The 57,922-nt window shown below is 42.5% G+C and overlaps 5 protein-coding genes across 5 annotated transcripts; 2 read left to right on the top strand and 3 right to left on the bottom strand.

Annotated features, from left to right (window-relative positions):
* Positions 1-21,259: 21,259 nt before the first annotated feature.
* Positions 21,260-23,347, top strand: aplnra (apelin receptor a). The gene has a single exon (XM_034596540.1). It carries the CDS (start codon positions 21,430-21,432, stop codon positions 22,513-22,515), a length of 1,086 nt encoding a protein of 361 aa, XP_034452431.1. The 5' UTR covers positions 21,260-21,429; the 3' UTR covers positions 22,516-23,347.
* A 10,165-nt stretch (positions 23,348-33,512) lies between these two features.
* On the bottom strand, positions 33,513-35,199 carry LOC117767990. Its single transcript, XM_034595995.1, has 2 exons — positions 35,088-35,199; positions 33,513-34,475 (listed from the first exon to the last, which is right to left on the bottom strand). Exon 2 carries the CDS (start codon positions 34,311-34,313, stop codon positions 33,534-33,536), a length of 780 nt encoding a protein of 259 aa, XP_034451886.1. The 5' UTR covers positions 34,314-34,475; positions 35,088-35,199; the 3' UTR covers positions 33,513-33,533.
* A 1,595-nt stretch (positions 35,200-36,794) lies between these two features.
* Positions 36,795-41,596, top strand: hpdb (4-hydroxyphenylpyruvate dioxygenase b). Its single transcript, XM_034596399.1, has 14 exons — positions 36,795-36,906; positions 37,078-37,104; positions 37,322-37,384; positions 37,720-37,824; positions 38,079-38,121; positions 38,933-39,015; positions 39,101-39,190; positions 39,347-39,450; positions 39,556-39,633; positions 40,024-40,186; positions 40,290-40,361; positions 40,452-40,574; positions 40,750-40,866; positions 41,002-41,596. The coding sequence occupies exons 1-14, from the start codon at positions 36,904-36,906 to the stop codon at positions 41,110-41,112; spliced, it is 1,182 nt and encodes a 393-aa protein (XP_034452290.1). The 5' UTR covers positions 36,795-36,903; the 3' UTR covers positions 41,113-41,596.
* A 92-nt stretch (positions 41,597-41,688) lies between these two features.
* LOC117768206 (histone-lysine N-methyltransferase SETD1B-A-like) lies at positions 41,689-51,902 on the bottom strand. Its single transcript, XM_034596398.1, has 18 exons — positions 51,827-51,902; positions 51,452-51,604; positions 51,241-51,345; positions 49,911-50,181; positions 49,708-49,820; positions 48,532-49,551; positions 47,110-47,757; positions 46,885-47,001; positions 46,710-46,788; positions 46,432-46,601; positions 46,197-46,329; positions 45,681-46,103; positions 44,318-45,346; positions 43,627-43,790; positions 43,418-43,546; positions 42,694-42,813; positions 42,361-42,498; positions 41,689-41,881 (listed from the first exon to the last, which is right to left on the bottom strand). Exons 2-18 carry the CDS (start codon positions 51,587-51,589, stop codon positions 41,708-41,710), a joined length of 4,971 nt encoding a protein of 1,656 aa, XP_034452289.1. The 5' UTR covers positions 51,590-51,604; positions 51,827-51,902; the 3' UTR covers positions 41,689-41,707.
* Positions 51,903-53,973: 2,071 nt separating this feature from the next.
* LOC117768464 (calcium release-activated calcium channel protein 1-like) lies at positions 53,974-57,709 on the bottom strand. The gene is made up of 2 exons (XM_034596824.1): positions 57,360-57,709; positions 53,974-56,032 (listed from the first exon to the last, which is right to left on the bottom strand). The coding sequence occupies exons 1-2, from the start codon at positions 57,471-57,473 to the stop codon at positions 55,484-55,486; spliced, it is 663 nt and encodes a 220-aa protein (XP_034452715.1). The 5' UTR covers positions 57,474-57,709; the 3' UTR covers positions 53,974-55,483.
* Between the last annotated feature and the right edge of the window lie 213 nt (positions 57,710-57,922).

Below are 57,922 nucleotides of genomic sequence, written 5' to 3'. Positions count from 1 at the left end.
AAGGTTCCTTGTGCTAAGACAGGATAAGGGTTAGCATCCGCAGCTAACTAGATAGTTAGCAGGGCATGCTAACACGTTTCAATCCATACGTTGGATACCAGCAAGTCTTTGCACGAGTCATCAATCTAACTGCTGACTTATACATAACTTTGGCATGTGGAGATATTAAAAGCTTCGGCCATTGGTTGGTCGCAGTTGCAACTATATACTATATAAGGATGGACGACATGACTGCTCCCGGAAAGCCAAAGTATATTGCTCGCCACCTGGTGACTGGCTGCAGTATACATGAAAAATACCACCTCCTCTATGTAAGTGGATGGGACTTAAACCAAACTAGAAAGTCAGAGTACACATCAAATAAGTTTTCTCAAAGATGGAGGGCAGATTTGATTGATGGTGTCTCTTTTTTTTGGTAGTTGTTATCATACTGATGTATATTCAAGGGCCCATTTTTCTGGTAAGTTATTTAATGCCATAAAAACAAGGTGAAACGTCATGATTGACAGTTGAGACTGACTCACGATTGGTTGAGCATGCGCATCAGCAGGATCTTGACCTGCTGCTACATCCCACGATCAGTCTTTTAGCTTCATTTCTGGATACTGGGAGAAAGTGGAGACACGCCATCCATCTTTTTATACAGTCTATGGAGTTGCAATGGACAATAGACAAATAAGCTCAACTAAATCTATTTTCAGAGATGTATTAGTTGTGGTCACAAGTAATAACTGGAGTTCATTCTCATGAAAAGATTAAAAAAAAGGCAGAAAAAAGGCAATATTTAGTTGTGTGTTATTTGATACTTGAAGGGATTTACCAAATTAGCCACAGTTAAGTGTCCTCCAACTATAATAAATTCCAATTATAGTCATATCAACATGAACTTTGACCTGTCTCGCAAAAATACCATCAGTTCCCACTTGTTCCACAGTCATACATTGACCAACACGTGTAAGAAACAGAAGCGTATTGGAGTATGAATAATCCAGTGTTGGTTGGACGGAGCCCGGGGCAGCTGTAGCACACGTGTGTTGGTGTAATGAGGCCTGGACCCAGATGGGGAGGTGGAAGTGGTCCAGCTGCGGCTCCACCTCTCTGCTCTCCCCTTGCCTGCATGCTTCAGATATCACTCTGATGTCATGGCGGCACCCGCGATGGTCAGGACAGGAGGCCCCCATCACCTCCGATAGCCGAGTGGGGGAGAACAGAAATACGCACAAAGGTTCCTCTGTGCTCCCTTCTCCCAAAAGTATTTATTAACAAGGAGGATCCAAGTTATTAACCTGAATTATGAGTGTGTGTAAAATGATGCCTCTAAATATACTGCATGGCATGAGAACTGAAACTGTGTATCTGCTGGGTGTGCTATATGAGACACATATGAGCTCTCAGGGCTGTAAGTTTGATGACGACTGGTTGCAGAGCATCTCCTCAGCCTTTCTCTGAAGATGTAGGGGCCTCATAGGAACCATGAATCCACTCGGTGTGACGACAGCAGAGGCCTGTAAAGCTGCTCACCCCGCTGAATGCTGCACTGTACTCTGGAGATGACTTCTCTGTTCACAGCTCATTTTGACGGTTTCACATTACACCAGCCCCCTGTAGACAGGATTTCCCTACAATAAAAGTTGTGCATACTCACAATGGAGAAAACTGTGGTGACTTTCTCAAGGTCTATAAAAAGACTATTGGCTTCTGATTCTCACTGTGACTGATCATGTGTTTTTTTGTGTTTTGCGGAGCTCAAAGTCTGAAGATGTTTTCAGACAAGCACTGGAGTCAGCTGCTCCATGATCACAGCAGGAAAATCTCTGGAAACAGTGAAGGAGTGGGCGTGCTGATGACGTTTCTAACATGCAACAAATGTGAAACTGGAAGAATACAAATATCATATAAAACCAGCCGCACACGTAGAAGATGCCGACAAATATGTAAACTTAGAATTACAATAAGATTTGAGAGCTTCTGGGGTTAAGGGCCAATGCCGATATTCCCAAACAAGTTACAGGGACGGGAAAGAGACTTGGTCGGAGTTTGTAACTACTCGTCGGAATGTTCCGGAAATGTTCCTGTTGTTGTGACCGTGTCTGACCCAGAGAACCTCTTACGCTACATTCTTCATTTGTGAAAGACAGACTCTGGAAAATGTCTGCACCCAATTTTCTGGGCATTTTGTGAAAATTGCTTAAGATGGAGCTTTTCCTTCAGAGAGGCTGTTTACCCTCTTATACATATATAACCTATTCTTTGACTTACAGGCGTTCCACATTGATGCAGTTACCTCACTAATTCCTGTGCTTAGTAAAATATTTGATGTTTTAGTTGGTGCTCGGTCTGCTCGCCTCTTGCGTGTGGATTAAAGCCAGTGGTTTCCTCTAATTTCTGCTTTTATGTGGGAAAACTGTGGGCTCAGAATGTCCGACCTTTGGCGCGGGCATATTGGAACCATTAATGTTACGTGTTTTACCCATGAATTATATCAGCCTATGAATGAGGGATTTACACACCCCCACTCCCTCTCTTTGTTTTGAGCTACTTGATTTACTTTTTGCCTCTTCTAAAAAGCTTTCAGCACCACCCACATCTTTGTGTTGTTTTTCATATTTTATGGACCGAAATCTGGTGAAACGACAGGAATTTATAACTTAATAAATTAAAAGAGTGATAAGGTCGCTACAGGGTTATCTGAATGTCCTGTCACCATACTAACTAATGCGTTACATATATGGATATAATAAATTATTATTTTCATCATTAATTATATTCAGTTCATTATTTTGATAAAATATCCAAATATAGTGAAACATTTCTTAATTTAAATTAAAAGTGAAAGAAATACTATTATACTGTTATTGTCCAGAGCCTAAGGTTATATCTCCAAACTGTAGACCTCTGTCCAACAGACTTTTACTGTTACATATGACAAAGAAACTCAGAAACTTACTTGGACATTAAAACAATCACAGATTCATTTTGCTCCGATCTAGTAATTGAGTCAGCTCGAGTTAACACATGCGTTATGCACCACACAGGATTCTGCTTTAGCTGCTGACACCTCGGCCTCACCTTCACCCCTCTGTGTATCTCCTCTCTTCCTCTCCCTGTTTTCTCCCTATGAAAACAGGAAGAGGGTGTGTTTGGAGAAGCAGAGGCTGAGGAGTCAAGCCGTTCACCAGTAACTGACCATAGTCTTGGGTGTGTGTGTCTCTGTGTGTCTGTGTGTGTCTGTGTGCATGCATGCCAGAATAATTGCTTTCAGGGAGCCCCTCAATGCCTTACCCTTGTTTCTTCAGAGAGCTGCAGTATTTGCTTTGGGCATTGTGCCCTAAAGGCAAAATCTTAAAACTTGGGAACATGACATGCTTTCTGAAACATGCTGCTGCATGTATGCCGTGCACATTTGACTCTATCACCAGCTATTGTGCATGTGAGCACTACGTATCTACAGTATCTGCATGCTCACATAGTAAATTTTCACTTATTAGACATTCACCACGTTAGTTTCTTTCTTAGAGTGAGTCTTAGCAGGGGCTCTTCCTCCGGCCTTGCAGGGGCTCCTGCACTGTGGAGATTTGCAGGAATGTGAGTGCAGCCTTGCAGGTGGACCAACAGCCTGTCAAAGCCCAGTCTGGCGAGGATTAAAGGTGAGCCGTGCCTCGTTCATTCCCCTCCCAGCAGGAGCTGTCACGCCGGCCGAGGCGTCCTGCCGCTGATCCTCATTCACATTGGGTGTCGGTCAGGGGCCAGCGTGAGGTCACACCGCTGGCTTCTGCAGCTTTTTACTGAGCAAGCCCTCCTCTCACAAATTGTAAGACAGCGAGTGCACATGGGATCTGACGGCCCACGCCTAAGCAACAAAAGACGAGTGGAGGGCCGAAGCTGTGAGCGGTCTCTGCATGTACAGAGCTGTTGGATCAGTCTCGCTCCTCAGTTACAATCTGGAAAGTTTTTTATCAACAGATTTTGTTTTGTGATTCTGCTCTGCAAACATGTAGCATCTACAAGTTTCTTCCAAGTTGCACAACATTTCCACAGAGCATTGACTGTCTTCACACAGAAAATTAACTTTGTACAGCATTTTGAGATTAAATGACCTCAGTTGGCAGCTAATTGCACGCCGGGTTTATATTGTCTGATAAGATGTTCCTCTGTGAAAACTGTCTTCCCTCCTTTTCTGCCCCAAGGTGCTTGTTAGCTGTGGAATTTGGTGGGTGTGTCCGTGAACAATCCAGATCAGATAGATGCTGAAATGGAATGACAGATATGTGAAAATTCTCCTTAGCGTTATCCATGGGAAGGAGAAATGTATGAAGAGGCAAATGAGTCAATGTGTAAGATGAGGACACGTCTGAGTGCTGTCTTTTCTGCTAATGTCAGATTTGTGCTCAGTGTGTTTCTGTGGGCTCCCTGCAAACAGCCTGTGGAGCCTTATAATTTCATTTACAAATTTTTTCACTTATTGCATTTGTTTGTAATTGAATGCTTTGTATCCAGCTGCAGCGAGTTGATCTGCTACAGCAGCTGGCTGTAACTTCAGAGGCTCCCAGTAATGACAGACGGCAGCTGGATGGCAGAAAGGAAATCTCAGCGTCTGCCTTTTGAGACTTGTATCTGATCTATTGAGCAGTCTGCCTGGCACAGCGTCTCCTGAACAATAACAGCAGCGGTGGCCAAGCTATTATCAGAACAGTCCTGCCTGGATGAAGTGCTGCCTGCTCCTCCGCTACTATAGCCACACTTACAATCCTTCCTGTGAAATTTATTATGAAGACTATAAATCTCTCCAAGCCCGCCTCACATTTCCCCCTTTAGAATTGCAGCTGGGAAGACCCCTGTTCCTCTTCCCCCCTTTCCCTCTGCCAAACCAGCAGAAAGGTTTCTCTGGTTCTCCAGAATGATGCTGCACAGCCCACGACAAGAACTATGAAAACAGATCACGTTTCTCCCATGTGAGCTTCTCTGCACTTGCTCCCTGTAAAATCCAGAATAGAATTTAACAATGTCCTCCTCAGCTACAAAGCCATTCATGGTCGGACACCATTATATCTTAAAGAGCTCATAGTGCCTTGTTACCCCACTAAAACACACGGTGCTCCCAGGTTGCAGGTGTTCTTGTGATGTCTCCAAAAGTCAAATGTGAGGCAGACCCCTCAGGCTCCTCTCCTGTAAAAGCATCTTCAAGTTTTGGTCTGGGACTCAAACATTTCCCCCTCATTTAAAGGGATTATTTGCATTAAAATATGACCAATTATAAAAATCAAACCGGGAATTACAATTAAAGACGACAACATGGTTTTAAAAGGTAAGAAGCAAAATATCTCAACAACTACTGGATGGATTGCCATGAGGGTTTGATATTCTTGGTCCCCAGAGGACAACTCTTCATGACTTCAGCAATGCCCTGATTTTTTCCTCTAGTGCCACCATGAGGTTGATGTATGGTGGTTTTAGTGAGCACCTCAAGGATAAATTATTAAATCTTTGGTGCTCCCCTGACCCTTCATCCAGTGTCAACATCAGGTCACTTTGTAGTTTGGTGTCTATTCTCTGGTCTTGACAAAATACTCCTAAAATGGATGACATTCCCATCAGCCTCACAGATCCTCCCGCTCGGCTAAAAGCTCCTCTTGTGTGTCTTTTATCTTCCACCATTCATGACGGATGTTTTGATGCTGCTTCCACCTTTTTGATGATCTTATTTAGACTCTCCCTCACAGGTCAGAGGTCAAAGCTGAGTAATGGAATCTGTAGCCTGTAGTGATTGCAGTGCAGACCTGTTGACCGGGGCATTGTCTCCGTCAGCCTCAGGTTCAATAGTCTGACAGGTTGAGGTGAGCACGGTCAGTGGTGCTCTATCACTTACTGCTCTCTGAGGAATGCTACATCCGTACACATGCATGCCTGGAAGGGGCCCTTAAAAGCAAAGAGAGTCTAAAGTCAGAGTGTGGCATAAATTAAAAAAAATTCCTTCTTCTGATGTGGTCAATATATGTTGCTGTAGTTGTACTACAAAGGGATTTGTGTTACAACAGTGTGTTACAGTAACCTGCAGTATGTCTGCAGAAAAAGTAATATCTGCTGATTTATTGGCGACAGTGTTGAAAGGATAAGCATAGAAGGAAAGTGTTGGGACTTTTTTTGCATGCAAGCACAATTTATCACCACTGGGGTTTACACCTGGGAGGGAGATACCTCCGGCAGCACAGATGATAGCCTGACCATCTGAGATGTACAGTGCTCTCGTGTGTGCTCACTTGGTAAATTAAATCTTTCCTGTTTGCGTCTTCACCCTAGAGTGCCAGCGCAGGAGCAAAGGTCAGTCTTGTGCAAGGTCACATATTTTTCAGATCCATCCACAAACAATGTCCTACACAATAGACAGTTGCTGTAAAACAATTTCTCAGACTCGCAGCGTTGCCTCCCAGTTGACCAGCTGACCATGGGAGAGTTCAGTCTCCAGACCCTGAGTGGTTTCCTCTGCAGAGCCAGGGATGGCACTTCTCAACCTTCTGTTTACACTTCTCACTGGAGGCCAAAGAAAGTGATGGGGACTGGGGAGAAAAAGACCTCAACACAGCGAGGGGGCACGGACAGCAGTCTGTTTTTAGACTGGAGTCATCCTGCTATTGTGGGTGCTTTACCCAAGTGTGACACAGAGGTCCACAGGGGGCGAAGCTCAATGCACTGCTGCACAGGGCAATCAGCGACTGCAGGCCAAAGCTGAGGAAGTGTCCTGTCTGCAAAGGAGAAAACAAAGACACACTGACCTCTGCAAGACACAAAGTAGCAGCTTCACAACTCTGCTACGGATACGTCTGGAGTCCACACAGATGATTGGAAACGCTGCTGGCCTCCTTTTAGATTGAAAACTGTGGGGCTGCGTTTTAGTCTGGACGAGCAGATATGGAGATGTTTGGAAATGTTGACGTAGACACTCACAAATGAATGATGATTGAGTCTTTTAAGGTCACAATGTAGCTTTCGCTTATTTGTCATCTCCCATCATATGACCCCCCCTTCTGGAAGAAAACAACTGGCATTAGCCTCGGCTACCAGTGTAGAACGCAATAATAACCAATACAGGCGTTGCTGACCCTGTTGTCTTTGCTGACAGCTGTTGTGTAGTTAAATTCAGATTTTTAAGATGATATAACTGTTTACATATTGAGTCAAGATATTCTTTGAGCAATTCCTGTTTACACTGGCACGCACATGCCCAGTGTGCGTGAGTGGTCATGTGATATGCGTTTTAGGCGCATTAGAATGGACGGGGATTGAAATTGATATGAAGCCCAAAAGCTTGTGTTGACAGACATAATTTTAGTTGAAAAGGCTGTATTCAAAGTGGATGTAGCCTCAGTCTCAATGCAGTATCAGTCATACCACGCTGCCAAATTAGAGCATTGAAAATGCAGATCTATACCAAAGAAATTGAGAGGAGATCTCTCAAATTAAATCTTGGCTGAGATTCAGTCATTGTTCTTTCTCTGCATTTACACCGACTTCCAAATTTGAATCAGTGAATCATCTTGGCCTGAATAAGCACCAATGAAGTGTCAGTATCAGGGTTGAGAGGCAGGGCATGGACCTGTTGTGGCGCTGTTTCAATACGAGAGGCTGATCTGAACTGGGAGACAGATTTGACCAGTGCCCTCCTCTCTGCTCGGAGGAGGTCCGGCTGATGGATGGGCTCTAATCAGCAGCAGACAGACCTGCCACAGGAAACATCTCCCCACCACGTTTACGGAAACCAGCACTTCTCCAGAGACCTGCTGATAGCCACAGAGGGAGAGGGTGGGGGGGGTCGAAAAACAATTGGATTGCCCCTCGTTTTCTGCAAAGAAAATCAGCAGATTGTCCACTGACCAGAGTTTGATTTACAGGCCTGCTGCCAAATGGCATCCTTGAACAATGCAGTGATCTACTGTGCATAGTCCAGCATGATTGCCTTTGGAAACTATTGCCAAAAATATTATTTTGAGAATATGTGATTTATTGATTTTCCCACAGCATTCTGAATAAAATTCCTCCTGAGGCACAGCTCCCTCTGCAATGGGTCATATGTGTACTAAATTTCTTTCTCACTGAGAGTTAGAAGAGAAGATTGATACCAGTCTCATGGCCCAGAGGTGTTAGCAGCATAAAAACTGATCGTTTAAACCAGTTTCTAGACTTGATAATAAGCTAAGCTAACCGCTAGCTGCAAATACTGTGCACGGAGACACCAGAGTGGTATCAACGTCCCCATCTAATGTTCAGCAAGGGAGCAAATGAGGAGATCTAAAGGATCACATAAGGGTCTCATATACTGTATAGTTGTACATTACTGTTTGTATGCATATGAAAAAGTTTTGTAGCTGTAGAATTTGTTTGTGTATTTGTGCAATAAAAATTTGACACTGAAGTTACAAGCGACAAAGTTTGAGCAAAAGATATCTGTGTGCACAAAACATGCACAAAGATTATTGCAACTACAAAACCTTTAACATGCACACATAAGGGGATTTTTAACAAGCCGGAAATAATTAGTGACCATCTATTCATTAAAATCTGATAAGGTTAATGGAATTATTACATGAAACAAAGGCCCATTATAGACGTCATTTTAAATTAAGCCGGCTAACGGGTTCATGTGCATTATGCAGGGAGGATGTTAAAGCCAAGATAAGGATCAGTGGGACGATTCAGCCTGTTTAGAGGAGTTTCTCCAGTAGATTCAACAGGCAGATAGTGGAACCTTAATTACTGCAAGTTTCCTGCCTCATTTCATTCCATGTTTGCTTGTTGGTGCCTCAAAATTAATACCTGTGCAAGAATTAAATGCATGTTGTATTCAGGGTTAAGTGTATTTTCCCTGTTAAGCGTCTCTGCTCCTTTCGGAAGTGTCTGCCCTGTCACATTTTGTTATCCGCTTTGTCTCCTGGCCAAAGGGCTTTTCTACCTCTGACAGGTGAGACTTCTCTCCTGCAAAACAAACCCTCTCCGAAATCCCCCTCCGTCCCCTCTCCAATGTCGGGATGAACATGGCGATGAGTCGTCATTCTCTCTGTGAATAGACCGATGTGTCTGCCATGTTGGAATGCTGAGAGCTGTTTGCATTTTGGGCCCGTGAAAGCTTGTCACTCCATACTGTGGTAGCAGAGATTATCCCTGAAAAGATCCTGGGTGTCCTCTATTCTCTTCCCTCCTCTCAAACTCTCTGACCTTGATCTTGCCGTCGAGCAGCCGCCTGCCCTCTGCATGGACCCGTGCAGTCACACTCGCACAGTTGTGAGGGGGGGGGGAACTCCTGTCCTTTACTTATAGAGGTTTCAATGTGACCAAAAAGTTGATGAAAAGGTTTCCATTTTTATCATAGATAATTTTTGTCATTATTCGGCGGTTTGTTGGAGCAGATATCCCCTGTGTTTCACTCAACACTATTTTACATCAAGGTAGTGGTCTGTACAGGCTCATGACAGAAAGGTAAGAGCACAGGTTTAGGCTTGTCCTTTCTGTCCTAATCCTAAAGACCCTCAGGGCTGCACCCACCTCAAACCTCTGTCAAAACAAAAACACAGTTTCCATGATACTCTTGAAAATACACACACAAGTCCCCTGTGGTTCTGCTAAATTTACAAATGAAAAAGCTCAAACTTCAACCAACATTAACGTAATGTCTGATCTTTCTGGAGGAACCTGTAGAGCAAGGGTCATGAACAAGGACACCTCTGCTTGATGCTGGTCTACCACCCTAAACAAAGACCAACAAAGGCAGGAAGGGCTGAACCAGTGAACCCATACACCCGGGCCAAACCATTGCATCCATCGTAATGCACAGAGTGTCGGTGGCATATGATCGGTAGCACGGACTGTTTTTCCTGTTTTATTATTCCCTCTTAAAAGATTCCTCCTCTGAGAGCCCTTGAGGGCTGGAGCACAATGTAAACACTCTCAAATCCAGGCTCGGATGTGGATATTAAGGTATCTAACGTGCGTGTGAGGTGGAGGAGGCCGCTGTCATGCGCTTTGTTCTTTTTGACAGCAAAAGGACAAAGACAACAGGAAGGGATGTGATTTTAGTCTAGGAACGGCAGTGGTGGCCTAATGAAGAAAAAAATCCTGCACAGATGATTGATAAAAGAGGACTCAAATTATAATTGGTGATCACAGTTGTAAATAAAGCAACTTACTCAATGGACCTCAGTCAGGTTGAATATTCATGACAGCGTAAAGATCTTGGTCCATCGTACATGCAAACAGTCAAACAAAAAAACCTTGAAGTACAATAGAGTCATTTGTCAGAGGAGGTAACCCGTCTGGGTCAGTAGAAATCATGTCAGGGTTGTAATTATCTTGTAAGAATGGAGACGTCTAAAGGTCAATCTTATCCAAGTGTCAGAGACAGAATGGCCACACCTAGCACAAAACATAAAACATCCTAATCTAATGCAGTTCCATTCTTTGAGGTTTTGCAAACCCATTATTAAAGGTCTTAAAAAAGGTCTGTTTATCTGTTGTTATTGCTGAATCCTAATGACTTTGATAACTCCTCTAACTTTTATCCTCGTGCTCCCGTGAGTTTAACTGCTTTGTTGTCTGGCAAAACACCTCAACAATTATTGGTATGTGGTATTCCATTAAATCTGGTACAGATTTCAACTGTGCCATTAGAATTCATTGTAAACACAAAGCACTGCTAGCACAGCTGTAAGACTCTAGCCTTGTGGCTCATTTACACATTTATATACAAAAAGAGATACGTCAGTTTCCAAGAATCTAACCGTCACTGCCCACATACGTTTTTGCAACTTTTATGTTGACAATACATCCACTAGAGGGGAGCATAGAGTCAAGAGTTTCTAACGAAAAGCATGGTGACAGTGGAGGAGGTTGTGATAATGTACCTCTTAAAAAAGTCCTTGTCCCTGGGTGAAGTGACATCATAAGGATGCCTGTTGTTTTCAAAGTTTCATCAAACTTCCGTCATTGTTGAAAGTTCTGTCTCGTGTCTTATGATCATGTCTTGCTTGAACTATTCGCTACACTGCCCCCTATGATTTCTGGTGGAACTGCTCCGATTTATCCGTCCATATACAAATACAAGTATAGAAAAAATGAACACAGAATATGGTCAGAGGGCTCTGTCCGTTTCCTTATACGCATCTAACATTGAGCATGAATAAGCCTTTAAGTGTCCATCTGCACATTATGACATAGTATATGTCAAGTATAATCACATGTGATCAGTTGCACAGTTGCACACACATCTAAGTGAAACTCTTGCGTGTTGCTCAACTGTTTTGTGAATCTTCCTGGCCGTCACAGTTGGAAAGAAGAGATCGTATTTCGAGATGATTCTTCCAGATTGTATTTTGACCATATGGGAGCATATACCTACGTAGCTGCAAAGAGCTTTTAGGAGGCATCATATTTTATATCCAGGCCAGCATTCGTCACAGCTACTGCACCTATCCCTTGGCCTGCTCTATATATTACTGTACAGTATCATATTGTTCTTACTCCACATAGATTGATACTGTATGCATGGCAGGTTGTCACTTATGAGTGATGTTAAACTGAGTGCTGAGAGTGATTTTTTTTGCGGTGATAAGCGGTAGATTAAAGGAGGGATGGTGGTGTGCAGCTGTCTGTTTCAGCTGAGATGAGTGTGGGATGCAAACACTTGACTCCATTCGGGATTGTGCTGCCACATATGCTGGTAACATGGCCACCCTGTGACACCCAGAGGCCCTCATTGTACGAAACTCTCTCACAGTAGATCCTGGTAGCTCAATGGATTAGGCCACTTGCCATATTATGGGTGTGGATCCAAATTATGAACTCTGTCTGAGGCCTTTGCATCTTTTCCTTCCTCTCCCACCTGCGCTTTTCCAACAAAAGTCCAAAAATGTGTTCTTACGAGGTTATAAATGTCTACTCATTAATAATAATACTCATTAATCATAGAAGTCTTCAAAACGCCGCAGTTGTGTTCCAAAGCCCTCAATCCTCGAGCGAGATGAAGTGCAACAATATGTGTTGAATGCCGAGTATGTGGATCGACCCATTTTGGGGGCTGAAATAGTGCAGGGGGCTTCGTCAAAATATTTTCTTAGAGTCCCAGCTTCTTTTTGGAGGCAGTTAGCCTTCCCACACAGGGCTCAGAAGAGTGACACATGGCTTTGACATTGACTTTAGGTCTGTTAAAGATCGTTAAAGGCCAATTTGTCAGCATTCAACACGAGGCAGACACTGAGATGTGTTTCAAGGGGGCCCCACATCTGGACCTTTTGTGTTTTAACAGTGTCCCGCTTCCTCTTTTAGAAACCTGAAGTACGTGCATAATGGGAAGGCCACGTTCCAACACCAGTTGGTCTCGTTTCATTAGCAGACTCTTATTCAAACACAGCCTATCCCTGCTGGCCCAATCCCACCACATACACACGCTCCCTTAATTCTCCCAGTCACATTTTCTAACGATAACCATCAATTCAAATGAGTTCATGTGATTATTAGCTGTCGGCGGAGCAGTAAAGGGTATCGTAACTGAGGGGGAAGAGTTTTACATGAGTGGAACAGTAAGCATGGGATGGAGAGACAGGCAGCACAAGGTCAGGTCTGGCAATCAGTCACTGTGAGGGTAGCTTGATTAAAGGAAATGGACTGAGTGGAAACTTTGAATGTGTGTTTTCAGTTGTGCTTTCGGTCCGTCCGGGTGATAGCAGCAGCAAAAACAGATGCTGAAACAATTAGGGCAAGTCAGAGGATGTTTTTACTCCCACTCTGCCCCCCCTCCATGTGATTGAACATCAAAGTTGTCGACAGAGTGTAAAAGTTGATTTTATTGTTTGACTCCTCAAAGCAGTTGTCAGTTTTTTTTAAAGGAGTGGCGCAGACAAGCTGAGAGCCCAAACAGCCTCAGTCTCTGCAAAGACACAGTGTCGAGCGGTGGAATCTACTCAGGCACAAGCGGTTTAGGTTTGTTGTCTTCATTCAGTCTCTGACACAGCTTCAGTTTGATCCTGAGGTAGATGTTTATGGCAAAATCGGTTTAAAGCTAACAACGATAGTAGCCGCTGAAATCCATTAATCAAAGCAGACCAAAAAGACAAAGCAAAAAAGAGTGTATTAAATTCAACAATGATGCTTTTTATGGCTAATGAATTCACGTTACATTCATAAGAGGAAGAATTCACAGGTTGAATACACACACACACACACACACACACACACACACACACACACACACACACACACACACACACACACACACACACCCTGTGGTTTGTTTGCTGTGAGCAGGCGGAGGGCCAGCCTCCTCTCAGAGGTGACTGATTTACAGTTTGTTGCTGTCTGTCAAACAGCTGACAGATGGGGAAAACAGCTCGCCCTCCGCCACACTGTCGCCACTGTTTGATGCTTGGCAGTGTCACCAGTGGCAAGAGCGCCTGAGTCCTGCTCCTTAAGTTTGATGGGAAGGTTAACAGCAACCATAAAAGTGTAGCAGTGGAGCATACGCTTAATTGTTTTGTGCCTGCATGAACCTGCTTAAAGAAATGATCTAGTTGGGAGGAGTGAGGGGCTGACACTGCATTTAGCAGCAGCTGCATGGTGATGAAGCTACTTTTAAACCTTTTACACAAACACTGTGATGCCTGGCACTGAAAAAAGAACAGAGTGCAACACAGGTCTTGTGTGGGATGAAATCACAGTGGTAGACATTGTTTTGGCAGCAAATTGTTAAAGATATAAATAGTCCTGAATATTCCAGGCATGTTAATAGCGTGTGAGACAACTTACTACTTATTTTAGTGGTTTTCTTAAAAGGGTCTTTAAGATATTTCCCTGGCATGGCTCCACTTATGGGTTGGACTTTCAGCACTTGCCAAAACCTTTGTGCGTTTAGTGCCCTGCTGCAGAGAGCACATTTTAGGCCTGTGTATTATATCATATAGAGCAATTTAGTACATGTACATGTTTTTTTGCTCACAAAGCATTTTTTCAGGGTCTCCTGCTCCGACTCGTACAATATTGCATTCAAAGGTTCTGCCCGGACATCATGAGACTTTGTGTGGAAAGACCACAAAGCACCTGGTTTTCTCACTGCGGCTTTTCACTTTGACTTTTCATAATGGAGGCGGGTTTTGGGTATCGAGTGGCTCTTAGTTTAGAAGGAACCATGCTGGCACAGTGTTTTTGATTGTTTTATCCAGACATTTTCTGTCACTTCAGAAGTTCAGGTTCCTTGGTCCCACACAATGGATTAGCATCACGCTTTAATGTAACAGCCAGGCAGTACTAATCCTAATCACCAGCCATTTCAGAAGTGATATGCATTGAGGAAGTAGCGCTAGACAAACAGAAGTGCAAACTATAAAATGCATTTCCTGCTGAAAATACAGCGTGAATGCTGAGCTGCTGACTTACTTTGTTGAATCAAGCTGAAAATGTACCAAGGCTTTGTTGGTTTTGTAGAAAGAAAAAAGCTTGAGACAGATGGTTATGAGTTAAATTAGTTGAATATGTTGAAAAGTTTTGCTTAACTGAAATACTTGTAATCTTTAGTGTGATAGTGGAAGAGTTGACAGTCAGACTAAAATGAATTCACTGAAGAAAAAAACCAGTTGAAAAGGAGAATCAAAAACTTGAAATTTAGAGTTGAGATTTTGTGAAAGTTTGTAAAAGCTGTAAAAGCTGAGTTGATGATCATGGCTTCAATATAAACCCATTATCAAACCCAAAAATCCCAAATAAAAAAGGGATAAAGAAGTAGATTTCAAGGAGCTGAGTTTTTTTTTTGAATTACACACCTTCCCCATTCATTTAAATGGGTACAAAATGCAGAAAAGTACAAGTATTTGAAAAAGGTTTGATGTAAACCTTTAATCTCCTCAATGAGATAACTGTTTTGACATTTGAAATGTTGAAATGGAAAAGTTTATGGGAGTAGGTAAAAACATACAGAACAAAAAGCTTGAATAAAGAGTGTGAACGCTGAATCTGAATTCACACTAATGAATGCTGATTCACACTGATAATTGAAGCAGTGTGTAAACTGTGAATGTGTAGAAAGAGACTAATACCGCTCTAATTGAGCAGTAGGTTTTTGTTTTGTCAGGAGATTTTAGGCCAAATGGAGTCAGATTCCCGCAGGTCTCCTGGGATGATGGGAGGGCCGGCCTGGAGTCTAGCGGAGCCTGGATCCCAGCAGTCCTCTGGCTCCTTAATCCCTGTCATTAGCTAAAACTGACCGGCTTGCCAGTCACTACCCTCTCATCAACCCTGTCCTTTGTCCCTTTACTTCTTTCCTTACATCCTCTCTCTCATTAGGCTCATCTCACGCTTCTTTATTTTCTCCTGTGTTATTGTTTCCTATGTTTTCGACAAGCTTCCCTTCCAGATCTCCCCTGGACACCTCAATTGAAAAAAAAGAACTTGTCTTAAAGGAACCTTTAATTGAAGGGAAGAATTACAAGTTATGAGAAATGTTCATGACACTGATCTGACATTTTTTATAGTTCTGCTGCACAAACAAAAACTGTTTGGGGATGTATGTGGCAAGATGAAAAAATAATATTTATACAGTCATTCAATCACAACATCTACTGAATAAATAGCTGACGCTAAGCAGCTATAAAACAAAAGTGTGACAGAAGCATCTCAGTTGGAGAGGATAAACTGTCCTATTATAGCACATCCTGGTGCTTGCTGTTTTGTCCATTGACACACGCAGTGTGGGCGGCAGATAGAGGATGGGTGCGGGGGAGGTCCAGGGTCTCGAGAAGGGAGAAGGGAAACACCTTGTGACCCCCTTGTTCCTGAACAAACTACTGTAGGAGCACAGATCACCACTGGACAGCTGTTGGCTTACATTTAAAATCTGAAATTACTGCTCAGATGTTTTGTATGTGTGTGTGTGTGTGTGTGTGTGTGTGTGTGTGTGTGTGTGTGTGTGTGTGTGTGTGTGTGTGTGTGTGTGTTTGCATGAGTTTGCATGAGTTTGTGTGTGTATGTGTTTGCATGAGTTTGTGTGTGTGTGTGTGTACGTGTTTGCATGAGTTTGTGTGTGTGTGTGTGTTTGCATGAGTTTGTGTGTGTGTGTGTGTGTGTGTGTGTGTGTGTGTGTGTGTGTGTGTGTGTGTGTGTGTGTGTGTGTGTGTGTGTGTGTGTGTACTTGGCAGACGTACAATAAGGAAGATAGATAAGTGATAAATAAACAGTCAGGATTTGGTTTCTCATGGCAACAACAACAATGCAGGGTGGCAAACAGTGCTGCAGTTTGGCGGTGAGGCTGCGACATGTTTGGGTTTTGATACAGATGTCAAGCTCGACTGTCTCCCAGGCACAGACAGCATGACTTCTGCTGCAGATAAACCCTTCGTTCCACTTGAGCCATCCAGGGAAAACTATGCTTTGATGCACTCACACTTCACTGACGGGGGGTGTGGGGGGGGGAGTTGAAACAAAGTGCGTCTGGAAGATTCTTTTCTCTTCATACTGCAAAATCAAATAGGGCATAAAGTGGAATTAACTATAACTTAGTTTTATAAGCATCAGTCTTCCTTGTGCAATAAAACAACATCAATAATTAATGCAATGTAATTTTCAAAAGCATTATAACAAAGGGTCCATATATGATGCTGTGTTATGCAAGCAGAGTGAGGAGGTACAAAACATGAGTGATCCTCAGATTGGTAAAATGTTTTTCTGTTTGTCAAGTGTTCGTCATTCTCTGCTCATAAAGAGAGTTTAAAGCAACAACCTTCACTCAGAAGCAAAAATCTGCCTTTAAACTTAAAAAAAAGATGTGATATTCAATGGCATTTAATAATATTTAAAAAAAACTATCACCATCAACTGATATGACAGCTTTGTATTTTGATATTATTTTTGATCATGTCGAACAGCTCTAGTTTGTGTTATACCACAGGTAACAAAGTTTAAAAAAGGACAATGATTCTTGCATGATTTTAGTCGTTACTGATTTAAGGAAAATTATTGTTCCATCAACATATTAACATTTAATTTGGTTACACAATCCTGATGTTGCAGTCTTTCTCTTATTCAAAGGAGCATCCAAAGAAAGTTTTATTTACGCGGACAAGTGAAACATTAGGGTTCATTCCGTCTCCATCTTCAATGTAGTGTGGTCAACAATCCAGACGCACAAAAAGTCACCAAAATCTCTTGCTGCCAAGTTTATATCGTGAACAAAGAAAACGCATCTGTTGTTTTAATCAAATCGCGGAGACGAGATGAAACTATAAGGAGCGCTCTAGCAACAGGTGCATTGCTCATTTAGAGAAAAGTGCTTAGAGCGACAGAAATGAAACAATAGAGCAGCCTTATCAGCACAAACACTTCTGATGATTAGGTGGAGCTCTGTATTTGGTTCAATGCTCGGGTCGAGAGTAGGCGGATGTGGAGGAAAGATAGCTGCTAGTGATACGGCTGACCTCAACCATACGGGTTTCATTAGCCATGAACAGCACAGTACAATGGCCTTTGCAAGATGTTTACAGATCTTTCCATTTCACACTATGAGGATGTTTTTTTTTTGTTTTTATTTCAGTGCAGAGGCTGATTTCAAACTGGAGCAGCGGAGACACAACAGATCCTCAGATAACCTGCAGTTCGACAACATGATCCGCCAATTAGCAAGCCCCTCAGCAGGAGCAGTGCCCTCGCGCATCTGAGGGTGTGGCGGTGGCTCCATGGCACAGGAGTGCGACATCGTCTGACACAGCAGAGTCGGCACTTAGCAAGCCGACGTGAAAGGTCTATGGCTGACGCTCACCGGAGGAGCGTGTCCATGAACACGCCAAGAAATGTTCGCTATGAGTGATTGTCTTTATTCCACATAAAAAAGCTTCCAGCAGGGACAGTGCACGCTTAGAGACCCATCTCATCTCCAAAGTAATTCAAGTGACCCCACACTGTGACCCCAGGACCCCCAAGTCCCGCCACATGATTTGTGAGACCAGGGGTCTGCTGCCCCAGCCACAAATCAATGAAGTGGGGGGGGGGGGGTTCTGTGTGCTGCCAACAATTTTTACACTTCAAACAAACGTCGGGTCACAGATTACACCTTCGATCACTTATCTCCTCCCCTGACCAAGACTGGAGCTGACACACTGAATGTCCCCCCATGTCTCCCTGTCAGTGACGTCAGTGAAGTTCAGTAAAGATGGACATCACACACCACCCTCTCTCTTCAAAGCGTTTGAGGGCATCGACTTTGGCCACATTTTGTCCACACACAAACACAATAAGTGAGACAGAAGCAGTCATATCACAGCAGCAGGGTGATTACAGCCGCGGATCAAAAGCAGTCACAGCTGCGGCAGGGACGCATGTGTGGTCCAGGCCCGAGGAGAGAGAGACCCTGTGAGCGCAGCAGCTGTAAGTTTATAATATACGTAGCTGCAGCATGGTAAGAAAATATGACATACAGAATAAAAGCAAAGGATGCTACTTATTGAATTAGAAGAGAAATGGAAATAAATCCTCACACCCAGCTGATAATCATCCTCCCCCATCCATCCACCCCCTGGTAAAACTGAGCCCAGGATCAGCAGCGGGGACTTTATCTTGGCACCTACAGAGACTATGATTAACAAGTGAGGAGGTCCTCTGAAGATATCCAAGACGACGGTCTAATCTGACCATCTGTTTCTTATCTGCTCACCTTTATTTTTTAAATTTGCAAATTTATTTGTCTAACGGATATCGGGCCTGCAAAGCAGCAGGAGCCCAATCCTCTCCCTGGGGAGTGAAGCAGAGGTGGGACCCACCTGGTGTGTGTGTGTGTGTGCTCTTGTACAGCTATCTCTGTGAGGACCAGTTTGAGCCTACAACCTACGGAGTGAGGACATTTTGGGAAAGTGAGGACCTTTTGGCCGGTCCTCACTTTGTGACCCCCCCTTTATTTGTCTTTTCGGAGGTTAAGTCTTGGTTTTAGGGTTAGGGTTAGAATTAGGTTTAGGTTAGGTTAAGGGTTAGAGTTAAGCATTTAGTTTGGATGGTTAGGGTTAGGGTAAGGGGCTAGGGAATGCCTTATGCCAATGAGTGTCCTCAGTAAGATAGCTGTACAAACATGTGTGTGTACTTTTACTTTAATCTTTTGAGGGCCATTTTGAACCGAACAGAGTGAGGACATTTTGGGAAAGTGAAGCCACTTTGGTCGGCCCTCACCTTTTCAATGGGTTTGAAAGGTTTGAGGGTTAAAACTTGCTTTTAGGGTTAGAGTTAGAATTGGATTCAGTTTAGGATCAGGATTAGGTTTAGGGCTGGGCTCTAAAGAAGAAGCAGAATAAGTATTGTGCTGTTTTTTTTTTAGTATTACCAATCAAAGGAGGAGGAAACAAAGATTTCACCACTTTCCCTAATAAAGAAAAATGTTGAAATCTGTTTCATGATGACTATAATAACATAGAGCTCAGAGTTTCTCATCTTATCTGCAGTGCAGCAGTTGTGTTTCCATAGAGACAGAAAACTTGTCACTGTTGAAAGAAGGATAAAGTCTCCTCCGTGTTTCACTAGTACAAGTTCCTGTCATTTGAGACATATCTCAGAGCCAGTGCATTAACAGTATAATAATAATCTGCCAGGGCCCTGCTATCACCACTAGGAGGCCTGTTTTGGACAGAATATCCAAACTAAACCTGTAAATATGTTCAAGCCGCTCAGACATGATTTGAGCTGGCTTGGAATCATAACGCTGATTGATAAAACTATTTTTTTTTATTTTTCATGTACTCTCTGTGTTTCAGAGCTTTTCCTATGACTTTGTCAAGGAGGTTAGGTTTACATCTGCATTTTTTTTGTTAGTTGATTACACAAATACAACTGAACTGATTTCTATTGATCTTGGTGGGGCTGATTCGTGATTTTTTAAAACAATTCTAGGATTATTATTATTGATTTCTCAAATAATAATTCATGGATCTTGTTGGGGAAAATCTGGCATGTTTAGGGGATTTGCAGATCCAAATAAGATTCTGGACCTAGTGAATATAAATGTGGTTTTATAAGGGGCGTGGGTGGATTTATGGACTCTACTGAGTGCCATTCTAGATATTTCTTTGTGCTTTATGTGAAATCTTCACAAAATGATTTCTTTGAGAACAGTTATTAATCAATTTAGTATTATTCTTAGTATGAAGAGCACAGGATAACTTGCATATTAACTGTCTTAAAAGTTTCACTGCATTAACTTCTGATATGATACAATCAGCAGTGAAGTGAAATGAACACAGGATTTAGGAGAAAAGGTTTTTTTAGTGTGATGGTGTCAATGTGAAGTTTCCTTTTGTTTTTGTTTCAGCCTGGTGTGTTTGCTTGTCCCTTTCTCATGGAAATTAATCCTTGAGACTTGAGAATTGAATTCACACATCCCCCGAGCTGAGCGGCCTGCTGACATTTGATTTAATCTTCAAACGCTTTGCATTTCGCTGTCGATCTAATTACTTCCCCATTTCGAAGCAACTCATCAAACTCTTGATTTTTTTTAATTTAAGCAACCCACTGAATTTCCAACGTTTTGACCAGAAATGACTAAATGTGACTCATCGGGCTGTTAACAGCTTTTCAACATGCAGTGATTGTGATGTAAAAACCAGAGTTGAAATGTCCTGACCTGTTCGGCACATGACCAGACCAGAACCCACTCTTTTAGATGACGGAAAACACTGGGGAAGTGAAACAACTGTCAAAAGTAGCCACAGATTAAAGGATAAAGATGTTACAAGAAGAAAGAGAGTGATGCAGGGTGTGACACCAGTTTACATGATGAATGACTACATTTCATTTTTTTACACCACTGATTGATTCAATTAACAGTTTGAGGACATCATCTTCAATCATATTATTATTATCAATATTAGCAGTGGTAGTAGTAGTCGTAGTAGTATTTGGTCACAGTCTCTAATTCAAATCTTTACTTTTTTTTTTTTGGTGCATAAACAGAAAAACCTTGGCTAAATCAATCTGATGTCTCTTGTTTACCTTCCATTCTCAAAGTTTGTTGTTTGATTTCACAAACTTGCTCCATAATGTGTAATGAGGGAATGACCTGTCTACAAGGGGGAACGTGTCCTCTCCCTCCAGGAAGGTGGTGAGGGAGAGAGAGAGAGGGAAAGAGAGAGGGAGGAGGGGGGAGGGCCGAGGGATGACTTGAGGGAGGGAGAGGGGGGCAGGGTGGAGGGGTCGTGCTGGGAGGGATCTGGGGGTGTGTGTGGAGGGCCGAGTTTAAAAAGGCAGACAGCACCAACAGTCAGTCACTCACTCTCACACACGATCTGTCTTCTCCAGTAGCAGCAGCAGCAGAACCGACCGGCTTCTGTGACTCTCTGATTTATTCTTTGATTCACCGCAGCAGCCTTGGAACTGTACAGGACTCTATCTTCTTCTTCTTCTTTTCTTCTTTTTTTGTTCCACTGCAGCATGGAGACCGCCACTGGGGAATATGTTGATAACTACGAGTATTATGATGACAATGAGACTGTCTGTGACTTCTCAGAGTGGGAGCCCTCCTACTCCCTCATCCCGGTGCTCTACATGCTGATCTTCATCCTGGGCCTGTCAGGTAACGGCGTGGTCATCTTCACCGTCTGGAGGTCAAAATCCAAACGCCGAGCTGCAGATGTCTACATAGGGAACCTGGCCTTCGCTGACCTGACCTTTGTTGTGACCCTACCTCTCTGGGCAGTGTACACAGCGCTGGGCTACCACTGGCCCTTCGGCGTGGCTCTGTGTAAGATCAGCAGCTATGTTGTGCTGGTCAACATGTATGCCAGCGTTTTCTGCCTCACCTGCCTGAGCTTTGACCGCTACCTGGCCATCGTGCACTCTCTGTCCAGCAGCAGGCTGCGCTCGCGTGGCACCATGCTGGCGTCGCTGGGTGCTATCTGGCTGCTGTCCGGCCTGCTGGCTGTGCCCACGCTGCTCTTCCGCACCACTGTGAACGACATGAACAGCAACCGGACCACATGCGCCATGGACTTCAGCATAGTGACCATGAACCAGAGGCACGAGTTCTTCTGGATCGCAGGACTCAGCTTGTCCTCGTCCGCCTTGGGTTTTCTTCTACCTTTCCTGGCCATGACCATCTTCTACTGCTTCATTGGCTGCACAGTCACACGTCACTTCAACAACCTGCGCAAGGAGGACCAAAAGAAGAAGAGGCTACTGAAGATCATCACCACACTGGTGGTGGTTTTTGCCTTCTGCTGGACTCCCTTTCATGTGCTGAAGAGCATGGACGCTCTGTCCTACCTGAACCTGGCTCCCAACTCCTGCGGCTTCCTGCGCTTCCTGCTGCTGGCTCACCCCTACGCTACCTGCTTGGCCTACGTCAACAGCTGCCTCAACCCGTTCCTGTATGCCTTCTTTGACCTGCGCTTTCGTTCCCAGTGCCTGTGCTTGCTCAACCTGAAGAAGGCCATGCATGGCCAGATGAGCTCCATGTCGTCCACGCTGAGCGCCCAGACTCAGAAGTCAGAGATTCATTCTCTGGCCACAAAGGTGTAGAGAGTAAGAGGGAAGATGGAGCGGTGCTGCGGGACGGTCCCAGCTCCCACCACTGGAACACTTGAAGATACAGACTTTACGTGTCCGTTATTCGAAGCTGGTAAGATGAGATGATGAACTTTGAATTGCCACTGCTCACAGTTATGAAATCCATTACGTGTGCCTCCTGTTCTGCAGTGAGAGGTGTCACCGAGCAGCTGGAGGCAGCTGGGCTGAACTCCTTCGCTGCTCTGTTGATCGAATTCTCAGAGAAAAAAGATCTATTTTTTTGTTTTGTCCTGCTCTGCAAAAGTTCTCAACTGTATCATGGAAGGTGCCGAGATGTCAAAAAACACACGATGACTTTAGGAATTGTGAATGGATTTGCATAGAAATCTTTTTACACTGGATGAAACATAAAGCTGTACAGTATTTTCATACCATGACATTTTGTTTAAATGCTGTTTTGTTTTAGAAGCACTTGTTTTAAAAGAAATGTGTGAGCAGGGAAATGGAACAGAGCAGTGTCATCCTGACAGATTGTTGTTTGTGATAGTGGGAGTCTGCGGGAGTGGGGGGGGGGGGGGGGCGCGTAAGGGGAGAAAAGGTGTTGCGGCTTAATTATATAGTTTGTGGAGAGGAGACGGGAGCAGACAGGCAGATGGCAGTTGACAAATGTTGGGGAACAGGAACGGGGTGGGGTTGGTGGGATGGGAGGGGGGGGGGTTTCGCAGTGTGGTCATGGCACTAAAGAGGTGACAGAGGAACTTTATAAATGTTCCAATTTGATGTATATGTTTTATTTTTCGACATCACTGTAACTAACTACTGTATTAAAGACGTGCTCTATGAACCGGATGTCTTAAATTCATTGAGTGTGTGAAAAACTTTGAAAATGTAAATGTCAAGGTGGAGAAAGTAGATTTTAAAACCAAATGTCAAGTATTTGCACATAAAAAGGGTCTTTTGAGAGTCTTTCTTTAAAAGTGCAGTTTCATTACACCGTCCTGTTATTTCAGTATTAAGTATCTCCGCCGGCTTAAGGCTTTGCTATGAATACCTTGTATTTGTGTTACACCTTCAGACTAATAGATCCCTAATCTCTATTGATTCACAGCAAGTATCCAGACTGTAACCGGATTATGCAAAGCGCAGGCCATCCTGAGGGTTGTGTATTCGATGCTCAGTTGCGATTTCTAACAGCCGCCGTGCTTTAACTGTTTGATGACGCAGTCCTGTGAGTTACGATCAAAGCTTTTTTGAATTTGAAACACTGTGACACCACGCAAGTATTGTGGGTAACAGGTAAAAGGCCACTACAGTTCATATACAACAATGTAATTTACTGTCACAAAAAGAAAAGGACCATCCATCCACAGGAGGTAAAGCCAAAACAAACCTCAACATGGTCACTGAATAACGGGGTCATTACCAATGAGTGACTCTTCTGAGGGATCCTTTGAGTCGACAGTAATGAGCTCTGTTGGACATAATCACCGTTAGAGATGGCGGCGGCAAGAGTGGGGTTGGTGGGGGGGGGCGGAGTGGGAAGTGGGTCCCTAATCCTGGCAGAGGTTGGGCCGCCAAACAAGTCAATATTTGTCTCCGCTGAAAAGAGATTGCAGTTGGAGCAGTTGCTGGGGTGCAGGGCGGGGTTGGGGGTTGGGGGTGGTGATGTGAAAAGGAGAATTTGGGAGAGAGGTGAAGAAAACTCGAAACCGACCTGTAAAAAACAAAAAAAAGATTTCAAAGTCTGTCTGTGCTATTGCAGCTTATTATGACCCCGAGTTACCTTTTTATTGTCCACCGAACTCTACCATGGTAACCACGGCTGCATCAAAGTCAAACAAGTAAATATTCAACGTGGTTTCTTTTATCCATGACCATTCCACAATCTTAACCACATGTTTACTGTTGTTAACATGATGACAGTGGTCTGGTACGCCCTGCCACCCTTGCATCAGAGGGACAAGCAACCTGGCTTTGGGAGACTTGTTGGAGAACTCACAGCTATAGGAGTGTGCGTTGCCTCACATCTTAAAGTAACCACATGTGTGAAACGGCGAGAGGGTGAAGCCTCGTGATTCATCTTGCCTTTTGTGTGTGAGAGATCATGTGTTACTTATTGTCCATCCTGGCAAAAAAACGCAGCACATTTGACGGCTGCGCAGCTTGAAGTGGATCACCGGATGGTCATTATGATGAATGTGTATAGGCCTCGACGCACACAAAGAGCCAGAGGATTGCTTAAACACACAGTTATTCTTCATTTACTTCAGTCAGATGCCATTCGGACGGATTTATAGGTGAAGTTGAGTTTAATATGTTAAATGCAAAGGGAATCGAACCTATAACCCTGACTTCTACTGCAAAACTTAAAAACAAAGGATCATAACAGAGGAATTCAACATTTCTCTGGCTTATCTTTAGTTGATGTACGTTTGACAGTGCGACAGTGGAGGCAGGGTGGAGTCAATCGTGCATGCTGGACTGGCCGGACCTGTTGTTGTTATAGAGATGAGCCGGGCTGACAGCTTGTCTCATGCTGTTAGCCAGGAAGTCCACTTTGGGGAGAACTCATCCAGAATACCAGCTGAGCGAAGCACCGGGGGTCCACGGGGGCCGCGGCCAACACATCAACAACAGTTGTGTTGTGCCTCAAAATGCACGTAAATGTTGCCCGTGTTTGTGTGTGGTCTGCGTGTGCTGTTTGTGTGCGTATGGGTGTTTGGGTGTGGGCTTTACAATGGTCTCACAGTATTCTTAGAGGGAGGTCAACCATGTTGATCCACTGACCTCTTAAAATGATTTACTTTTCCTTTATCGGGCCAGTTTTACATTTTTCTGACCAACAGCTGTTAAACACCCTGGAGCCTTTTACATGGACTGAGTGAGTTTTAGATTTGATTTACTCTCTAGCACTTTTCTTATGCACTGTAAAACTGAAAACTGAAATGAAAAACTTGATCTTCAAAACCTTCAGTAAAAAGTAAACAACCGAGGCTGGAGAAATTCCACATTTCTGTTATTGTCAACAAATCCAGACAAAACACCAAACCCTAAAAGGGATTGGTTTGTCTCTCACTTTCCAGCTTCCCTCGCCTGCTTCTCATTCCAAAACACAGTTGTTCTGACTGGTGAGATAAATCTTTGAGCAGTAAATTAACACTAATAAAGTCAGTTAGTGAGCATTTACAGCAGCAGGACAATGTCAGATCCATCTAAAATAAACTACCGTGCTAGTTTTTATCATACTGAAGGAGCATGTCAGCCAGTGGCAACAACAGATCTCTATATGGCAGAGAGGGACATCACATATCAGGGTTAGGATCCACAGACTTGTCATTAGGATCAATTCATAAAGCTTTGGTCTTATTGCTGGACACATATAGGCTGTCACCAGACTGCTGTAATCTCAATGGGAACATCATCAGCCTGCACCTCCGAACTCAAAACACTAAAACAGCCCACACAGGTGCCCGTCCTGTGGGTTGTCGTCGTCAGTGTGAGCTGCCACACCCAAAAGGGACATCTGAACCAAAACGCAACTGCACGCTGATCCTCAGATCTCCCTGCTGTTCTATCCCACCCAAGCAGCAACAAATGCACTCCACAATGTGTCTGTGTGTGTGTGTGTTTGTGTGTAAGTGTGTGTGTGTGTGTGTGTGTGTGTGTGTGTGTGTGTGTGTGTGTGTGTGTGTGTGTGTGTGTGTGTGTGTGTGTGTGTGTGTGTGTGTGTTCATATGCTCATGTAAACAGACATCTGACACATTCCACAGCCTGTCAGCGCTAAGCCTACTTTCTCTACAGCGTTGGTCCACCTGTTGCCTGGCTATAACACACACACACACACACAAACACACACACTCACCAACAACCACTCAAAAAAAAAAATACTACATCAGCTCAAACGAAATGTATCACAAAAGATAGTTAGTGGAAGTGTCTGTTCATACAGTCCCATGAGTTGATTTAACACAGTGAAGGAGGGGGGTGCAGGGTGAGAGCATTATTTATCATCCTTCCAAACCTTCCTCTGAAAGATCAAAACTATCTTTGGGTGTCCCTCTCCCTGCCTGTCCGTCTCTATGTCTTACCTGTGGATATTGAGCACAAAGGGTCGACCAGACCCCCCCAAAATGAGGACAGAGGATTGGGTATAGGGGTTGAGAGTGTTTACATTCGGCCTGCATTTGGTCCTGTGTGTGTGTGTGTGTGTGTGTGTGTGTGTGTGTGTGTGTGTGTGTGTGTGTGTGTGTGTGTGTGTGTGTGTGTTTTAAAGAATTATATTTGTAATATTTGATGTTGGTACTCTCTCATTTGTTTAACGTGAGCAGGTTCAACAGGAAAAGATGATATCACATACTTCACTGTCTAAAACACAGTTTTTGATTCAGTTTAAATCAAAACACAGTTAAAACCAGTTTGCTGATAAGCTGAATGTTCAAGTGTTCCATTCTTAGTAAATGTACTCGAAGAAGAATGAAGCATTGTTACTTATCCTTGAACGTTTCAACTATTTTCACTTTCTTTGTAATTTGTACATCAAAAAGGAGTCATGGAGAGAGGTGACTAGATATGACAATGTTTTTATTAATATTTTCTATTCTAACTTTTTGTTCATGTCAAATAAATAGTTTTACATTTTTGGGAAATGTGTTCATTCGCTCTCTAACCAACAGTTAGACATGAAGATCAATACTACAACTTTAAAATCTGTATAAATATAAATGAAGCCAGAGCAAGTGAGCTTAGCGTAGCATAAACAGAGGGAAACAGTTAGCCTGGCTTTTGCCCACTATTACTTCAAAAGCCCAAAATAATGTGTTTTGACCATAGACTGTAAATATAGATCCATCTCCCTTTCCTCTCACTATCTATAAATGAAGTCAGAATATCCTGGATAGGAATGCTGCCATCTTTGGAGCCACGTCTGCTCAGTGGAGGTTGGGGCATGGAGCCGCAGTAGCGAGGTCCTGCAGATACACATGCTCGACCAATCATGAGTCTGTCTCAGCTGTCATTTCGTCAAACAACAAATTCAAACCAAACTTTCAGGAGAAACTTATGTTATGTTACATATTACATCAGCGTGATAAGAACTACCTAAAATGATATGAACCCTGTTTAAGAAAATGTTATTTAATTTGACTTTTTGGTTTGGTCCATGTCCCATCTACTAACATGGAGGAGACATGACTTATGACCTACTGTATACTGCAGCCAGCCACCAGGTGGTGATTGAGGTGCATTGGCTTCACCTTTGGGGAGCCGTCATATCACCCATCTTTGTGATCTATGGTATTGACCAAAGTGAAACTGCTGTTTTGAATAAAAGATCAAATTAAAAGTCAGATGTGTTTCCCAGATAAAAGTTAAACCCCTGTGAACACATGTTGCCATCTATGTTCTCTAGTCTGTTAATGTCAATATGTGGCTCCAGTAAAAATGAGCCTTTTGAAGTATTTAGGAGGAAGCACCAGTCTGATGCTGTTTAATTAGCATTTTATGGATCACCACATCACTGACTTTACACCAGTTTCCTGAACAAACCCACAGAAAAGGCTGAAGAAAAACTAACACGAAACCAGGTGGTATAAAGTGCGAGGAGCCTTGTTTTGAAGCCCCGGTTCCTGTTCACTGAGGGACTGACTGCTTTGTGATTGACTGTCCTCAGGATTAAGGCTTATACTGTACAGTTAATAACATAAAGTGTCTGAGTCGGAGTATGAACGCAGCACCAGTCTAGACAGCACAGCCGCTGATCCCCCAAAACCAGTCGGTCCAACCTGACGCAGAAACCTGGAAAGTAGTTTCTCTGTGTCAAAACGGACACCTCCTCCCTCCAAGACCATGTTTCAATACTTGTTTACAGTGGAAACATCTTATAAAAGGAGATTATCGTTCCTGTCTCATTTATGTGACCTCAACCCCTCTGCTCCTAAATCTGTTACCTTCAAAACAAACTCACATGTTACAAAGCTATCAGTTGTCAAAACACCAGACAAATAATCAATTAGCTGATCAACAGAGACTTCACGAGGAACTCTTGAAATCAAATAATTCCTTGAACAAATTTTTCATCTTATCTCTCAGGCGGCAGCATCTCAAATGTGCACATTTCTTGGTTTTCTTAATCAACAATGATAGTAAAATAAGAATACCTCTGGGTTTTGGGCTGTTGGTCAAACAAAACAAGTCAAGCGCAGACGTCATCTCACTCTACGACAGACATTTTCCAACAACATAGAGACCAAACAGTTATCCAAGACAATAAATGTCTCATCATTCAAAAATGAAAACAACTGTTAGTTAAGGCTGTGATGTAAATGTGAAGTAAGTACGAGCGTATCCCTCACAGTTTGCCCCCTGTGATTTTGTTTTGCAGTTCTGGATGTAGAGAAAACCAGCTAAAGGCCCCATCCGCTCACATTCACAGCCTCATTTATGTTCATATTCTTTTCCATCTGCTTGAATCTGTGCTGACAGTGATGAATGAGACACCACAGACGTTGGAAACAGAGCCATATCGCCACAAATCTTATCAAAAAAGGTTTCACGAATAATGGGGCGTTACATGTCTAATCATGCTTCCCGAAATTGGCCACTTGAGTGTCCAATACACACCAACGGCCCCAGTCTCCCTCCTTGACTCCTTCCCCATAAATTAACTGTAAATTGTTACCACGTCTGCTCAGGAGTCCCATGTTGAAATCAGCTTGTCTCAGTGATCTCTGGTGTAACCTGGAAGTGGCCTCTCACTGCAATTGTTCGGACCTTGAGAACAAATGAGAACAAAAGCAGAAAAGTACATAATTTGTATGAGATCAGTGTTTCTGGGCTAATGTCGTTATCTTTTGGCACATACCAAGAGGTGATTAGGAAATCGGGGCTTTCAAATTGACCTCCCCCCCCCACCCACCCACCTCCTGCCTGTCATTGTTATTCACTGTTGTTCAGGGTCATGTCCACTCCACCCATTACACCCCTGACTGGATCTGATTGGGTGTATGGGAGGATTTTAGTCAGCTGAGAAAATAAGTAAGAGGATAGAACATGTACTGTAAAGGCCTAACCTCTTACATATGTGGCACATATGTGAAAATATAAACATAATCTATGTGTGGGTTAGGCTTAGGGTTAGGGTATGTATGTTTGGAACAGATGAGTTGTAAGTTTATTCAGTGTGATGTTGATGGAAACTGGTAAACATGCTATTATAACACAAAATAAGGGATAGAAACTAAAAACATCAGCGTACTTAACTTGAAAACTTAGGTTCAATTGCTGAGTTGCTTGAGTTAAAATAAGCTGAGAAGGCAACTGGTATGAACGCAGGTACGTATTTTATGTGTAAAATGTGAGATGAAATAATTCAACAACTTGTACAACTTAACTTTGTTTGCTAAACAACGCTTATCTTGAAGTTGATTTTACTCGTGTTTTTGAGGCAGCACTTGAACTTAAGTTTTTGTGTTGAACCAACTTGATAATGTTTACAATGTGTGTATGTAGGTATGTCGAGCTGCTTTTAGACATGCACTGAATTCTCCACACTTTCTCCGGAGGAGGTGCATGTGTGAAAGCAAATGTCCAAGTGAGAGGCTCCGGCTGGTCCCCTTGTATAAAGTCCGCAGGAAGTCGAGAGAATCCGATGTGAGAAGCAAGGATCTCCTTCTGGATTCAGCAACATGCGACAGACGCTAAAATGATAAAACAAAAAGAAAACAAATATCTCCCAGTGAAAAAGTCATGTAGAAGTGTTTGTGGTGATAAGAGCCAACACCAGTGTTTGGGTGTTGTCAAGAAAACCAGGTGATCTCCCCAGCAGAATTAATATATTACTTCCTGCCTCCGCCTGCTGCACCACCCCTCGTCTGAATAATGTGGAGGATGCTGTTGCTGTTGTGAACGCATCTGTGCAGAGAACCTCCCGCTGCATTGTGCATGGGTGAAAAGCAAAGCCCAGACCCAATTCTCCGGACTTTATCCGCAGTCATGGCTTATGTATGTGTCTGTCTATCTATCATGGATATTAGAAGGTAGGACCAGGGCCATGCTGCTGCATAGTGCATGGTAATGAGCCCTGCTGCTGCTGCTGCTGGGTATCATTAGGCAAGAGATGCTGCTTCCGAGGGCAGCGTATCTTGGCCAGACCTGAATGTGCTGGGCTCTTGTCCCCTCCGGATATGGTTGCTCAGGGCTCATCGTCCCTTAGACACAAAGATCCTCTTCACATCCTTCTCTATCCCTTCCATTGTGAAGGTCAGGCCTCGAGGCACGCTGCTCCCATGCCTGCTTCACGACTAAATGCTTCTCCTGTGACTGGCTGGTCCCGGTGCCAGTTCAGCTGCTGCATCAGGGGGAAACGACAGGCTTCAGTTCACCTTCCTCACATGAAAGTTACCTTTGCCATCGGGGGTGTGATCCCCTATGATGTTTGGGGATACATGCTGGAGAATGTCAATTCTAAAATGTAGCAGGTGTGTGTTTGATCCTCCTCAGAAGGAAGAAAATGACACGAGATAACATCAGAAATCAAAACATCTCTAAGTTTAGTCTGTCCACATCAGTACATGGTGAGCTTTGTTGTTGTTGTATATAAATATAATAAACTTTGTTTGTATAGCACTTTTCAAAAAAAGGTTGGCTAAGTGCTTCACTGACATAAAAACTGAAAATACATGCAATGCAAATTTAATCAAGTTAATGCAAGAGAAATGTTTCTTGAACAAAGAAATAAAACAAGTGCGTAGTAGCGCCCGATATAGTAACATAAACAACAAACACATCAATAAAATAAGCTTCTCTTATTTGATCAAAATAATTTAAATCTTGAATCGGTCATGAGGAGGCCACGTGGATGTTTAAACTGTGTATAAGGTGTTTGTGCAGATTGACAGAGCTCTTTTATCGCTGCCTTGTTTACATTCACTTGTTACACATTTTCTTTCCTGGGAGCTGATCAGTCCTCAGCCACTGAGGGGCAGCAGTGTGTGGATTTCACTAATTCACTTTCCCTCTGGCTTCTAACTTGGTCTAAGTTACTGACCTCATGGGTCAAGTTGTCTTCACTGTTTCATCACAAATTTATACTATACCATTTATTTATGGTGTGAACCATTCCAGTCACCATTCAGGGTCAGCTGTGTAATGTATGAACTGGAACAGGTTGCCATATGAGCCCATATAAAGCAACTGCTGCCACCTGTTGGTCAAGTTGTACAATTACCAAACCTGTTTTACCTCAATATTCATGGGCATGACACAGTGTGCAATGAACTCTCTAGTGTGTATGTGCAAGTATGTCTATCTATAGTTATGAGGGCCAATTTTGGTTCAATACCATCATTGTGAGGACATTTTGGCTGGTCTTCACAAATTCAATGGACTGTTTGAGGGTTAAGACTTGGTTTTAGGGTTAGGGTTAGGGTTAGGTTTAGGTTAGGGTTACGGTTAGGCATTTAGGTGTGATGGTTAAGGTCAGGTTAAGGATCTAGGGAATGCATTATGTCAATTAGTGTCCTCTATAGAGAGACGTGCATGTTTGTGTGTGTGTGTGTGTGTGTGTGTGTGTGTGTAAGTGTGTGTGTGTGTGTGTGTGTGTGTGTGTGTGTGTGTGTGTGTGTGTGTGTGTGTGTGTGTGTGTGTGTGTGTGTGTGTGTATTCCTTGATCAATATTTTAATAAAAGTGTTTTAAACTACCACTTTAAATAAAAGATCTAAATAACAGTCATATGTGTATCTCAGATTAAATTGGACTCCTGAAACATATGGTATTGTCATGTGTGTTGTACCGTCTGTTAATGTCAACATATGGCTTCACTAAAAAGTTGCCTTTTGAAGTGTTGAATATGAAGCATTATATGGAAATAATGATGAGCAAAATGACAAGTGAAGCCAAAGCATCTCCATCACCACCTGGTGGTTGGCTCCAGCATTGGTCCTAAATCCTGCCTCCCCCATGTTAGTAGATGGAACATGGATCAAACAGACGCCTCAGTGGGATCACGATATCACAGCTCCATCGCACAAGCGCTGCTGCATAGACCCTGGCTCCAAATGACTTTATCTGCACAAGATGGCAGTGTTCATATCAAGGATGTTTTAGCTTCATTTCAGTGGGAGGAAGTGGAAGTAATGTTTTTTTATATACAGTCTACGATGTGGAGTATCAGTCTGATACTGTTTGATTACCAATATCAGTGGCTTTTATACAAATTTCCCAAACAAACCAACAAAAAACTATAAAGAAAAGTGACAAAGAAAACATACAACCAATGCACAAGAACCTTTCCAGTCAGCAAACAGGATCAGCAGAGAAACATACACTCAGACACACAGTTTAAATAAATATGTGTGTAAAATGTATAAATGTTACTCATCAAGCTATAAAACCGCTTCACTGCTCTTCTTAGAGAAGATGGAATAGAGGCGTTGTTCATCTGGAGGTGACCAAGGAAATGCTACCACCTGTTGGCAAGGTTGTACAATTACCAAAACTGGTTAGTGTACAGAGTAAAAGTTTTCATTTGAGATGATTAAAGTTCACATTCAACAACCTTTATTTAAACATACCTAGTAGTAAAAAGCAGAGGATGATGTAAGGCCCCTGCTCTGAACTCTCAGGGAGAGGAGAGGGTCGTCCTCTAACCACGAGGTCGGTGGTTCGATCCCTGGCACCTCCAGCCTGCATTCCAAAATTGTCCCTGGCAAGATGCTCAACCGCAAGTCGCCCCGGGCGTGTATGAATGGTGTGTGATAGCAAAAGCGCTGCATCACTGGATGAAGGTGCTTCGGGTGGTTCACAAAGAACAAAATAAACACAGTCTATTTGTCTTCACTCAATAATAAGGCCACAGAACATGTGTCGAAATGAAAAGCTGTTGTTTTTTTCAAACCCACAAGATCTTTTATTGTTTTTTAAAATATACAAGTAAATGCATTTTCCTTAACTTGCCCGGTGGTGAAGCAGGTACAGTAAAGGTCACAGGGAATACATATTAACAAAGCCTCTCTTTATTTATGTATGACAGTTTTCAATGTGACGGTCGTGGTTGCAGGTCAGTTGCATGAATGAGTAAGATCTCCTTGTTTTGCTTTCCTGCTTTGGTTTTGCCCCAGACAGATTTTCTGCACTGATGGTGTGGTTGGGGTTGAGTCGGGGGCAGCGGCCTGTGGCTCTGATGAGGCTTATTTCCTGGTGAGGAGAGGGTCAGATCTCTGGGTAGAATTCGGGACCTCGCGCCCCTCGAGTAGGTCAGCGTTTCTGATTTGGCACGTGGGCCCATGATGACGGGAGTGCACGTTTTGGGGATGATGGTTGTCATGGTCCGAGTCAGGACCCTCCCTCTCCTGGCGGCCAGTGAAGGAGCTGCGGCTGGAGGCTTCTGCTTCCTGTCTGGACCTTTGCTCTCCTGCTGTTCTCTGGGATGTGTCTGCGGCACAGCGTGGGACTGCCAGCTCTGCAGCTTGCACTCCATGTCTTTCAGAGCCTTATCAGTGTAGGCCTGCATTTCTCGACACACCTGAGAAATCTGCTGCTCATACTCATCCCTCCAGGCTTTTTTACTGGCCTCCAGCTTCTGCTCAAACATTGCACACAGCTCCTGCTCCTTTCGATTCATCTCTGAGTGTCTATTGTCTTCACTGTTGACATCTCCGCCCTCAGGTTCACTGTCCATCTGTGCTCCCTCCACTTCTCTGTCTTTGACTCTTTGCACCAGCTCCAGGATGCTGCTCTTTGGAGCCCTCGTGCCCCCTTGTGATTTGATCTGCTCACGTACCTGTTGGATAATGGACTGCAGCTTAACCTGCATCTCCTTCTCTGGAGCAGCGTTGTCCTCTGAACATCCATTATCCGGACCACCTGAAGAAATGTGCTCCTCTCCTGCAGCATCGTCTGTGCCCTGCTGTTGCTCCTGCTGTTGCTCCTGCTGTTGCGCCTGCTGATGCTCCGGTTGTTCACCATTCACCAGTATCTGCGGATTCATGTCGGAGGATGATTTACTCATGTTTGTTTCTCGTCTTCACAGCTCTACCTTGAGCTGAGCCACTACAACAGTGTGAGGAGTGTTGACCAGGGGAAGGTCCTAATTGACTGAGGAGTCTGTCCTTAGAGAGACTGAACACCAGGGGAGTTATGGCTTGCAGTCTAAGGTAAAGCAGTGTGATGCATAAGGTAATGTTTAAAAACAATGTTGTGCAACAAAATCCTGGAATAAGGGCCTCAGCTCTGGAAAAAGAATAGTGAACTCTGTCAAGCGGCACTCAAACTACAGCAAACCACTTCTTTCATATCAACCAATTGAATTATCCAATGGCCTTTCTTTTGCAATCATCGGTAATTATTTAATCCACGTTATGTTATGTTCCCCTGTCTGCATGTGTGTCACTGCAGCCCGTGGCAACAGCTGGTTCCAAACATGAAAAACAAAGATCTCCAGGGACGGCCGCAGTGGGAGCGCTGAGGGGTGGGCTCCAAAGTCTCATTAGTAGTTAGTGAGCTGTTAGTGAAATGCAGCGCTGTAACACCCGACCAAGAAATCTGCAATGATTACATACGGACAATAGATGTAAAAAAAACTGCTCACCTGCTAACTCCAGCTCATGTTCAGTATTTTGTCTTTTAAATAATGAGCACTGTCCCTTTCAAATAAATCAACTAATAAAAAAGGAAAGGAAACACAACAAATGTCTAATCATTAGGATCAAATAATCAGAGTAATCACACAAAATGTTGACCTCAGATAAAAAATAATGAAGATGTTGTCATCAGGGGGTCGGTCCCTTTCTGTGTCTGTTATACAGGAGTTCACAGTGGTGATCTGTGGTTTGTGGTCCACACACACACACACACACACACACACACACACACACACACACACACACACACACACACACACACTCACACACACACACACACACACACACACACACACACACACACACACACACACACACACACACACACACACACACACACACGTTATGTGTGTAGTCTAATCTCAGATAGCTCCAAGGTCGTTCCGGTTGTCTGGCACCATAAATTTAAAAGGTTTAGCACAGAGATAATGAAGGAATGTTGTGTCCTTGTAGAAATCCTCTCTTATCTCTTATCTGGTGTTTTTTTTTTAGTTTTGGGGTTGCAAATTCACATAGTCCCAAAAGGTGATATTTTTTTGAATTTGTGTGCACAAGATAAAAAAAAATCACGTTTATGTAAAAAGTGTTCTATTGTCTGGTGTTGAGTCTGAGGGAGAAAAGTGTTTTCCTGCTTGCATTGTGGCTTATTAGTAGTTTAATGTAAGCAGCTTTTCACACGGATTACTATTGCTACATTACTCAGTTACAGAATCTAAAAAAATCTATTCAGTTTTCATGTTTCATCATAAAGAACTAAACAAAATGTGGAAACTATGATTGTAAATACAGGAAGTTGAGTTGTTACTGTACTGTATGTGGTTCTCAGGTGTTTTGAGACACAAGAGAAACATATGAGGTTTTCTTCGGTTCTGCTTACATAAAAACATGTTTTTCATGTGACTGAATCCAACCCTGCTGGCTGCACCTTGGCACCAGCTGACCTCTTTCATTCCCAGCTATCATCTCTCTTATTGATCTGTTTGGTTTCTGATAATTCTCCTGTGTTTGCCTGACTGAATTATGTTTTCACACCAGGAGTCTATAGGATGGCTTTTAATTATTTTTCAGGATATCTTTTTAAAGTCTTTTCTCAGCTGGAGAAATCACAATTAGGAATAACACAGAAACAATATGGGGAGGAATGATGGGATGGGGCATTTCAAAGCACGCAAGGGTTCACTTGACTCCACAGCACTAAGCCAATGAGAGCGCAGCATGAGTGAGCCTCCTCTCGCCACTAAACGCTAACACATGGCCCTGCTTCTTTTACTTCTTCCAGAAAAATGCATCTGTAATTCTACACCTCTTCAGACAGGTTTCAGTGTCATTTTGAAGAAACATGTTTACATTTATTCCTAAATAAATAAGATATTTTTTATAATGCACTAAACAGAAGCCATGAAAAAAAAAACATCCATTCCAGCGTTTTTATATATTTTTTATTTGCAAAATAAAGGCTACCACACATTTTAAGACAGATATATTTCCTGATGGGACATTTATCAAGCATCATATTCCGTAACATCAGACTGACAGTGAAATAAGTGATGCTGAGACCTGTTGCATGTCACCATGTTTTCCCGAGTAGTCATTGTGTAACAGCAAAAGTGCACCAAGCCTCAGTACTCTTCCCTCCCTCCTCTTCATCTTCCTCCTCCAATCCCTCCTCCTCACCGGCGGCCGTCGATTTAAAAACTTCCCTCTCAGCTTTGGAAGTCATTGTGGATTTCATTCTGTCAATCAGGTCAGGTCACCAGGAGCAACATGGTGAGTTACCAGAATCACGCTAGTTTGACTTGCTTCTTGTTATTATCTTTATTATATCATTATTACCCTTTATTCATCTGTTGGACTCTGTACAAAGAAATAAGAATATTTTACAGTTTATTTATTACTTTTCCTTGTATTATAATAACGTTATGATGTGCTTTCTTGTAGACAACATACACAGACAAAGGAGAAAAGGTGAGTAATATAATCCTTGTTAAACTAGAGAATTTTTATTGACATCAAGTTCAAAATAAAGCACTAAAACTAAGATTTTAATGCTACTAATTCAGCATTTGTTAGTTCCATTTTGCTATAATTTCCCCCTTCATCAAATATAGCAAAAAAAAAAGCTGAAAAATAGATCTTCCATCAGTGACTGATCTATGTAACCATTATTTCTTCATGTCTCCAGCATGAGAAGGGCAAGTTCCTCTGCTTCGATCACCTAACATTCTGGGTTGGAAATGCAAAACAGGTACGTTAACTAACTCCTGCTCGCCATCCACTCTTTGGAGCACATCATTTTCCTCCTGACCTACTTCTCCTGCAGACGAAGGGGTAGACTATACATTGAGCAAGGCTATTGGTTCTCCAGAGGGGTGGAGGGGACACAGCATCTCAAATACTACACCTAACCGCTTCTAATTTATTACTGCATAAACCGAGTCAAGGCTCAGTAGTCACCAGCAGGTGGCGCTATCAGACAGTTTAAAGCCAGCCACTTGCGATCACGCTTAATTTTAGGTTCACGTCAAATAAAACATCTCAATGAGTTTTTTTCTGTTTAATAAAAATGATTGTCTTCAACAGGCTGCATCGTTTTACTGCAACAAGCTGGGATTTGAGCCTTTGGCTTACCAGGGCTTGGAGACAGGCAGCCGCGAGGTGGTGTCCCATGCAGTGAAACAAGGCAAGGTAAAAAGAAAAACACACACCAGGCAGAGGATGCACCGGGAGCAGGAGAAGATTTCCTTCAGTGCAATAACAAGAAAAACAAGAATCACTGCTCTGTGGAAGTAGAATGGGCGTTTGAATGTCACTGGTTATTGTCAATGTACAGATATAAAAAATATCAGGTCTATAAATGTAACTCTACTGAGAAAATCAAAAATAATCATGCAGGTACTTTTGCTTTTATTGTGTTGATGTTGTCACTTTGTGTCCGACAGATCATTTATGTGTTCTCATCTGCCCTGAATCCTGACAACAAAGGTACGACTTCACTGATGCTGCAGTGGGTTCACTGTGTGGTCAAAGCTGAAATATGTATTTGCATTGCTCCAAATATGTCACAAAACACAATTTTAAGGCAACTTCAAAAGAAAAAATTGTAATTATTTACATGACAAAAAATGTTTGAAGTTACAAAGAGGGGAGATGCTATTATGAGAATCCCTGTTCATGCACATTCAGAATCTGACCAAGGTACTGTAAGAAATGTATCCCTCACAATTAATGTTAAGACTTTCTATTAATCTACAGATGTGTGTTCACTGATATTTTAATAGTTTGGGATTATAATTAAACCAGGCACTTTAATGTCTCTCATACATTTTATGATACCTTGCATAGCCTGCTACCGGAAAACGCCTTCAATTAAACCCAATGAAAAAAATCAGAAGAAAAATCCCATATGCTGATATTTTTCATCTTAATTTATATGCACAAAATATGAACTTACCTTGGAATGTCATATAATGAAATTCCTGCTGCTCTTAAAAAGCTATAAAAGCAACCGAAGAGCACACCACCATGGCTTTCAAAGCATAAGCAAATCATGCCTTTATTATGCATATTAAATTACGAAGTAATTATCTTGTGCAAACAAGTTATTTATAATATGAACATATTTGCATTGCATATATGAGCATTGGATAATTATTATTGTTATTACTTGCGCACGCAAATGGATTAAATTGGTCACATGTTGGGACTTTAGGGGCTCCGTACTATTCAAATTTACTTCAATCTATATATTTTACACTGAACTTGCAAATGACTTCAGAAATTAAATTTTTCTCAGAGATGGGAGATCATCTGGTCAAGCATGGGGATGGAGTGAAGGATGTGGCATTTACAGTGGAGGACTGTGACCTCCTTGTGCAGGTAACACTTCACTGCTACATTTAATTGCTGGGAATTGTTGCTGTTAGTTTTGCTCTCAACGCACTAAGATTCTCTCTATTCTCAGAAAGCCCGTGAGCGAGGTGCACTTATTGTAAAGGAGGCTCACACATTGGAGGACAAATATGGGAAAGTCCGACTGGCTGTGCTTCAGACGGTGAGAGAAGTCACCGAGAAGGAATCCTATGAATCTACATTCAACATCTTCATATTGAAATATGAAGATGTTGAATGTGGATTGACACATCCTGAAATTAGCTGATGATAAATTGAAGAACTGGCAGGATTATAGACCCTCTTGTGTTTGCTGCAGTATGGTGACACCACACACACGCTTGTGGAGAGGACAGGATACACTGGGCTGTTTCTGCCAGGATTCCTCCCCCCTCTGTTCAAGGACCCTTCATTAGCCAAACTGTGAGTTAATGTGTTTCTAAAGTTTATAACATACATGTTTCTGTCTGAATCACAACTAACGAATGTTGTATGTTTGTGCGGTTTCGCTTTTGTCTGTCCATGCAGTCCCAGTGGAAAACTCAACTTCATCGATCACGTTGTGGGAAACCAGCCAGACGACGAGATGGTTCCAGTGGTGGAATGGTAATGGACTCAAAGAGTAGAAACATGCAACATGGAAAGAAGCACGTGAAGTTGATAGATAGCAGAGTCAACGGCCATCTGACTCTTACATAACTCTGAGGCAGCATCAGCATGACTCATGAGTTTTCTCTAAGAAGGTCCCCATTGGGTTTCCACATCTGGATCTTGTTTCAATGCGGAACAAGTAGGTGGGAAAAGGCAGTTCTCAAAATGAGCAAGATCATTGGTTGATCCTGCAGACGGGGGGTGTAACACATACCAGAGGTTTTTGGCTCATGTCTGAATATATCACTTTATATTTATCAGGCTGCAGTTCTCCAAACCTTTGGAAAACCCAAAGCAGAAACACTGAATTTAAAAGGTGTGTTGATCTGGTTCCTGATCTTACAGGTACCAGAGGAACCTTCTCTTTCACCGCTTCTGGTCAGTGGATGACAAACAGCTTCAGACAGAGTTCAGTGCCCTGCGATCCATCGTAGTGGCAAACTATGAGGAGACTGTGAAGATGCCCATCAACGAGCCAGCTATCGGGAAGAGAAAATCTCAGATTCAGGCATGTTAATTTACACTTCCACTAATATGTGGATTAGACACAATTTTACTTCTTTAATAACAGTTGAATAGCAGGTGTCCTTTCCATGTGTTTTCACTAATAGGAGTATGTGGAGTACTATGGAGGTCCAGGAGTGCAGCATATAGCCATGAACACATCAGATATCATCACTGCAGTAAGTCTGGGAAATACTGTGTTTGCTTTTGCATGTGGATGCATCCCTGCAGCGGCAGCAACAACGCCCTGATGGATTCCTTCTCTGCAGATTCGTAACCTAAAGGAGCGTGGGATGGAGTTTATGTCGGTGCCGGACACCTACTACGAGCAGCTGAGGGGGAATCTGAAACACTCAAAGCTAAAAATCACAGAGGACCTGGACGTCCTGCAGGTCAGAGTTTCAGCCATATTTTTGGAGGACAAACATGGAGGATGGATGTTTTTATGCTTTGTCAAAACCTAACTGTGTTTTTGAAAACATAACATAAGTTAATTTATTCTCCTGTCACAGTGAATTTGAGGGCATACAACGTTGGTATACAACTGTGTCAACACTTCATTTACAGGATCTGAAGATCTTGGTGGACTACGACGACAACGGTTATTTACTTCAAATCTTCACCAAGCCAGTTCAGGATCGCCCCACTGTGTTCTTGGAAGTCATTCAGAGACACAACCATCAGGTGAGGGCGCGGCTGGGTAGATGAACACAGGGAGATACATTTTTAAAACACCTGTTCTGTGTGTTCAGTGTACTGTTCTCAGTGTATAACAATATTATTAACTTATATATATATATATATTCTATTTGCTCACAGGGCTTCGGAGCAGGAAACTTCAAATCTCTTTTTGAAGCTATTGAAGCCGACCAGCACGCCAGAGGAAACCTGACGATCCTGACACCGAATGGAGTTACAAAGAACATGTGAACCTTGTGTTAGTCTCAATAACTATGTATTCAATATGAAAAGACACTTTCTGTGGAGGGTCCTGTTTACCAGATATTATTGTGACCTGCTTGTTTTATTATTCAAATCTTTATTTTATGTTACCTCATCAGTAAGAAGAGAACATCAACACTAAACATTCATAAAGAAATGCTTTCTTATTATAAAATATTAACACCACCAACATTTTTGATACAAGCTTGACTCAAGCAAATCACAGTTGAAGCTCTCATGAACGAAAACATTTAACGATACATTCATGTTATCATTAGGACAACGAGGTCAACAGACATTTCATTGTAACAGAGGCCTTTAGTGTGATGTTGCACACAACTGCAATGTGAGAACAATTGTGTTCATGAACTGAATAAACAAATACAACCAAGTGTAGTGTTTTATAATGAAAAAATGTAAAATTATTATTAACCAAGCTGCAGTGCTTTTCAAAATTATCGACTGTACTGTCTGAATAGTAGCAAAATGGCTTTTTTTGACACATATCCGGTGTCTGTGTTTATATTGTGCAGTACCTCAGGCAACTTTGGCTCATGACATAACAAGGACACTTCATTGGAGATCAGTTCAAGAAGCCGCGGCAGCTTTCTGCTCCACACAAGCAAGGAATCTTTGTCTCCTCGATGGGAAATTTGTAGTCGTATGTTAACTCCTCGTTGATGCTTATCAGCTGCCGGGAATATATCACGATCTTCTTCTGAGACTCCACAGTGATAATCTTAGCGTAGCAGTTAGGCTGCAGGACAAAAGAAATAATAATAATGAGTGCAAACGTTTTGATGAGAATGTCAGGAGGGGATCCAGGGGTGGGGTCAGGGGGGCACTGGCCCCAGCTGAAATCTGAGTGGCCCCTGGAGTGCCCCTGTCCTGTCAGTTGTCTTTAAAAAAAACTAAACAATAACTAACATTAATATGAGTTTGCTAAGAATGTTTATTTTCTAAACTTTTTTGAAGAACACAATGTGCTGTACAAGGAACAATTTTCAAAATATGTTCAATGATATGTGGTTTTGCTCAAAGTTATAGAGCTAACAGGAAACCAGGAATATCTTAAATGTGCATCTTAATGAATCAGGAGTTGTGCATAGATGTTGGTCATATAACTGTGGCTCATTTATAGCCCCTGATTAAAAAAATTCTAGATCTGCCACTGAAGAATGTGAAGTAACTTTGCATTAAGAACGACATTAAACAAATCTCTCAACTCTCACTCACATTGCAGCTGTGGTTGAGGAACCTGGCTAAGTTCCCATATTTAGTGGCATCAATGATGGTGTCCTGATCAACCCGGAACAAGTAGCTGCTACCGATGCCCTCCTCCTCATATCTCTGCTCCTTCATGTCAGCAATGACCTGAGGCGAAAGAAAAACAGATAAGTCTATTCTTAACAGTGTTGTTTATCACTCGACTCACACTCCTGGAAACTACCCAGAACAACCAGGGGTCCCAGTGGAGCAGTGGGTCCATTCACAGAAAGCAGTCAGGAGGATAGGGGTTTGTTAAGAAGCTTGTTAGGGGGCCTTGTCATTAGTTTCCATTTGTCTCACCTGTCTGATGATTTGTCCCACATACTCAATCACCATCTCATCTGCTGCTATAGGCTCCATGGCAAACAGGCCCCAATCATGAATGTGACTCCGGCTGAAACGAATCCTCTTCTTTCGAAACTGATTCAAGAAAATACAAAAGAAATCATGTAAAAATGAGACAAATACCATTTGTTAACACAGGCTCCAACTGCTGCAAATACAAACACGAAAGGTAACTTGTCTCAGATGATCGCTCAAATCACTGTGTCTAATTTAGACTGCAGTATAGTGGGTACATATGGACAGAGATTACAGTGAAACAAAAAGATTGCATTCACAACTAGTGTTCACAATACATCTGTAAATACAGCTGCATGCCAAGATACCAATACCAGCAGATCTACAAACAAACAAACTAGCTCAGTATCTAAAGAGGTCTAATCCGTTTTATATTTAACATAGCATTACCTTTGCTTTTCGCACAATTCAGAAAAAGACAGTATGTGGGTTAGGGTTAGGGTTAGGTGGCAACTCATTCATATCAAATGCTTTGGACTTAAAGGGTTTGAGTAAGCTTCCTTTTAAATGGAAAGCAGATCTTTTAAATTGGCTGTATTTATCTGTACTAATAGTATTTACTATTAACAATTTACATAATACTATGTACGTAGAGCAACACAGATATATCTGTAATAGGTCAATAGCGACCAATAATACCTCTGATAGTAGTATCTTTTTTTACCTTCAGCTGGTTGAACTTGACCAGGTCACTGTCCCAGCTGAAAAAGGACAGCAGGCGGCGCTGTTCAGACCTGAAGCCAGATCCAGCACGCAGCAGTGAGGAGGGTTGCTGGGATGGAATAGATGTTCCCTGCAGACAGACATATGACATGTATCACTGAATGGGTTAAACTGGGCTCTGAGATCTACACAGTTCCCCCCGTTTACTACCTGAGTACTTGTGGATGGAAGCTCCGCGTCCAGCTTTGTGTTTTTCAGATATTTTAATTTGTCCTTCCTGCTGATTTTGTAGAAACCTTCACTGCGAGCAGAGCCGGTCCTGTGCTTTGGCCACAGTTTCTGTTCCTCACTCTGCTCTGTGAGGACTTTAGTCAGTGAGCAGCAGTCAAGAAGATCAAACATGTAATAAGATAAACAGAACCAATGTATCAATCACATTCAGCTACTGGTTAATCAGAAACGACAACTACCTTCACCAAGGAGTTTTAGTTTTCACCCCAGTGTGTTTGTATGTTTGTCAGCAGGATTAAGCAAAAACTACTCGACAGATTCATGGAAATCTGGAACATGAGCCAAAAAAGAACCTGTTCAATTTTGGAACAGATAAAAACAAAGGGGAGGATCAAAGATTTATTTTTAACATTGGGTGTTTTTACCAATATCCCAATGTGCTTCGCTGAGGTTAGTATTTTATTTGCAGTTTATTTGTAAATTATATTTTTTCCCCCCTAAAATATTCAAATTAAAACATAAATACGTAAAAAATTTACAGAATCAATCAGTCATTTGTGCATGGTCCAGCACAACTTAGAAGAGAATCACACCCCCTGTGCAGACATTATCAATGACTTGAAACATTGACCACTGACCTATGAAATTGAACCTTAAATAAAAAGGATATGAGGGTGAGGTATCCAGAGTGTGTCACTGAGCCACCCAAAACCATTATCCTGCTCTTGCAGCCTCTCAAATGTCGACTGCAGCAGCCTCGCATCTTCTTGATCCAGACCCTCCTTCCAAATACTATGAAGGATTCTCCTCTCCTCACGCAGTGAGCGCCCCCTGTGAGGACGACTGTGGTACGAGAGTGGACCAGCACGTTTTTTCAGTGATCGCTGCCGATGATGAGTTCTCCATCTCCTATTTAGTCTCCTCCATTGTTTTCGCCTAAATACAGATTTCTCCTCACCCAAAAGGCCAAGCGTATTCTCCAGTCCCTGCAAAGGCTTCGTTCTCACACGCAAACTGGTCCATGCACCCCTCCCCTCAGATGAAGATTCAGAGAGATTGCATGGAGAGATCACTGTGATGGGAGAACCTCCAAGAGAGTCGTCACCCAACTGGGGCTGTGAGGTGGCCACCAATTGTGATTTCCTCCTGTGGACTACTGCTCTTCGGGGTAGGACAATGTCTCTTCCAGGAGTCTTTGGAGCGATTATATATGGATTGTTGGACAAAGCTGGAATTAGTGGAGAGCTTTTAAGAGGTGAGCACATCACAGCGCTGCCTTCTGATATGTGTGTCTCTCTGCCAGGTGTTGCTGGAGTTCTTACAGAGCTGTACTGTGTACATCCACTTCTCTCCTCTCTCCCAGGAGTTTTCGGTATCTCCTGGTATAAATGATATGAGGCCGCCGGGAGGTCAGGGGGAGCTAGAATGAGCTCGCTGCTCACTGGGCAGCGGAACAAGAATTCACTGGCTTCATTTGAGTCCTCACTTTCCAGCTCAGCCACTGTTCGCTTGCCTGGTGTTTGTGGTCGTTCAACCTCCTCCACAGCCGGAGATGTTGGTTTGCTTTTCATCAGGATGTCAGGGTCACTTTCCACCAAGAAGCCAGTGGGAGTGAGAGGCCTGAGGTTTTCTATGGTTTCCAGAGACTCCAGCGACCATCCAGGGCTCTCCATATCCGAGTCAAGGTAAGGCTCAGCTGCTACACAGATAAATAACAAGGATGACTTCATTAATAGACTATACAGCCTTTTTAACAGGTCATCTGAGATCATTGAAATCCTGCATAATATATATATAATATAATTTTAATCAATACCAATATAACAACAGTCTAATATTATTATACTGCTCATAAAGATGAGTTTAAATCCACAACCTTCACTCAAATTAGTCTTTAAAAATAAAACAAATAAAAATGTGATATTTATCATGATAATTATTGATATTGAAAATGTTTATTATGACATCATTTTTGGCTTTATCCCCCAGCACTGAGTAAACTGATTCAATCTAAATCGTGTAAGACATATAACCTGGAAGTCCAAGAGGTGATGGGGGCTGTAGGTCATGGGATGCACTGGTTGGGCGCTCCATCAGAGCATCAAAGTCTTGTGTGTCTTGTTGACAGTCTGTGCACTGGTTCTCCTCTCTATCCCCCGTTTGGAACGGATCTGACCACTCCTGCAGGCACAGATCAAGCTGAGCACCAGGGGTTAGCGGGGCCGCTGAGTTAAGGGAAGGATCGAGCTCCATTGACTCTTCATCTGACGATATAACTATACAACCATTACTCCTGTCGTCCTCTTCCTCCTCCTCCTCCATGGCTTCTTCATCTTCAGGACTGAGGTAAGAAGAGGACGAGTCCTCAAAGCTGCCTGAGGAGAACGAGTCAGAGGAGTCGAAGTCTGACGACTCATACTCGCTTTCCCCTGAGTAGCTGCTGTCTGAGAACAGCTCTGTTATAGAAAACAGAAACAAAAACATGCATTCATAGGCTTGTGACTCTTTATTAACTTTCAGTGTTGTGGCTATATGACCTTGTAACATACCGCCATCCAAGCTCTGCAATCCATCACTCATGGGGGAGATGACGGCTAATTCATCCTCTGAGGGGTTTTGTGCCACTTCGATTTCTTCCTCGTTAGGATTATTCTCTTCATCATTGTCATGTTCTCTGTCACACTAAATACAACACTAGTTATACTATGCAGCCTTTAGAATTTCATAATTAATGCCGCTGAACTGCTTTTTTGTAATTTCTTTTCATGAAAAATCAATATTTACCAGGTTCTGAGAGGCGCCGTCTTCAGGCACAATAGCCTCCATCTTGTCTGGCATCATTTCTTCTGCTTCTTTCCCTTCATCATCATCGCTGTCTAGCTCGTGTGGCCTTGAATGTCTGCGTTTAGGCCTCTCCGATGCAGGTTTCATTGTGTCCTCCCCCTGTTTTAGATCTAAAGTGGAAAGAGAGCAACACAGCTGATAAAGCTACAGTCTAGAATAGACAGATGAAGAAGTGAACATATGGTAAATGAGCATTAGATGAACTCAAAAACACTGACCAGAAATTTCATGCGCAGAGGACAACACAGTGTCTGTCTCTTTTGGTGTGGCAAGATCATCGTCTTTTTTCCTTTTAACCTGCACAACAGTGTTATTTTACATTACATTGAGTTATATATCACTCAGAGGATAAATGCTGGGGTGGTTCAAAGTAGAGTGAGCAGATTATTTTACCTTGAAGGACGGTAGTGGAGGTTTTTTGCCCTTGCCACTCATATGACTGAGGGGATTTATTTGTTTGATTGTCTCATCCACACTTTCCGGTCCATTATTCAAAGGAGAAACTTGTATCTTATGAATAAAACAACAAAAGTTGAATGTATTGCCATAAGAGCGGCAAAGGGATAAAGTAAAACATCTTTATTCTGGTGATTTCATTGACCACTGTGAAGAACTTACCTTTGTTTTTTTCTCTTGAGAGTCCCACCACTCCTCAAATGCCTTGAAAGACACCACTTCAATCATTTTACGTGTAATGTCCTTCTTAATGATTGACTTTAGTTCATCCATGAGGACTTCTAAAACTTTATCTACTGTGAGTTTATGAGGGTCTTCCCGCACAAGCAGGTAGTCTGGTGGTGGTACAAATGGGTTAAACCTAGGGAAAGGAGGAGCAGGCCAGTGCGGTGGAAGGAAGCCATGCCTCGGGGGATTCCTCTCATCCAAACGGCTTGTCGGCGGCATGGATAAAGGGTACATGTGCACAGGAGGGGGAACAGAAGGTGGCGCCATCAAAGGTGGAGGGGGTCCCAGAAAAGTTGTTGGGGGAGGAATAGAAGGAGGAGGTCGTATAAGAGGAGGAGGAATGGAGATACCAACATGGCCAGGAGGGGGGATCCAGCCCGGTGGTGGGATGGGGATAGTGCCGTTTGGCAGGCGAGGTGGGGGAAAGGGAGGAACACGGAAAGGGAAAGAAGTGGCCGGTGGACGGCGGCATCCAGCTGTAATTGCAGGGGGAGGCTGAGGAAGAGAGGGGATGTGTTCTGTTGGTGTCAGAGCTCCAGGCGGTCTGTTGGCTGAGTGTCCATCATTCACTGCATGATGCTCCTGAGTATGATGAGAAAAAAAGCTGATTTATAGTTCAGACCATGATCTGATGGGATCACACCACCCGCAACGATGCTGAGCAACCAATTGTTAAACTGTCAAGACTGAAGACCGGGGGTGACAGGGCCTTTGCTGTCAGAGCCCCAATCCTCTGGAATAGTTTAGGAACTCAAGAGTTGAAACTCTGTTGTCTGTTTCTAAATCATCTATCAAAACCTACTTACTTACTTTTAGCTGTTACTTTGTTTCTTTTATCCTTTTCTTTCGTCATTACTTTTAAATGTTATATTATATAATTTGCTCTTTGATTGTAAATTATCCATCTTCTAATTCGGCCTTCGTTCTAATCTCAACTAAACACCTGTAAAGTTTTGTGACAACATTTTGTACGGTTGTGATGCATTAAAATACAGACAGACAGACAGACAGACAGACAGACAGACAGGCAGACAGACAGACAGACAGGCAGACCGACAGGCAGACAGACAGACAGACAGGCAGGCAGGCAGGCAGGCAGGCAGGCAGACAGACAGACAGACAGACATATGAACACTTGCCAAAGTTCTCAAAAACACCTCTGTAATAGGTCCAGCTATGATATGAGTTTACAGGACCACATTTTGCGAGGATGACACACACACACACACACACACACACACACACAGACTCACAAGGCAAACACTACCAGCCACTCTGTTGCCACTGGTAATAACTACAACTAGAACTACTACTTTTATTTTCATCGTGATGTATGTAGAGATCTTAAAGACGTACCTTCGGACATGATAATGACTGGAAACTTTTAGCATCTTTATCATTGTTCCTGTGTGCCCTCCTTCCTAAATCTGTGAACTCTGATGCAGCGGGGGACTGGGCGTTTCTTGTAAGAAACGATACAGCTCGAGTAGTTTCATCATCTTCATTTTCACTGAGAGACGCTTGACTGTCAGGCAGCCGATCCCCGGAGTCATCGGAGAAAGGGGAGCTATGAGCAGAGCAAGGTGATCCTGGGCTGTCCTGAGAGTGCACATCAGCCTCCGAAGTCTGTCTGTCAAAGTATGAGGGGTCAGTGCTCTGGCTGTTGATCAGTATATTTTCAATGCGGGAGTCCAAACTCTCCACCTGTGGTCGGGGGTTGCTGGAGGAGCGGTTTCCAGCAGATGGAGGTAATTCTGTTCTGAATGCATGGTCATCAGGTGGGGGGGATGCTGCTGTCTGTTCAACAGCTGGGAAGTTAATGTTCAGGATGCTAAAAGAGTGACAGGTCGGAGGTAAAGTCTTTGAGGTAGCAGTGATCCCGTCTCTGGGCTCTTGACGGGGGGAGGTGAGGTTAAACGAAGGTTGTGTATTATTGTGGGTGGAGGATTGAGCACTGTGACCCCACAGTTCAACCTGCTGGCCTCTTGTTTGTATTTGAGAAGAAAGGGCGTGTGGCGGCTGTGGTTGGCAATGCTTCAAATCCAGGTTGACTTTAGAGACGTTGCTGGATCTGCGGCGATACCTCGCAGGTTTGAGACGGCAGAGCTCTCGTCTTAATGGTCTGTGAACACTAAAGCTGGAGGAGGGCTCCCCCTGGAGGACCGGAGTCGCCTGAAGACTGGAGTAGCAAGAGTCCTGGGAGAGAGGAGTGGCAGACAGGGAAGGGGTGAGGGGGGTTCCCTGAGAACGTGGAGTGAGCCCAAAGCTGCAAGGTGTATCCTGCCAAATACTGGAGTAAGCTGTGTCCATGGAGAGGGGTGTAGCGGTGCTGGTGGGGCTGGAAACACTCCCTTGTCGCTGTGTGGCTGCGCTGCTCTGTAAAACAACATTTATTATACAGATAAATCCAGAAAACAACTTAGAAATATTAGCCCTAAAAGACACATTTCTTTAACAGCAGACTTATAAATACTGAATAGAATATTAATTAAATAAAGTTGAAATCATTACAAAACGACTTGTTGTTTTTACCAGCAAACTGTCAATCAAGTTTTGCAGAGCTGGCTCACTGCTGCCACCTGGCAACATCCAGGGGTTATAAAGGCCACGTAAGAGGAGCTGGAGATATCGCGTCCTGTTTTCCCCTGAGAAAAGTTGACATATTACAATCAACTGATGAACAATGACACTCTTTGCTGTTTATATATGTGAAGTATTCCTGAAGTGAGCTTTACCTTTAGGATCAACTTCCACGTGGATGATATTTCCCATCACTGACGTCTGATGGAGGTGCTGAACAGCGTCTCTTGCAGCCTGCACTGTGTCGAAAACCACCTTTGCAATCCCTAAATGCTTATTGTTCTTGGGATTGTAAAATATTTCCACTTCTTCAATACTCCCATATTTGTTGCACATGTTAGTCAGGAAGGCCTCTTTTACATTGTCATTCAACCTGGAAAACGTCACTTCTTTGGGAGGAATGGGGCCAACGTACCACTCATCAACCTGAAACATCACAGGCAGACCACAACCATAATTATAATCATTATTATTATGATTATTGTTGTTAATGTAGTGATTATTGTTACTATTATTATTGTTCATAATATTGTTAATGTAGTTATTATTGTTACTATTATTATTATTGTTAATATTGTTAATCTAGTTATTATTATTATTATTATCACTTTTACTGGATTTTCACTATCCCCTTAGATAGATAGATAGATAGATAGATAGATAGATAGATAGATAGATAGACAAATTGATAATATATAAATGAATGACTAAAGGATTGCATTTATGTATTATTGATTATTGTAACTCACTTTTCACCTGCCTCTGCAAAACCTTCTTGGATCGTTTCCAAGTGGTCCATAATGCTGCTGCTAAACTCCTTACCAGGTCTTTCAAAAGGTCTCATGTGACACCGATTCACTGGCTACCCATTCAATTCAGAATCCAATTCAAAGTTCTTGTGATCACCTATAGAGCTCCGCATGGTCAGGCACCTGCCTACATTAGAGATCTGCTGCAGCCCTATGTCACCAGCAGGTCTCTAAGGTCCCCTGATCAGGGTTTTGCTGGTGTTTCCCTGATCCAGACTTAGGACTAAGGGAGACGGTGCTTTTGCAGTTGTGGCTCCTAAACTTTGGAACTCTCTCCCTTTGGTCCTAAGATCTGTGGACACTGTGGAAACCTTCAAAAAACAGCTTAAGACTCATTTGTTTAGACTAGCCTTTGTGTAATTGTCTATTTGTTTTTATTGTGTTTTCCTACTGTGTTTCTTATTTGCATGTATATGCTTATTTTACCCTGTAAAGCACTTTGTAATGTCTCTGCTCTCGACAGGTGCTATATAAATAAACTTACTTACTTACACACTTATTGTAAGTCGCTTGGATAAAAGCATCAGCTAAATGATATGTAATGTCCTTAACCATCTTATCTTATCTCATCTTAAAGCAATTTAAAAGAAACAAATTGTAATCACATTTGTATTACTATAATTACTGTTATTAATGTAATTATTATTGTTATTATCGATGATGATAAAGAATGTACCTTCAATTTGGGCACTGACAGCTCGGTCTTGCGTGATTTGCTCCACAAGCGGCTGACGCGTGGATCTCTGACAGTCTCCACAGGAAACAGACCTAAGTCCTCCACCTGTGGAAGCAAACACAAGTTTATGATCCTGCTGGACAACTCGACACATGGTGGGAAACGCCAGCCGCACGCCATTGTTTAACGCAGGTGATGAAGAGGAGCTCACGGGGAGGTTGAAGAGCAGCCCATCATAACGGAACACTTTGTAGAGGCCGTTGGTTAAAGCGGGGTCGATGATCAGCTTGCAGCTCCTCCAGTGCCGAGGCGGGGTCTCTCTCTCAGTTCTCTGTCGGTCGCTGTCCATCACATTAGTCACAGCCTGCAGGTGAACGGCACAGCAGTGGGCATTAGCCGAGGGAGGCCGTTAGCTAACCGAGGGCAGCCGTTACTCTGAGGTGAACACGCCCCGACAGGTGATGGAGAGCATCACCTGAGACGCTGCTCTCCTCCCTGGCACACAACAACAGGGGGGAAACCAGACACAGCCACAGAGTCCACGTCACATATATCAAATATGACACGTTGGCGTCGTGTCGCTCACCTGTACCGAAGTTTGATCCCGTGATGGAGCGACATCGCGGAGAAGCTGCTCAGGTTTTCCGTGTCCTCGCCCAGGGTGGACGACAAATCCATCCGCCGGGCAGGCAGGGACCGAATGTAGGTCCTCGGGAGGGGCGGAGGAGCACAACAGGTGAGTCAACAGGTGGCTGGTGTGACGCGTCACTGAAGAGTTACGAGTTTATTATCACACAGTAATAATCAGACTAATAGAAATGAAAAATATAAAGTAGAAAATCACTCAAATTAAATAAATATTCACGTTGTTACTATATACTTATACTTTTGAATAATATCAACAATTTCTAACAATCCCCAGAGAAGGATGCAACATTCTAATGTATCATTTTAAGTGACTTATTTGAGTTTAATGTGATTTATAATGAGGCACTGATTTAAAACATGATGGTATATAATATGGAATGGTATTAATCTTTACTTTGATCCCTTTTTTTAATTCTATTTTATACTTTGTTCACTTGTGTACCTCTTTTTGACTATCTGCTGCTATAGCAAGAGAATATCCCCAGAGTGGGATCAATACAGTTTATCCTATCTTATCTGATCTGATCTGATCTGATCTCATCTGATCTGATCTGATCTGATCTCTTCTCTTCTCTTCTCTTCCCTTCTCTCATCCATGGACTGTATATAAAGATCTCATCTCCTATATACAGTGTATGATATTATCAGGTCAATGGGATCGCTTGCAGCCTCTCTCCTGTGAAAGGTGAAGATCTGCTGATGCTATAGAAAGGTATTTATGTGTCTTTACTGTTTGTTGTTCTTGTTAACATCTGGATTAGGGTGAATTCACTTTCACCAATTACTTCATGTCCCTGAAGAAAAGTTTCTCAAAACGTGACAGAGGTAATAATATCCTATCCCAGCCTATGCATAAAAAACATTTTGCAGTTAGTACTTCCCTAAAATACCCCAATATGCCTGTGTTAAATATATGTAGTGGTACCCTGAGGTGCAATGCTTAATGCAAAGCAGACATAATAAAAAAAAAGTGAAAACACTCTGGTCATCGGGTCAGAATGGTTTCACAAGTATCCACAGAAACAATCTCCTGTGGCCATGACTATTTTACCCAGGCTATAGCATGTGTAGATAGTATTATTTTTGATAAGCAATATCTATGTGTGATCACAGGATAAAAACTAATGAAAGTCACACATTTGTGAGAATAAGCCAGAGGGAAATCAATGACTTTCTGTAACTGCAGTGTTCTGCCAGATTAAGGGAAACTGTGGACGGCTTAGCAAGATAAGCAGCCTCGGAAACACTGAAGGCCACAAGGCTGCTTGTTGTGATGCACAGTCATGCTTCTTACTGGCCGACAAGTGTACGCTGCACTCAAACTGAATGTATGGACACATTTCCTGTGTAGTTTCCCCTTTCTGACTTCACAGTTTAAAATATATTTTGGTTTGAGAATTAGTTTGTCTATTTTTCGTGGTATTTCTAAACACGAAAAACATGCAAATAAAAATAAATATGACACACACAAATGATCTCAAATGTTATGTTTTATTCAAACTGAAAACAGAATCCTGTAAAATCGAGCCAGGTCAAAAAGCTGCAGCTTCTTCAGCTGCTAAAACTTAAAATACAGTATCTACAGATAATTCACTTTTTAAAGCTGTGCATGCAGAGAACCAGCAAACTCCCTATATACAGTAACAAACAAATAATTAAATAAATAAGCCACAAAAAAATGTACCAAAGAAACATGCTTTTGTTTGCATTGATCTGCTTGTAAAGAAGCCACATGTAGAACATTCTCATCAGAAGTGCTTCAGAGTGACTGCAGTTCTGTCTTTATTTAATTCTTTGTAACAAAAAAGTCTTCAAGAAACCCAATCAACAATGATATGGTATAGTGTGATAATTTTGGTACTAATCAGCCAGTAAGTTACTAACCCTTTATTACTCATTTGCATACTACACAGAAACACAGTAGTATTGTGTTCACCATCATGATGACTGTGCCAAGACTAAACTGATGTTGCAATAACAACCACATCATTGCCTTGGTTTAAATACAGCATCTGGTTAAGAGTCCAAAATCACAAAATTGTGCAATTTGTTGACAAAAAGCCAAAATAAAGATTCTATATATTCTTATATATTTACAACTCATGTTAAGAGGGATTTTACTAATTTCATAATATTTAGGGATATGACATACTGCATAAATCAACATTCAACTCTAAAAGTTCACATTCCTTCATTTGAGTTTTGGCATCAATGAAGACAAAAAGAAAAGAAAATGTTCAAACCCAAGTAAAACAATTCAACAATGTGCCACAGGACAAAAAGGACAAACCCTATATTCCACACTTTAAACCTTAACAATGTGTGAACATGCTCAAGTCTGTAAACTAAGTACAAAACATACATATTTATAACCAACATTTGCAAAAAGCAAAACTTCAAAAGAGACTGTGAAAGAAAAAAATTGTCCTAAAGAGACACAACCATCGGCATAAAATGCTGCCTTTAATATTTAGTTTCCTAACTTTAACTGTTGCTTTAAAAATATGTCCACTGCAATAACACACCTTGCAAAGAATTTCCCTGACCAGCATTTGTTTTTAAGCAATGTCCCTGTTGCCTCATATTGCACATAAAAAACGGTAGATGTTAACATTAAAGCAGAACTTTGGTATTTTTCCATCTGGGTCCTATGTTTATAAATGCAGAGGTGTAAATGAATGGTACTTACAAAAGTTTTTACAAAAAGATTACACTGTAGCCTTTTAAAAGTTTCTGTAAGTGCCATTCATTTACTTTACATTTACTTTTATTGTTAAAGGCCTAAACCATGTCTTTGTTCAGATCTTAATTTTCCTATGCATGCAGATCTTCAAAAAGATAATTATACAAATAGTAAAATTTCAATTGTTCAGCAGACTAAAAAACCTGATAAGGAAAAATCAGCAAACCCTTCACACAACCGATAACTAAGGACAAATAAAAGGTTCTTACGAGCAACCATTAAATTCAGTGAGGATGAACATGTGTTTATCAACCAAACCAAAGGACTAATAAATGTTTGACAAGGATGCAACTCGTTCTATAACTTTGGTTTTGAAGCCAGCAGACAGAGTTTCTAATGTAACTGAATATCCATTCATTATTAGAAGGCTTATCGTTTAAGAATCGTTGGGTGAGAGGTGGGGTACCTGGACAGCCTATCGCAGCACAGATAATGAAGAGAACCATTCACACTCACATTCACGCCTACTGGCAATTAGGGACTTGCCAACTAATTTAGCCAGCATGTCTTTGGACTGTGGAAGATAACCAGTGTACCGAGATAAACTCACGCAAGAATGGGGAGAGCATGCAAACTCCCCACATAAAAGACCCTGGTAATGCCTTTTCATCGGAAATAATTCACATGAACACTGAAAAGAATTTCTGGCCTGACAAAGAAGTGCACTTTTACTTCACTGCCATTGTTAGTCTGTGATCATGCATTATCGAAAAGGGGATTGACCTGAAATGCTGGACAGATAAGGCTTGAAATTTCAGAAAAAAGCAGCTGAGCACAGTTCATCAAAAGCTATAAGAGGAGATTTCACAATAAAAGTACTGCTGAATATTGCTGTGTGCTGACTGGCTGTGATCAAGGGAAATTAACAATTGCCTTCAGCTCTTCATTGTCCGGCCGGTGGTCCAGCTGGTTCTGGAGCTTAATGACCTGCTCCAGCTCTCGGATCTGTCGGTCCGTCTTGTGACTAACGAGCGTGCGGTAAAAGTGGACGGCGAACACAATGAAGACTATTCCAAACGGCACCATGATGCAAGTGGAGGCGATGGCTGCGGCCTGGCCGGAACTTATGGTGCCGTTTTTTTGTTCTGCTTTGCTTTGGAGGGGTAAGAACTTCACCCAGCACAAGAGCATCACCTCCGTAAGGAAGAGGAGGGTGCCGATGACTGTGGAGAAAGCCCAGGCCAGTTCTATGTGGTGGTGCATCCGCTCGTGGGGGGACTCGTGGACAGAGTTGAGGTTGTGAACGTTGCTGACAGCCTCAAGGTTAGGGAGGATGCAGGTGCTGATCATGAGGGCAAAGAGGTGAACTGCAACCAGAACTGTGGTGCAGGCACTAAAGGCTATGAGCAGCCCGGGAGGATACTCATACTCCCGTTCCAACTGGACCTCCACCATAGCAACCTGGTAAAATAAAAACAGCACAGTATTTACGACATTTTATTAACAGTAGGTTTTCATGAATAAACATAGTGGCAGATATCTGCACCGATATAACTCCACTGGAATGGTATCAGCACTGGTAGTAACTGTAGGGAAATCATGTATCTGCAATTAAATACAGTTATTATTTTTTTTTTTTAAATCAGATTTATTTTCAAACTTGTCTTTCATTCAGTCCATTTCAAACCTAGATAGTTTGGAAATATAAAATTGATTTAGGCTGTTCAATGCTGAAAACAGGACTGATAAACACCTAAAATGACTTTGCTTCACCTAATGACTGAATATACATGTAAACAACCAACTGCACAGATAATATTATTTAATATCTTAAATTATTTAACCCAGACTGTATCAGTAACACAACAAACACAGCTGTTGTTTACAGTAAATGCACAATGATAAAATGTAATGAGCTGTTTTCTACAATGAGATGGGGCATATCAATGGCAGCTATTAATCCAATGAAATGTAACATTACAAATCTTCACAGATGGCTTTTATTGCATGTTTAACAATATGAGACAAACTTTTATCTGACAGCTACGTTGACCATAGCTGTTCAGAAAGTGGTTTTACATTGTATGTAAGTCAGTGGTTGTAGGTCTATATGCAAGTGGACATGTTGTGGCTTAACAAAATGAAGAGAAAAGTATCACCTATGACGAACCGTGTAAATTCACACTCTCCGGAAAAACACTATAAACATTTAATGAGTAAACAGCTAAATCATGAGATTTCATTCTTTGAATCTTACTTTGTACTACTATTATAATTATGTGTGTGTGTGAGGGGGTAACATCCCAAGTAGAACTATTACAACACATTGTTGCACATTATTTACTACTTACAAGTTTAGCTTGCTTTTTTTTGTTGTTTGTATTTTGATTGAATTGGTGTAGATGTGAATGTAGCTAAATGGTTTGGCTGTGTCAGCTGCTGTGCGGTCTACTTGTTGTGGCGGAAGGTGACCCTACAGGACTAAGTTGGATGGTGAGTTGCCAAACTCTCTGAAGTTTGCACCAACTTGTTCTATCACCAGATCTGCAGATTGTTGCGCTGCTTTGCACCGTGACACCTGCCGGAGGACACCGTTTGTTTCCTGGAGTTACTTTTATAAGGTTTTCTCCAACACAGTTCACTGGAGTTAATATACAGTCATAACATGTTATCACACAGGAGCGGTGGTTGGGCCTGAGCAGGTTAAAACAAGCTTCTGCGTCACATTTACTCTGTGTGTGTGTTGTGTTGTGTCGAACTTCACTGGAACAAGAGGCGGTGAACTCACCATGGCGAAGCCGGAGAGCAGAGCTGAAGTTCGGCTGGTGGCCTTCAGCTTGGCCCGGCTCAGGTAGAGTTTCCTCCAGGACAGAGCCTGTAGCGAGTGCTCGTTCAAACTCATTTCCGACAGAGAGTTGCTCGGAAAGTCACCGCAAGTCGCCGCTTTGCTTTAGTTCAGATCGATCTAAGCCAACGCTGGAGGTCGCTACTCGACACGCGGATCTAATAGTCGCGCAGGAAAAGAGTTTCCACTCGGTTAACATTCAATAAAAAGTAGGGTTGAGAAAGTGGCTGTCAAACTATGTGGAGACTTTCCCCGCAGCAGCTGACCGTCAGGAAACACAACATACCCACAATCCACCGCTCCTCCTCTCAGCTCGCCTCCTTACGCCCGCTGCTCAAACTGACATCCTGCGCGTACTTTCCACTGAGAATACGTCCCCAGCGTAGAGCTGGCTAATGAAGTCATGTCAATAATTAAAGCGAAATCATTTTCACCCTTAGCAATACAACAAGTGTCTAATATACACGTGTGTCGATGTAATGCTCACGGGGAGGCAGAACACATAA

This window comes from Hippoglossus hippoglossus, chromosome 9, assembly GCF_009819705.1.
Source record: "Hippoglossus hippoglossus isolate fHipHip1 chromosome 9, fHipHip1.pri, whole genome shotgun sequence".
Classification (NCBI taxonomy): Eukaryota; Metazoa; Chordata; class Actinopteri; order Pleuronectiformes; family Pleuronectidae; genus Hippoglossus; species Hippoglossus hippoglossus.
This window is presented reverse-complemented; position numbering and strand designations above follow the sequence as displayed.

Excerpts from the sequence above, each read along its gene's own strand:
- LOC117768206 (XM_034596398.1), bottom strand. The coding sequence starts at position 51,589 with ATGGACAGCGACCGACAGAGAACTGAGAGAGAGACCCCGCCTCGGCAC. Across the intron at positions 42,814-43,417 it reads TCAAGTTCAACCAGCTGAAG|TTTCGAAAGAAGAGGATTCG; the intron begins GTAAAAAAAGAT and ends TTCTTGAATCAG. Across the intron at positions 42,499-42,693 it reads TGGGACAAATCATCAGACAG|GTCATTGCTGACATGAAGGA; the intron begins GTGAGACAAATG and ends CTTTCGCCTCAG.
- hpdb (XM_034596399.1), top strand. Across the intron at positions 38,122-38,932 it reads CCTGAATCCTGACAACAAAG|AGATGGGAGATCATCTGGTC; the intron begins GTACGACTTCAC and ends AATTTTTCTCAG. Across the intron at positions 39,016-39,100 it reads ACTGTGACCTCCTTGTGCAG|AAAGCCCGTGAGCGAGGTGC; the intron begins GTAACACTTCAC and ends CTCTATTCTCAG.
- aplnra (XM_034596540.1), top strand. The coding sequence starts at position 21,430 with ATGGAGACCGCCACTGGGGAATATGTTGATAACTACGAGTATTATGAT.
- LOC117768464 (XM_034596824.1), bottom strand. The coding sequence starts at position 57,473 with ATGAGTTTGAACGAGCACTCGCTACAGGCTCTGTCCTGGAGGAAACTC. Across the intron at positions 56,033-57,359 it reads TGCTCTCCGGCTTCGCCATG|GTTGCTATGGTGGAGGTCCA; the intron begins GTGAGTTCACCG and ends TTATTTTACCAG.
- LOC117767990 (XM_034595995.1), bottom strand. The coding sequence starts at position 34,313 with ATGCAGGTTAAGCTGCAGTCCATTATCCAACAGGTACGTGAGCAGATC.